Raw genomic sequence first — 72089 nt, 5'->3', positions numbered from 1 at the left:
TTTCCCTAATTAACGGAAATCTGTGGTAGTTATCATGACAACAATAGCTGAAACAAAACTCTTTACAAAAAATCTTTACAAAAACTATAAAACTATACCTAGTTCTTTATAACAGAGTTCTGTGGTTTCACTCAGAATTTGCTCACATGAACATTAACTTGCAAGACAGACCCGTTATAGAAATCTTCCAACTTTAATGAACAACAATTAAATGCACACCTAGTGAAATGGTTGTTCATCTACAGACTCACACTGTCGATAATAAATCACGTAGTTTCCATACACTCACACAAGTGATTACATACATACAAAGGGAGGTAACTTGTGACTAAGCGATAGATTATCACTACCATAACAGAGACACATTTCATATCCTTTACAAGAACAACCTGGGCTTTGTGTTTTAAATTCAAAATATGATCCTAACTTTTAAATTCAAGGACATACTGCTGAAGTTTTCATTCAAAATTTGCGTCTATTATACAACTAAATTTTCTTGTACAATATAATATTTTTTTGTAAAAAAGACCCCAATAAGTTCTACTTTCTCGTAAGCCACATTTTTAGTAAGTCATGAGAAACCTGCTTTGGCATTATAGATTTGAGTGAATAAATGAATATGTAGAAGAGTAATAAATTTCAAAATAAATTTTTTCACTACATTTGAACACATAAATTGTCTTTTGACAAAAATTGATAAAATGTTCATATGATTACAAAATTCACTACAAAATAAATATGACTACATCAAAAAACCAAATAAGTAAATCTCTGTCTATATTATGTAATGTTATTAAACTAAGGTTACTGTGCATCCTGAAACTGGGTTACACTATCCTGGTCACTTATCAGCTCCAGACCAGATGGCATCAGGTTCATCAACATTTCCATGCCTCCTGGTTCATCATGCTTCCTTCTGTGTCGCTTTAAGTTGTCCTTGCGACTAAAACTAGCAGAACATATATCACACGGATACCACCGGCCTATATGTGAGTTGGCATGGCGCAGAAGACTGTCCTTTCCACTAAGTTCCTTTAGACAGACCGTGCATGTACACTGATTGGGAAGTTCTAGTTCATGGACTTCTCCATGATGGAGAATGTCAACTGGGCGTTCAAAAACCAAGCCACAGAAATGACAAATAGGGGCAGTCTTATTCACGGCTCCTTTCCTTCCTTTAGGAACTCCCACATTTCTTAAGAAATCTGGATTCCGTTCTGAGAATGAGTCCATGCTGGTCGACTGATCAGGACTGTCGACTCCTAGTAGATTAGAGTCAGAGGAATTATCTCCCATGTCTTCTAGCCCTCCCACTACTCCTAACTCTGAGGATCCTGCAGGATGAGCACTGTTATCTCCTATCAGATTATTAGGAAACCCTGTCACATTTTGTCTTCTTTGATTTTGACTTTGAGCACTATCCTCATCCATGTCAGTGAATTTGCCGAGTGACTCAATGTCAATCACATCCATAGCCTGCAGTTCTTCTTGAATGCTCTTGTGAGTGATGCTGGGGTGAGTTTGGCGATCTTGAGAGAATGTGTAGTCAAGGTCAGAAGTATAATGGTTACTACCAGGGAATGTTAATGTAGGTTTAATGTCCTGTTCTTCTGTTCCTTCATATCCTTGCAGATTGCTTGAAGATGGCGTTTCCTCAGAGTGTTCGACAACAACATGCCTCTTAAGTTCCTGAATGCTGTTAAAGTGAACATCACAAGTAGCACATTTGTAGCTGAGAGCTGGTCTTGGATTGCTTTCATTACTAGGACCAGGTATTGGAGAAAAATGGAATTGGTTTTGGTCAGTGTCTGATCGTTCATGTCCCGTGTTTTCTTCCATACCAATAGTATATGCCTGCTGGTCATCATCAGTCTGTGGTTCAGTTTTTATCTCTGTGTCTGTCTCTCTGAAATCTTGTTCAGATGTATTCTCATTACTGGAATCTGGTGTACCATAGTCTGATGGTGATTCATACATATCTGGTGCTGTGCTATCCAATGGTCTGTGTGGCCAGTTCTTACCAAACTTCAGGACAAGTTTTTCCTTTGGATTAGGTTTGAAACGTTTACCTTGTCCAGTACCTGGTGCTTGCTGTGGGGGCCTTTCCATGACCCCAATACCAGCCAGGAGGCCACTCCCTGGAATACCACTACACTTCTTTTCTATGTGTCTCTTCAAATTATCTTTACGGGTAAAGTATGCATCACAAGATGGACAGGTGAACACTCTATTGTCCACATGAGTGATGAAGTGACGAAGAAGACCTCCCCTCAGTGTGAACTGTTTACTACATACTGGACACTGTTTGAACATTTCATGTAGTTTACAATGGTGGAGAATATTGCTGTAACTGCTGACTTGGTCACCACATTCAGTACACTTCAGTACCTCAGATGTGAGACGTGCATTCAGACGTGGAAATGACCTGTTCCCACCTTTCTTCCTTTTTGTGGAACCCTGCAGGTCAGGTTCAGACTGACCGTCCTCAAAATCATCAATGTACATCTCTCCTTCATTTTCCTCCAAGTCGGAATCCTGATCAGGTGTAAAACTCAGCTCATCTGAATTCTGTATAAACATAGCTGGATTGTCTTTGCACATATTTTGCCAATTCTTGTCATGTAGCTGCACATGTTGTATGAAGGCAGACATGTCCCTCTTACTGAAAAGGCCCTTACATATAGGGCAGGCCACCTCATCCGAGTCCTCCGAGATCATGCCATGATCCTCCAGTGCATGCTCTACAATTGACTCCCAGGAATTTATTACTTTACGACAGTATTTACACTTGTTTGGACCCGTACTTTTTTTATTTAATAAAGTATTTTTTCCTTTAAAAGTTCCTCGTACTTCAATTCCTTTGTCTGTACCTACATTTGGTTGTGGTAGATTAATGGTATCAAGTTTTTGTTTCAATCCACTAACAAGACCTTGTGCTTCCACTGAGGTAAACGAGGAGGGTTTCTTTTGACTTTTCTTTGCTTGGTATGACTGAGGTGGTCTCCTTTGACTGCTTTCATTTCTCCCTGAATTTGCTGGCATTGGAGATAACTCCTCACTGGCCCATGGTTCCTCCCTGCCATTGTCTTCCTCTAAATCCTCTTCACCTTCCTGTTGAACCCAGCCAGAAATTGCAGTTTGATTAAAACTAGATGGCTTCTTGGAGAGCACCTTGATTGGTTTACTAGATGTGACAGGAAACTCGGGTAGATGTTTATCAAGTTCTGGTGAGGGGATAAAGCTTGGACATGGAACTGGTACAACACTGAGGGAGGCAGGAAGTGATACTGTTACTTTCTCATTATCATTATTTTTCTCTCCAGGTTTGACTGAGTCTACAAAAAAGGGAAAGTATATGTGATTAAAAAGAATGATTCAGTTATAATTAACAATGAATATCAACAATTCAAATAACTGTTCATCTTTAGAACAATACATGTACCTGTGTTACTTGAATGAAATTTTAAAAATTAAGTCCTGTCATAAAATTACTATCTATCATAATGAAGGTTGACCTTATAATTAGCAAATCCACATATTATCACAATGGTTGAAATTAAATCATAACATATGATTATCTATTTTGAAAATTGTAAAACATTTTTATATAAAAGACGAGAAAGGCAATCAAACAATGATCATTATCGTTGAAACTTTCAGAAATTTCAATTACCTGATGGAGATCAATCAAGTAAATCCTTCACCAATGTAATGATTCCAAATCAGAAGGGCTATGTAAGATTCCCTATTTAAATACTATCTAATGTAAAGATTAAAATTTATCCATATCAATATATAAAAGAAGGACAATCTACAAAGCATGCTGACAAACAATGAATTAATAACATGTATATTTAACATAGAAATATGAATTTCTATTAGTAAAGGAAAGACTGTTGCTGTTTTTGTTGAAGAAATGGAACACGTATAAATATAGGTAATCAAAATTGATCGCCATTCCAGATTTCTAATTCTTGTGGCTGGATTGAATGGAAGTGTCTGTTTTTTTAACTTCCCTCCAATAATGGAATGCTATAAACTACAATGAAACTATCTATATATTAAAGAAACCTTGGTGGGAATTGGTGGAATGGTGAACTAGAATGTCTGGGTTTGCACATTTAATCCTTATGGTCAGTAAAAAGTGAATAAACATTTGTTCTTTTCACTTATTAATGTAACAGGAGATGGAAAATATGACATGGCCAGATTGAGAATAGAACTAGGGACCTAAGAACCCATACCGCATGAACAAATGTAATTTGAATACCATTTCAGATGGTGGCGTTATAGGGGCCAGATTTGTACAGGATCTCTAATATCCTCTCTATTAAGTGAAAGCTATACTACTGAGATAGTAGCTGCTTGGTGTGGCTGGTATATAGGTTAAATACAGTCTCTATCATTTAGCTGAATGAGCATGTTTATTTGGCTCAGTTGGTAGAGCTGGTCGATTATCAAGCCAGAGACCAGGGTTCAATTCCTGGTCAAGGCACTCAACAGGAATGTGTTTTTTCCCTGTTCTTTCACACTACCTTACTAATGGGAAATTCTCACTGACTGAAACCAGTTAAAAGACCCAGGTTATAAAAGTAGATTATAAACAGTTACACTACTACCTTCTTCTTCTTTTTAACTAAGGTCCTTGCATCCAGTCTTTTCACCAGCACAAATTTGTCATGCATGTAGGAAGGAGTAGGCTTTAAGGAAGAAAGTAACCTCTCCATCTATGGACAAACTCGATTGAAAGCTCCTTTCCAATAAAGCTTAAAGGGAATTACTACATGACTGTATTTCTCTCTTTTCCTGATTGGACGATTCTAAACAGTTTCATCTTGCTTTAACATTTGTTCAACCTACATAGGTTATGAGTAGCACTCTGGTTGATATAACAATTTAACACCTTTAGTTTGTGCCCAGATATCATAACAAGGTAAATACGTTAGAATGAGGAATGTGGTTCAATATATGCACCAGGAGCTTGTATAAAGTGGACTAGTCGGAATCTTGATTCTGATAAGAGACGCCGAGAGACGCACCTGTATTAAAATCTGACTTGACAAATAAGATCGAGACAGCTCCGACACATTTGGCTAATTTTGCTCCTGCGTTCAATTTAAGTGCATCATCTTGCAGGCGATGGCGACTTATCAACACGATTTCCCCCCTTTCTTCGTCGAATTCCGCCTCTGTTGAATTCCACGCCACCATGACTGAAGATCACTCAAAATTATGTTGGCTTTCTTCTCTCAAACATAGCCGCCGAAACCGGAAACTATCACCCGGAAGTTGATTTAATATATGGGGGATCGTTCGTTGTGATCATGTTGAGGTACACCAAGGAAGCATAAAAATGCAATACAGATGTGGATACTTTTTTTTCAAAATAAATGTCAATAGTTTCCTTTTTCAGTGTTACAAAGGATGCAGAGAGGGCTGATTTTCACTTTGCTTTAAAAGGAAATGAATTTATATTTCAAATGGTGGAAGACTATTAAATTTTAGCGATTTGTAAAGGCGATTCTTATATGTTAGAAAGTTCTCCTCGCCGTTTTCTTTGCCTCTAACTTTCGACGGTTTTCTTTCTGTTTAAAAATCATTACTGCAGTTGAACCTTTAGTATCATAATTTTGTAAACACTGCTGAGACTATTAATTAAAATTAAGTCATGCGCAGCTATTTCTACGGAATGCCATGTGTATCGTAGGCACGAGAGTCCACAGGTAGAATGCGGTCAGTTATATGGATGAGTGATTTTATCACATTACTGTTACAGACTAAGTAGGTACTGGTGTAGCCTTCATATAGGTAACACATTATAACATGTCGAACTTCTTTCCAGTTTTAATCCGCGATAGCATAAATATCCATGTTAAAAAAAACAAACAAAAACAAAAAAAAACAAAAACAAAAACATACCTTCAGTATACATTATAACAATCAGAGTGTTACAATTCAGCTCAGCAATATCTGTTGAATAAAAACATCGCGTTGTATTATATGAATCCATATGGTCAATTATTTCGAAGGACGCGCCAGTAAACCCCCAACGGAGAACCCTGTGGTTTACCTGGACAGGTGTGAACTTTAGCCTCTCTTTCAACGGCTAATTTCTCATCGTCTGACTCTATGTCCTATTTGATTTCACACATTCTTGAATTCAATATACGAAGAAATCATCTGATTTGGTCAGGGGTGTATGATAAAGACACCCATGAATTTGGTTAAACAAATAAAAATGCGAGAAAATCCTGAATTTGAAAATACATTTGAACAGAACAACTGATAGGCATTACTGTAGCAATTAAAATTTAAAGATAAACAACTGAAAACTTTTGATCAAGGATTCGGATCGCAAGATCTACCGTTATCTATATGATAATAATAATGATGATGATATACTGGACGCAGGTTTATTAAGCCTATATATCCAGATCAGAGTTTAAAAGAATTAGTATCCCGAATATGGATCAGTGTGTTATTGTCTAGTTCATGATTATAAACACGTTCAGTTTGCCTCTCATGATTATCCAATCGGGATTCGAAAGTTTTGATTGTTGGTGACGTTAAAACGGCAGTAAGAAGTGAATTCCAGTGGTTTACCACCCGTTCACAGAAAGAATACTTCCTTAGATTTAGTCTGCTCCTTCTTTTTAATAGTGGAAAACTGTGCCCTCTTGTTATCTTGTTATTGTTTTGTATCAGGAAATCCCCCGCGATAGCCCTATCATATTCTCCATGTGTTAGTTTGTATACTTAAATCATATCTCCTCTCAACCTTCTGTGCCTCTGCGTCGGTAATTTAAGGATCCCTAGTCTACTTCCATAGTTTAGGTCCTTCATTCCCGGTATTTGTTTCGTTTCTCTTCTTTACACATTTTCCAATTCATTTATGTCTTTTTGCAGATAGGGATTCCACACGCAGGCCCCATATTCAAGGTGCGGACGTACAAGCGCTTTATATAAAAGACAGAATTACTTTTTGTCTAAGTACGTGTATGTTCTTCGGATGGTTCCCATTATTCTATTGGCTTTATTGACTGCATCATGAATATGTTCGTTGAAATTAAGGTTGTTGTCTGTTATAATTCCAGGGTCCTTTTCTTTGTTACCTGATCTAATGTAACCTCGACTCTTCCATTTCCCTCGTCTCTATATAAGTTTACCGGTGTATTATCGGTTTTCTTTCCTACGTGCATAACTTGGTATTTGTCCGGGTGAAATTTCAAAAGCCATTTATCAGATCATTGTTGAAGCTTATCTGAATCTTTCTGGAGATTCAAGTTATCATTATGACTGTAAATATTATTATCATCTGCAAATATGTTCTTGAAGATCATTGATGTAACTACAAAAAGGGACGGCCCTAAAACGCTTCCCTGTGGAATCCCACTTGTTACCGTTCTCCAGTCTGACATTTCCCCATTTTCTGCTACGGGCTGTTTTCTGCCAGTTAAGAAAATTTTAACCCATTTGATTATTTCTGGTGATAGTCCATATGCCTTTAATTTGCCTAAGAGCCTTTGATGTGGGACAGTGTCGAATGCTTTCATAAAGTCTAGATAAACTGTTTGGATTGATCCGCCCTGATCGATAACCTATGTCCAATGATCAATAACTTTTAGCATCTGTAAAACAGTCCTTCCGTTGACGAATCCAAATTGGTGCTTACTTAGGATTGTTATTTTCCAGATGGCTCATTATTCTTGTCTCCGTAGCTTTGCATAGAACACTCGTTAAGTACATTTTTTCTCTGCTGTGGCCATGCTTCTTTTCCAAATCAAATACATAGTACAGAGCTAATCTCGAATTCCGTGAACTCATACATTTTATTCTTTATTAACATTTATTACTTACATTTATAAATAGCAGTCAATAAGTCAATTCTATTAAGTTATCCATTTGCTAGACTGTTCCAACATCAATCCATGTTCTTAATTTTCAAGCAACGAGTCCGTGATTTAAGTGCGACTCCAGTGTAATGATATACAATGTACTATATGCGATACTAGCACGCCAACATAATGAAATCTTCTTTTAACCAAGTCTTGAAAGTAAACTACGTTAGGTAAATTCAGAAACGTATAATAGAGGGATTCGAAACTGTTTTTTCTACTTTTACTATTTGTTTCAAATGCTAGAAAATGCATGTTTCGCAGCCAGCACTGTGATGTCGGACCAACATCGATCCAATATTGCAATATATATCGGCCCAACATTGGACCGATGTTATAGAAATTATTCCCGATATTCCGCCCTTCAGCCAATATCGGCCCGATGTCAGTGTGCTGACTGGGTTGTGTCTATGTTGATACCTGATTATTACGATTTTCTAGAAACATGCTTATTATAATATATAAATTGATATTTTCAGTACGATGATTGTACATGGTATTATGGAATATCTTGAATTGAAATACTGCATCAATTAGAATTAATTAGCGTCGGGGTGTTTATATACCATTTTTCTCTCCACAAGGTCATTATCTTTTCATAACACAGTATAGTAGAAATCTCAATTTTGAAATTTGTCTCGATAACTTTTTTGACAAATACTTGCTGCGTACTTCAGATTTTTTAAAAACAAAAGCGTGTTTGAGCTATTCAAAACTGAAATATCACCATATATCGAAGAAAGCAATTTGTAAATCCGTGACACTAAAAATCTCAATCTTAATGATATTCCGATTGACCAGTTTAATTTTTAAAGGAGATTCCCTTTCCACTGTTCGACAAAGTGGCTCTGGTCAGGCCGGACAGTCAGAAGGCAGCATATATTTTGTAGTGAACGGGGCACAGCCAAATTGAAGGCTTTCACGGCTCAATGAGCAGACACAAAAGCTAACACCAGAAAAGCATCCACTACCCTCTGTAATATGTCCTTGGACAAAATGTCTGTTTATAATTTTGAATCTGAGACCTAAATATCTATTTGATCATGTTGGCCGGATTGGGAAGGAAAAGGTATTGCTTGGTGATTCGTGGTTTATTTGAATGATTGAACGATGCTACAATAATGACATTTGGATATTAAGCTTTTTTTAAGTCCGGGAAGACAGCTATAGTATGGAAGTCTACTGTTGACCTATAATTCCTGAAACCACTTTTCGCTGATTAGATAATTGGAACTTATATAATGATTTAACCTATTGTTAATCATGGTTCCTAAAGTTTTACATTAGCATGATGTTAAGGAAATAGGTCCGTATGATGCCAGGTTTTCACCGTCTTTACCAGGTTTTATATGGATTTACTACAGCTTTATTCCATGTTTAAGGTTATGAACCGGAACTCCATATTTTATTTGTTAGATCTATAATTAATTTGCTTACTTTTGGTGTGCAGTTTTTAGATATTATGTATGACAGGTTATCAACACCAGAAGAAGTGTTTTTCTTTGATTTGAGTGCCTGATCACGGTTCGCGGGTGACACCAGCATTTGGCAAAGGAACAAAAAGATTCAAAGTAACGTAAATGTTATACAAGAACCCGTGGACGCTATCCAGGAATGGACTGACCAATGGAGTTTAAATATCAAAAGAAAGAACAGTAGCCATGTCTAGAAGTATACCTAAGTGAAGATGAAATTCAGTTTGTTAAAGAAACGCGATACTTAGGTATGATCTTTGATAGAAAATTATCATGGATTCCACATATATAAAAGAATGCTGCAAAAATGCACTTAACACATTGATATACATTGCCGGAAATAAATTAGGTACAAACAAATTCACTCTATTGACTCTATAAAAAGCACTCATTAGATCAGAAATAGCCTACGGGTGTCAGATTTACCATTCGGCTTCTGATAATGAACTAAAAATGTTAGACATAATTCAAGATAAAGCAATCAAAATAGCATTAGGCAAAACATATCACATCAAGAAACATTTATGATAAATCCGGTGAACTGCTATCAAAATTAAGGAGGAAAAAAGCTCATACTTCAATACAGAACACAAAAGCTAGGACCCGATTTCCCGTCAAACAAAATAGTTTCAGAAGTTAAAGACACTAAATACAGGGACAAACTAAACCAACATGCCAAAACGCCATATAACTTTTTAACAAATCAACTTCTCGTCGAACACGATTTAAACAAAATTAAAATTGATGATTTTTTAAAATCCATCTCCATCCAGGAAATTAGACAAACCCGATATAAGTAAAGAAACTTTGGACAAAAAGCAACAAAAATGAAAATCCAGCAGAAACTAGAGCAATAAAACTATCAATGATTAACGAGAATATAACAATCATAGCAAATATTATACTGACGGATAAAAACAGTCCACGAACAGAGTAGGGTTAGGTATTTATTCCGGAGAAAACAACGTCGCATTATGACCGATCAGTGCTCCATATATACCAGTTAAATCATTGCTATAGAATTACCACTTAAACTTACTTACATAAAAAAAATCCACATACAGAGCGGTAATTCTTACAGTTAGTATTTCTCCATTACAATCAATTGAAGGGATTGATACAAGAAAAAGGGAGATAATTAAGTAACTATGCACAAATAGAAAATTGTTAACAAATGTGTTTTTCTTATTGCATCTGAAATGTCACTTTGTTAAAGTCACCATGCAGATGTTATTTTTTGTTAAAACGTTTGAATTTCTTTGATTTTACTTTTATGTATGATAATATTGTGTCTTTTTGTGATTTTTAGGCAGTTAGAATTTAAAATGTAACAAATGTTAATTTGTATCATACATTAAAAGAACATCTCTTATCCTTGGCTATCATATGTTAATCAAAGAGAAACAAAAAACATTGAGTATAGAGACAACAATTAGCAGAAATATGGTAAATTTACATTTAAAATAAACTGTTAGTTTTATGTAATAATTTCATTTATTAAATTTGATTGAGAATGAATACATTTCATGTTGGAAAGAAAATTTTTCTCGTTCATTCATACTAATATCATGATCAGGTGTTAATTCAGAAAGTAACAGATGACGGTGATGAACACCACTGTTTATCGTGCAGTATCAATAATCAGAAAAAGACAAGCTCTATAATACATCAAGATAATAAACTGACCCATTGTTTTCTTTCCATTTCTAATATCTCTATATGCACCCCCTTTAAAATGGGACGTGGCTTTAAAAAATTGTCTCCAGAAAATATTTACTTTTCACAACAGCAGATCTAGTCCGTAATACCGGTTATTTATCGATGAGCTGCTTACATATGGTTATGTACTGTCGAACAAACAGTCTAGTCAAGACAAAAGTTTACAAAAAGATTTATATCTAAATCTACATTAAGAAATTCATTTATTGGTACGAAAATGATAAAGTATGGAAATCCCCGGTGCGAAAACGACTCGAAATGAAAATTCCCAAATTCGCGCTGGAAGGCGATGATCCCATCGGAACTTCCGGAACATACAAGCGTCTGGACGACCGTATATCACGACCAGATTAAGAATAGGAAAAGGTATACAGAAGGTATACGCATTAAACAGTTGGGTTCCCTCTTTAGGATCAAGGGATCCTCAAACGAGGGACATATATATGTATAGAGATGTTACAACATAGAACAGGGAACCACGGACACAGGCAGAATATGTGGAGGTAAGATTCTTGTTTGAATGGTCCATTTTAAGCGTTTTATAATGCGTGGGACGAAGTTTTCCGGCAGATACCTTGCTCGAACAGTCGGGATTACATTGTGATAATATTTTTATCAGAAAAGACTTGTTGGTGTTACTAAGCTATTGAAAACAACATGAGTTGTATATAAGTCCTCAATTCAAACAGTTATGGTTGTGTAACACTTTTATTTCCCTTATATTCATTTCAACTTTCGTTTTCCGTTGCATTATCATGGCGATAAATAATTCGATGAACGGAAAAACTGACACATTTAAGATAGCTGGATGGTTGGATTGTGTTTTATACCAATTAATCAGGTACATATTCTTCAATTAATCGGTTGATTTTATCAATATAAACATGGCGTATGTTGTTTAGGCAGGTCAGATATAATAACATTAAGGAAGTACTCTAGTAAGTCTTCCATGTTGTATATTAATTTGGGTCAATCAAAGATTGCAAGTTATTATACAGGGTACAGTCATCCAATAATGCAGATAAATATAGTAGAGAATGTAAGATATATTGTATACTGACAAATCCATGTCAATTGGTACAAATGCTGAACACAGCTTGTGAGTCCCAAGTTCCTGTACATTGATGCTGTTTATCAAACATGTACTTCCTCAAGCACGCACTTGTACCTTTCCGGTATTAACCTCCAATAGTGAAACTTGTGCTTTGTAATATTGTTTTGTTTAAAAACAAGATTATCTTGCTTCATTGTTTGAGTTTATATAGAAACTACTGACAAAATCTTTTTTGTAATATATTATTAGTAGTCTTTGAGGTAGATTTGTAAATTTTCATTGAATAGAGATAAATCATACAGTTCCATTATTGAACTTCAGTGTATTTCCTGATCTTTAGTATGTTGATATTATTTTAGCTAGATCTGTGAAACTTACAGGTATTTATAAATAGTGTTGATAGCATGTGGTGATAAGCTTCACCTGAAGTATATACTGTGACCTGCTGAGTAGTGAAAGTTTATCAGTGTGATATAGGAAGGCATTGCACCACTGAAACTTTTGTTTACTTCAACCACCAATCATAAACAAGATTATTTAAGGAAACAAAATTAAAAGTACCTTCTTCTATGTAAGATGTAGGTTATTCCCTTTTCTTCTTAGGTTGGAAAAAAAATCTGGTGAGATAAAAACCTTGTCCTGTACTATAGAGAGAAAAATATATATGTTTATCTGATTACCAATTTTTTAGGCACTTAAAGTAAACTTATATAATAGCAACTATGAAGTTAATTATAAGCTTAAATATTAATCACTCTTGTTGGCCTGAATTGAAGTGGAAAAGGGGTCTTACTGTGGAATGCAGTAGGAGTACATAGAGAAAACCATTGTTGTCGTGCAGTTGACCTCCTCACTTTTTCACATACCGTAGGGGAATCAAACCTCTGTCGCTAATTTCCCAAAAGTCTCGGTTACTTCACTCTCATGGTGTGACTTTATGGTGGTATAAATGTAAATATAGTGATAAATCTTTATTTAGCAGTCTCTATGTTGGTATAATTGGATTCCTTTATTTACTTATACAAAACATTGGACTTTCATCAGAGGGATGGAAATGAAAAGAATAAAACCACATGTTTATTGGTTACCATATTTTTCAGGTTATAAGTTGCTCTGGCATATAAGCTGTAGAGCCAATTTTTGTCAATTCTATCAAGATCATCAGTCAAACAGCAAATGAATTTTGCACAAATAATACTTTTTTTGATGTATTTTGAAAATTATTCTGATCTTTCGAAATTCATAAATAGTAAGTATCAAACTTATTTGGCTTTTGGCCCTTTCCTTGTTGTGATATTTGGCTTTTGGCCCTTTCCTTGTTGTGATATTTGGCTTTTGGCCCTTTCCTTGTTGTGATATTTGGCTTTTGGCCCTTTCCTTGTTGTGATAACTTATTTACAGATAATTCTTTTCTGTGATATTTTGATTTTTCTTAAATGTGTAACATTGCCAAACTGACGTTAAGGAAGTATGATCAAAAGAATTGTTTTTAATTCATTTTAATCTCCATTTCCATCTTATCTCGCGGTCAAAATGCATGTACAAATGACAGGAAAGTATTCTGAGTTGTACTTGAAAAATTTCGCTCAAAATTTGGATGGCTGTATATTAATTGGTCATGAGGATTAATGTTTGAACCACTGAAGTGATTCACAATTTTAGATGTGTGTAGGTGTATATCAAATAGGAAGGTTACCCATGATTTAGGTCACGGTAATTTTGTGTATCTGAAATTTTTCAGAATCCACCACTATCTAATATAAACAGCTGGATACATAGGACAGCATTGTGGTCAAGATGGCTAGCTCAATACAACAAGTTTGGTAAGTATACACAGCAAGGGAAAACAGATCAGTCACCATGATCAGTAAGGTGTACATTAACTGTTTATAAACAGATCAGTTGCCATGATCAGTAAGGTGTACAGCAACTGTTTATAAGCAGATCAGTCACCATGATCAGTAAGGTGTACAGTAACTGTTTATAAACAGATCAGTCACCATGATCAGTAAGGTGTACAGTAACTGTTTATAAACAGATCAGTCACCATGATCAGTAAGGTGTACAGTAACTGTTTATAAACAGATCAGTCACCAGGATCAGTAAGGTGTACAGTAACTGTTTATAAACAGATCAGTGACCATGATCAGTAAGGTGTACATTAACTGTTTATAAGCAGATCAGTCACCATGATCAGTAAGGTGTACAGTAACTGTTTATAAACAGATCAGTCACCATGATCAGTAAGGTGTACAGTAACTGTTTATAAACAGATCAGTCACCATGATCAGTAAGGTGTACAGTAACTGTTTATAAACAGATCAGTCACCATGATCAGTAAGGTGTACAGTAACTGTTTATAAACAGATCAGTGACCATGATCAATAAGGTGTACAGTGTCTGTTTTATCTGTAAAGATAGAGATGATTTTGAATCCAAACTACTGTAAAATTTGATCTACCTAACCTGATAAAAACCTCTATGAACTGACCTCTGATATTTAGAACCATTAGAGGCCAGTTAACTAACCTGCTTGATTTGAATCAATTAAACATCCAAGTTTAGAGTCAAGGAAATCCTATCGATTGTTCCCAGCCTGTGTATCTAGGGATGTTTTTCAATTATGATGTCATATTTAATGTTACACAAAAGCATGTCACAGAAAGAGATAATAAAGCTTACCCTGCAGTTAATAACAGGAATAAAAATCATAATTTTAATGTTAATACACAATGTTTCTTGTTTGATACTTATGTAAGTTGTGTTTTAAGTTACAGTGCCAAAGTATGGGAATTTCACAAAGCTTTAGATGTTGAGAAGGTCAACATTAAATTTTGTAAAATTTTACCTGGTGTGAAAAAGAGAACATGTAATAATTTGATATATTGTGGATCGGCCACCATTATCAGGATGTAAGAATTTTTATTTTATTATTTTTTTTATATTTTATTTTTATTTAAAAAAATCTATTAGTTAAAACTGAGAAAATTAAGATAATTGAATTTTGGAAAGTTGATATGAGGAACTTTGATTTTAAACTTAAAAACTGATAAATTAAGGTTATCTGTACAAAGGGCTCTCTTATTTGACATTTTATAAATAATAACTTCAATTTTAATTCAGAAAATCTATAATAGTTCAAAGAAGATAGCAGCTTTTAGACTTAGCTTGCACAATTACATATTGAACAAGAAAGATATAGAAACCACCAGAGAAATAAAAGTATAAGTACGTAATACATATGATGTTGAGGAAGAATTTTATTTTTTAGTGTGACCATTAAATTGATTTAAGGCATTCTAAAATATTATTTTGATTTAATTCAGATTTATACAACAGAAAATGTACTGTATATGTGTAACTGATTTACTAATTGTCCAGCACTATTGTACTGTTATTTGATTATGTTATATTTGACATGTCTATTTTCTGATGTATCAAATAACACTGGGAATAAAATGATAAAATCTAAAACTGGTAACAAAATATCTGATAGTTCATCAAAACCAACAATAAAAGGATTTTGAGAGAAAAAGGAAGTCATTTTAAAGGAACGTTTTATAAATCTGAAAAAGATCTTCATTCGAAAAAGACTTTAAATCAATTTTTAGGTCACCTGAGACAAAGTCTGCTTTAATTACTTTTTGTTTGACGTTGCATCCATAAACTTTTTGACTTCTCCTCAAAAACCACTAAACCAAATTCGATGAAACCTTCCCTGACCTAAGATGAACCAAAAGAGTGAATTATATGGTCCAATCCCCCAAGGGGCCTGATGGGGCCAAAAGCAGTCAAATGGACTGATTATTCAGCAATTTTCCTAACCCCTAGATATGGTAGAATTAGATGCTCTTCATGAATGGAAGGGTCTTAAGGTGCTTTACCAAAATTAGGAATTTCAAGACCAAAGGGTCTCTTTTTTCCATCTTGGAATGGGGTAAAGATTACTCTGGTTTATATAGTAAAAGTACATTTTTTAGTATAATTTGTTTAATTTCCATTGGAAATATGTATTTCAAACTTAGTTAGAATTATGGGCAAAGGATGACAATTTGATGGTACATACATATGGATCCTTTCTAACCTCCTGGGACTGAGGGTAGAATCAAATACTGAAATAATGAATGGAAGGGTCTTAAGATGCTTTAATTACCAAAATTATAAATTCATAACCCCAGGGTTTCAAATTTCCCCTTGGGAGGGGGTAAAGTTTACTATAGTTTATATAGGTAAAGTACACTTCTGTGCATAGAGATTATTTTTCTCTGGAAATAACTTCCCCTTCTTATAATTGGTAAGTACACCTATATTGATAGTACAAGATGACACCTTTGGTGGTGTTTATATACTGACACTGGCTGACCTTCAGTGGATTTAAACATTTATCGAGGTCTTCATCAATGTCACAATTTCTTTTTCCTGACACTTGAAAGCTACTTACACTGTAACCTTCATATTGCTTATCTGGGGTGACTGTCAAGGCTGCTAGGTTGATATTATTATACCTGTATGAATTAAGGATGTACAAAAGTGGTGTTTGTCCAGAAGACTGATTCTATACAAGAGGAATTCCAATGTAATCTGTGAGACTTTTATCATTTTTAAGCACGTGATTATCTAGACTTGTACTGATGAGTTAAAATGAGGCACCTGATATGAGTGTTTGTAAAATTTTTGTTTGGTACCACTGAACTACTTGTTGTTACAGCATAGTTTTCGCCATGATTTGCTAATAAAGGAACAACCCTTGAGTATACTTTTAGAAGTGTTGGGTAGCTTTTTAGATCCTGACAATGAATATTTTAGTGTGTTTTTTTATCTTGGAAAAATGGATTTGAAACTGCTAAAAAACATAAAACATAGTGACTTTTTTTCAGTTTCAAAAGCATTCTCTTATTTTTTCTTATGAAGTGAGAAAGTCTTCTTCAAGGTGAAATTTCAGAATATTATCAAATGTTTGATTGCTGTATACTAACTGAATTTTCTTGTCAGACAGAGTAAATCTTGATTGTACATATCAATATTACCTTCTTGTCTGCTCTTTTTATCTGAACATATTTTTCTTTGTAATTAATCTTTTAAAATTAGAATCACTGTGCCTTACTTCAGGCCTTTTGTCTTATATAATGTATTTTGCATAATTTTCCACCAGGGTAAGATCATAATTATTTTTAAGTTTGTACATATATTTCCTTGTTTTGATTAAATGTCAAGGCAAGTAGAAACAATCGTCTTGCCGAGCCTTATTCTGTCATGTTTCATTTTACTGTATACAGTTAGTTTTGTTCTTTCATGTGATTTCTGCCAACTGTTTATAGATAATCATTAAGGTGTTGTCGAAGGGTGAGAGCGATTGATACTGAAAAGTGTAGGAAGTTTTGATTTCAATATTACATAAAGGTTCTTTTTTTGATGGATCAGATTTTCATGGTTTCACTTGAAGCTTATTGCAAAATAGGAAGTATTTTTTATCGGAAATTGTGAAACGAACTTTGGTTCTATTGTTAATTTCAAATTTTCAACATACATTTATCTATTTTTTTAACAATATTTCTCAAATACAATAAAAGTGAAAATAACAAACTTTCCAGCATTTTGTGTAAACACTGATATACATATATGTTACTTACTAAAGAATAATATTTATCTTGTGTAGAGGGTTACAATAGTTCAGTCAATTAGTTTACATAACCTCATGAAGGTGAAGATTGGGGATGTTCAACATCTCTTACCTGTGGCAGTTTGCATTTTATGGGAAGCTGAGAAATGGACCCTTTGGTACCACTGTGGTTGTGTCCATGGCCAAGATGCTGTACATAGCATGCAACTTTTTTCTTGTATATCATTCACTGAGGTTGCCAACAACTACCACAAGAAGACTCTTTCTCAAGTTGTTTATGGGGCAATAAACCCAGCAAACACCTTATTTGGCTTACACTAGTTATGGGTATGAAATGGAAACCAAAAAGATATAGGGATTGATCAAATTATTGTCAATAACAATAATTGTACAGTTTTCATATTATGTAAGATATGTGATTTAACTGATATCATCTTGCAGTAATATTCTCATTACACACACTGTGATATGCCATTATTGTAGGATGATTTATAAATTGGAAAATATCCTTAAAATTTTGTTTAGGTAGACTCATCTAATATTTTTACATAAAAACAGATTTATCTGTATGATAAAAGATATTCTGTTTGAATTGAAGGGAGCTGCTGGCTGCTGGAGGACAAGGCCTAGCTAACCAGTTTCATGGTAAGTTAAAAATGTCCTGTTCTGTTGTTGTAGGAAATAGAAGGAATCACATTACAACCAATCTTTTACATGTCACCTATCCCATATCTTTTATATCAGAAATGTGCCTTCATGTTTTACCCAGAGAGTCATATCAGAATTGCAGACATGCATTGAAACAAAGGTTTTTGGGAGCTGTTTGAATTTATCTGCCATCTTGAAAATGTAGTATTAGAAGTGGTCCATTTTTAATAGTTTTTATGTTGTTATTTGTTAAAATGCTACACTAATGTACATTCTGCTAGCAGCTCATAAAAATCCTTTCCATATTTCTGTATTGGATAGATTTTTCCAGTAGTTAGCTATTATATAAAATTGAAGATTATACAATGTTCCTATCAACAGAGGTTGGTGAGAATCCTGTGGTATAGTCAATATCAGATAATAGTATGTTCCTATCTATAGAGAGTGATGCGAGTCCTGTGGTATAGTCATTATCAGATAATAGTATATTCCTATCTATAGAGGGTGATGAGAATCCTGTGGTATAGTCCATTTCAGATAATAGTATGCTCCTATCTATAGAGGGTGATGGAAATCCTGTAGTATAGTCATTATCAGACAATAGTATGTTCCTATCTATAGAGAGTGATGAGAATCCTGTGGTATAGTCATTATCAGATAATAATATGTTCCTATCTATAGAGGTGATGAGAATCCTGTGGTATAGTCATTATCAGATAATAGTAAACAATCTAACAGAAACAGATAACATTCTTTACAAATTAATCCTTGTTGTATGATGAATCCAAAATAAAATTCAATGTATTTGTCTTGAAGGTTTAACAACTGCAGATGACTTATTAGTGACAGAGAATATGTGGATAGAAGCTGCCAACTGTGAAGCTTCAAAAGGTATATTTTACTAGCTGTCTGATATATATAAACATACAGGTGTGACTGGTTTATATTCTACTGTCTATATCTGACATATAAACATACAGGTACAACTGGTCCATATTCTACTGTCTATATCTGACATATAAATATACAGGTGTAACTGGTCCATATTCTACTGTCTATATATGACATACAGGTGTAACTGGTCCATATTCTACTGTCGATATCTGACATATAAACATACAGGTACAACTGGTCCATATTCTACTGTCTATATCTGACATATAAACATACAGGTGTTACTGGTCCATATTCTACTGTCTATATATGACATACAGGTGTAACTGTTCTATATTCTACTGTCTATATCTGACATATAAACATACAGGTGTTACTGGTCCATATTCTACTGTCTATATCTGACATATAAACATACAGTTACAACTGGTCCATATTCTACTGTCTATATATGACATATAAACATACAGGTACAACTGGTCCATATTCTCCTGTCTATATCTGACATACAAACATACTGGTGTAACTGGTCTATATTCTACTGCCTATATATGACATATAAACATACAGGTACAACTGGTCCATATTCTACTGTCTATATCTGACATATAAACATACAGGTACAACTGGTCCATAAACATACAGGTGTAACTGGTCCACATTCTACTGTCTATATCTGAAATATAAACATACAGGTGTTACTGGTCCATATTCTACTGTCTATATCTGACATATAAACATACAGGTACAACTGGTCCATATTCTACTGTCTATATCTGAAATATAAACATACAGGTGTAACTGGTCCATATTCTACTGTCTATATATGACTTACAGGTGTAGCTGGTCCATATTCTACTGTCTATATCTGGCATATAAACATACAGGTGTTACTGGTCCATATTCTACTGTCTATATCTGGCATATAAACATACAGGTGTTACTGGTCCACATTCTACTGTCTATATCTGACATATAAACATATAGGTGTTACTGGTCCACATTCTACTGTCTATATCTGACATATAAACATACAGGTGTTACTGGTCCATATTCTACTGTCTATATATGACATATAAACATACAGGTGTTACTGGTCCATATTCTACTGTCTATATCTGACATATAAACATACATGTGTTACTGGTCCATATTCTATTGTCTATATCTGACATATAAACATACAGGTGTTACTGGTCCATATTCTACTGTCTATATCTGACATATAAACATACAGGTGTAACTGGTCCATATTCTACTGTCTATATATGACATAAACTTACAGGTGTTACTGGTCCATATTCTACTGTCTATATATGACATATAAACATACAGGTGTTACTGGTCCATATTCTACTGTCTATATCTGACATATAAACATAAAGATTTACTGGTTTAATTTCTACTTTCAGTATCTGATGTTGATGTAGGTACTGTCTGTATTGTGATGTATTAGTTTGTATTATATACAAAATTTATAAGATTAAGCAAGCTTATCACTGACCTAACTTACATATTTACTAATGATTGTTCTCATCTTGTTTCTATCTTCATATTGATAAGATGTTAAAATGTATAATCTTTTACACTGTTACTTTAGCACGGAATCTGCAGATTTGTCGTGGGCGTGGCATTGACACTGTGTTTCTGTTGGATATCTCTGAAAGTATGGCTGATGAAGGTCTTGCTCAAATGAAGAAAGTGGTGCTGGAGATTCTTGAAAGTATGGATTCCAACATTTTGTGCATAGTTTTTCAGGCGATCTACCTCTTTAATTACATTTTGAATAGCTGTAAATACTTATTTCTAATGATACATTATATTACCAGTCACACACAAACAACTGTAAGACAAGGATTACTGAAATTTCCTTATATCAGTCTCTAAACAGCAGAGTCCTTTATTGTATTGTGTATGGAAATTTAAAGTGGTTAAAGAGTCCAACAAAATCCAACAGCAGTTTAAATTAAAATTAATTGTAATGATGTAGTAACTTTTACTCATTCCATTTGCAGTGCTGCACAATCATCAAAAATATCAAAGTTTCCTCAGCACTCAGTGAAATATATTTGTTTTTTTTTTATCCAGAGGTCAAAAGTAATGCTCTTCAACTTTCATGAACTAGTGAAGTTATATTTTAAATGCTTCTTCATGATCCTGAGGTGTCATGGACAATCTAGCATTATGCATACATGCATCTTAACCTTATATTTAGGAACAGCACAATTGAAGATACATTTAAATACTATGTCATAGGAGTGTTACCTTACCAAGGCCATTTGATTGACTGGTTTTTGTACCATTTTAACAGGTATTGAAGGGTGTAAATTTGCTCATCAGAGAGAAGAGAATGTTGCTATTGTGACCTTTGGTCATACAACCTTCGTAGACTGTCATTTAACGAATGACTATAAGGAGATCAGAGCATCTCTGGGTAGGTTTTGTTAAGACAAATACTGTATAGATAATTGTATCTTCACTGGAAATCATGTCGATGAAAAGTGAGAATTTATTGAAAGTATCTCACAACTCTGATGACTAACCATTTAATAACTTACCACCACTCATAATGTAATGTTATTTTTTACCATACTCATTTTGTATTGTATTTCTGTACAGCTGAGAAAAGTCTATTGTTATTGAAGGTAATTTCTTTAGAGATGAACTTTGTTGTGTAATTTTTTTTGTTCGTCATTTTGTTCTTTGTGATTTTGTTTTGCTATTTGTTTCAGACCAGCTGTTTGCTGGAGGTCGATCCCCAATGTTAGCAGGGATGTACATGGCATTGTGTGCCATTGCTGCTAGAGGTGTGTTTGTGTAGCATTTAACACAATACCACAATTCAGGTCTATGATGATATAGCCAATTAGTAAGGCAGCTGAAGAGTATATAGTGAACACAGTAAAAAAGTAGGGTTTATAATGAATAAAATAAAAAGTAGGGTACATAGTGGATAAAATAAAAAGTATGGTATATAGTGGATATAAAGTAGGGTATATAGTGGATATAAAGTAGGGTATATAGTGGATAAAATAAAAAGTAGGGTATATAGTGGATAAAAAGTAGGGTATATAGTGCATAAAGTAAAAAGAAGGGTATATAGTGCATAAAGTAAAAAGTGGATATAAAGTAGGGTATATAGTGGATAAAAAGTAGGGTATATACTTGATCAAATAAAAAGTGGGGTATATAGGGGATATAAAGTAGGGTATATAGTGGATAAAATAAAAAGTAGGGTATATAGTGGATAAAATAAAAAGTAGGGTATATAGTGGATAAAATAAAAGTGCATAAAGTAAAAAGTAGGGTATGAAGTGGATATAAAGTAGGGTATATAGTGGATAAAAAGTAGGGTATATAGTGGATAAAAAGTAGGGTATATAGTGGATAAAAAGTAGGGTATATAGTGGATAAAAAGTAGGGTATATAGTGGATAAAAAGTAGGGTATATAGTGGATAAAAAGTAATATAGTGGATAAAAAGTAGGGTATATAGTGGATAAAAAGTAGGGTATATAGTGGATAAAAAGTAGGGTAATAAAAAGTAGGGTATATAGTGGATAAAAAGTAGGGTATATAGTGGATAAAAAGTAGTAGGGTATATATATAGTGGATAAAAAGTAGGGTATATAGTGGATATAAAGTAGGGTATATAGTGGATAAAAAGTAGGGTATATAGTGCATAAAGTAAAAAGTAGGGTATATAGTGGATAAAAAGTAGGGTATATAGTGGATAAAAAGTAGGGTATATAGTGGATAAAAAGTAGGGTATATAGTGGATAAAGTAAAAAGTAGGGTATTCAGTGGATATAAAGTAGGGTATATAGTGGATAAAAAGTAGGGTATATAGTGGATAAAAAGGTAAATAGGGTATATAGTGGATAAAAAGTAGGGTATATAGTGGATAAAAAGTAGGGTAAAGTAGGGTATATAGTGGATAAAAAGTAAAAAAATAAAAAGTAGGGTATATAGTATAGTGGATAAAAGTAGGGTATATAATAAAATAAAAGTAGTAGGGTATATAGGGTATATAGTGATAAAAAGTAGGGTATATAGTGTAGGGTATAATAAAAAAGTAGGGTATATAGTGGATAAAATTAAAAGTAGGGTATATAGTGGATATAAAGTAGGGTATATAGTGGATATAAAGTAGGGTATATAGTGGATAAAAAGTAGGGTATATAGTGGATAAAATAAAAAGTAGGGTATATAGTGGATATAATAAAAAGTAGGGTATATAGTGTAAAAAAAGTAGGGTATATAGTGGATAAAAAGTAAATAGTAAAAAGTAGGGTATATAGGGATATATAAAAGTAGGGTATATAGTGGATATAAATAAAAGTAGTAGGGTATATAGTGGATAAAAAAAAAAAAAAAGTAGGGTATATAGTGGATAAAATAAAAAGTAGGGTATATAGTAAAAATAAAAAGTAGGGTATATAGTGGATAAAAAGTAGGGTATATAGTGGATAAAGTAAAAAGTATATAGTGGATATAAAGTAGGGTATATAGTGGATAAAAAGTAGGGTATAGTAGTGGGTATATAGTGGATAAAGTAAAAAGTAATAAAAAGTAGGGTATATAGTGGATAAAATAAAAAGTAGGGTATATAGTGGATAAAGGGTATATAGTGGAAAAAAAAAGTAGGGTATATAGTGGATATAAAAAGTAGGGTATATAGTGGATAAAAAAAAGTAGGGTATATAGTGGATATATATAGTGGGTATATATGGATAAAAAGTAGGGTATATAGTGGATAAAATAAAAAGTAGGGTATATAGTGGATAAAATAAAAAGTAGGGTATATAGTGGATGGATAAATAAAAAGTAGGGTATATAGTGGATATAAAAAGTAGGGTATATAGTGGATATAGTAGGGTATATAGTGGATAAAAAGTAGGGTATATAGTGGATAAAAAGTAGGGTATATAAATATAGTGGATATAAATATAGTGGATAAAAAGTAGGGTATATAGTGGATAAAAAGTAGGGTATATAGTGGATAAAATAAAAAGTATAAAAGTAGGGTATATAGTGGATATAAAAGTAGGGTATATAGTGGATAAAAAGTAGGGTATATAGTGGGTATATAATAAAAAGTAGGGTATATAGTGGATATAAATATAGTGGATAAAAGTAGGGTATATAGTGGATAAAATAGGGTATATAGTGGATATAAAGGGTATATAATAAAAAGTAGGGTATATAGTGGATAAAATAAAAAGTAGGCAACATAGTGCATAAAGTAAAAAGTAGGGTATATAGTGGATAAAAAGTAGGGTATATAGTGGATAAAATTAAAAGTAGGGTATATAGTGGATATAAAGTAGGGTATATAGTGGATATAAAGTAGGGTATATAGTGGATAAAATAAAAAGTAGGGCATATAGTGGATAAAAAGTAGGGTATATAGTGGATAAAATAAAAAGTAGGGTATATAGTGGATAAAATAATAAAGTAGGGTATATAGTGGATATAAAAAGTAGGGTAAAAAGTAGGGTATATAGTGGATTTAAAGTAGGGTAAAAGTAGGGTATATAGTGGATAAAAAGTAGGGTATATAGTGGATAAAAAGAGGGGTATATAGTGGATAAAATAAAAAGTAGGGTATATAGTGGATATAAAGTAGGGTATATAGTGGATAAAAAGTAGGGTATATATGGAGTAGGGTATAAATAAAAAGTAGGGTATATAGTGGATAAAAAAAAGTAGGGTATATAGTGGATATAAAGTAGGGTATAAAGTAGGGTATATAGTGGATAAAAAGTAGGGTATATAGTGGATATAAAGTAGGGTATATAGTGGATAAAAAGTAGGGTATATAGTGGATAAAAAGTAGAGTATATAGTGCATAAAGTAAAAAGTAGGGTATGAAGTGGATATAAAGTAGGGTATATAGTGGATAAAAAGAGGGGTATATAGTGGATAAAATAAAAAGTAGTAGGTATATAGTGGATAAAATAAAAAGTAGGGTATATACTGGATATAATTAAGAGTAGGGTATATAGTGGATAAAATTAAAAGTAGGGTATATAGTGGATAAAAGGTAGGGTATATAGTGGATAAAATAAAAAGTAGGGTATATAGTGGATAAAATAAAAAGTAGGGTATATAGTGGATATAATTAAGAGTAGGGTATATAGTGGATAAAATTAAAAGTAGGGTATATAGTGGATATAAAGTAGGGTATATAGTGGATAAAATGTAGGGTATATAGTGGATAAAATAAAAAGTAGGGTATATAGTGGATAAAATAAAAAGTAGGGTATATAGTGGATAAAATAAAAAGTAGGGTATATAGTGGATATAATTAAGAGTAGGGTATATAGTGGATAAAATTAAAAGTAGGGTATATAGTGGATAAAATAAAAAGTATGGTATATAGTGGATAAAATAAAAAGTAGGCAACATAGTGCATAAAGTAAAAAGTAGGGTATGAAGTGGATATAAAGTAGGGTATATAGTGGATATAAAGTAGGGTATATAGTGGATAAAAAGTAGGGTATATAGTGCATAAAGTAAAAAGTAGGGTATATAGTGGATAAAATGTAGGGTATATAGTGGATAAAATAAAAAGTAGGGTATATAGTGGATAAAATAAAAAGTAGGGTATATATTGGATAAAATAAAAAGTAGGGTATATAGTGGATATAATTAAGAGTAGGGTATATAGTGGATAAAATTAAAAGTAGGGTATATAGTGGATAAAAAGTAGGGTATATAGTGGATAAAATAAAAAGTAGGGTATATATTGGATTAAATAAAAAGTAGGGTATATAGTGCATAAAGTAAAAAGTATGGTATGAAGTGGATATAAAGTAGGGTATATAGTGGATAAAAAGTAGGGTATATAGTGGATATAAAGTAGGGTATATAGTGGATAAAATGAGGGGTATATAGTGGATAAAATAAAGTAGGGTATATAGTGGATATAATTAAGAGTAGGGTATATAGTGGATAAAATTAAAAGTAGGGTATATAGTGGATAAAAAGTAGGGTATATAGTGGATAAAATAAAAAGTAGGGTATATATTGGATTAAATAAAAAGTAGGGTATATAGTGGATATAATTAAGAGTAGGGTATATAGTGGATGAAATTAAAAGTAGGGTATATAGCGGATAAAAAGTAGGGTAATATTGGATAAAATGACTTCAAAGATTGATTTACAACATAGTATTTTCATTGTAGTCTTTTCACTTGATGTTTTGTTTCATTCCCTACACTCACATCATAATCTTAAATATTATGACAGCTTCATTTTCCAGTAGTTAATTGGTCAATGCTGTGAATCTTACACTGAAATATGTGCTATAGGACAGAAAATTGACTTCAGTGATTCTGAAATTAACTCGATTACAACAAAATTGTGATATTTTGTAAGTAAAAAGTAATTCAAATACTACAAATGCATATAGAATAGTCGAATTTAAATATATGACATGATCAAAAAGTTTCTCAACATTGGATAGAAATGTGAATGTCTAGCCATTGACCTTGTGATGTCTGCTTTTGACAGGAACAGAAACAGTTATCAATTCTGTGTCTGTCCACCCAAGAATTATTCTCATATCAGACGGTCAAGCCACAGACTCAGAGGTCATCCATGGCACTGATCGGAAAACTCAAAATCTGCCTGCGGATGCCTGGGTAAGATTGTTTAGGCTTCTTATGTAAATGAACATATTAACTATTTATATAGATTTTATCTAGCGTAACACAGTATTAACTCTACAATTGAATATGACACTGACATTTTAAAGTCATTATTTCTGATATCTACCAGTTAAAAACAAGGTATGACATTGTCAATATTTAACTATTCTAAGTTCACATTCACATTGAGTATCATGCTGTGTTATATTCATTCTGAATTCACATTTACATTGAGTATCATGCTGTGTTATATTCATTCTGAATTCACATTCACATTGAGTATCATGCTGTGTTATATTCATTCTGAATTCACATTCACATTGAGTATCATGCTGTGTTATATTCATTCTACGTTCACGTTCACACTGAGTATCATGCTGTGTTATATTCATTCTACTTTCACATTTACATTGAGTATCATGCTGTGTTATATTCATTCTGAATTCACATTCACATTGAGTATCATGCTGTGTTATATTCATTCTTCTTTCACATTCACATTGAGTATCATGCTGTGTTATATTCATTCTGAATTCACATTCACATTGAGTATCATGCTGTGTTATATTCATTCTACGTTCACGTTCACATTGAGTATCATGCTGTGTTATATTCATTCTACTTTCACATTTACAATGAGTATCATGCTGTGTTATATTCATTCTACGTTCACGTTCACATTGAGTATCATGCTGTGTTATATTCATTCTACGTTCGCGTTTACATTGAGTATCATGCTGTGTTATATTCATTGTGAATTCACATTCACATTGAGTATCATGCTGTGTTATATTCATTCTACGTTCACGTTCACATTGAGTATCATGCTGTGTTATATTCATTCTACGTTCACATTCACATTGAGTATCATGCTGTGTTATATTCATTCTTCTTTCACATTCACATTGAGTATCATGCTGTGTTATATTCATTCTGAATTCACATTCACATTGAGTATCATGCTGTGTTATATTCATTCTACGTTCACGTTCACATTGAGTATCATGCTGTGTTATATTCATTCTACTTTCACATTTACAATGAGTATCATGCTGTGTTATATTCATTCTACTTTCACATTTACAATGAGTATCATGCTGTGTTATATTCATTCTACGTTCACGTTCACATTGAGTATCATGCTGTGTTATATTCATTCTACGTTCACGTTTACATTGAGTATCATGCTGTGTTATATTCATTGTGAATTCACATTCACATTGAGTATCATGCTGTGTTATATTCATTCTACGTTCACGTTCACATTGAGTATCATGCTGTGTTATATTCATTCTACGTTCACATTCACATTGAGTATCATGCTGTGTTATATTCATTCTTCTTTCACATTCACATTGAGTATCATGCTGTGTTATATTCATTGTGAATTCACATTCACATTGAGTATCATGCTGTGTTATATTCATTCTACGTTCACATTCACATTGAGTATCATGCTGTGTTATATTCATTCTACGTTCACATTGAGTATCATGCTGTGTTCTATTCATCCTTCGTTCACATTGAGTATCATGCTGTGTTATATTCATTGTGAATTCACATTCACATTGAGTATCATGCTGTGTTATATTCATTCTACGTTCACATTCACATTGAGTATCATGCTGTGTTATATTCATTCTACGTTCACATTGAGTATCATGCTGTGTTATATTCATCCTTCGTTCACATTGAGTATCATGCTGTGTTATATTCATTATGTCAATTCTCATGACTTTTCCAATTTAATTTAAATCAAATATTGCATGTAATTGATATTCATCGTCAGTTATTGGATTCATGAAAGTTGTATACCAGTATACTATTTAATGTACATGTCCTTACCACATGAAATCTATGACTAGCCTCAAAGTCCATCTGGAAGATCTCACAAATTTGGTCTGTACACCTTTTTACCCATGTCTAACTACCCAGGTGCTTTAATCTGATGAGTCCTAGAAGGACGAAACAGCTGTATGATGTAACATCACTGACAAGTCCTAGAAGGACAAAACAGCTGTATGATGTAACATCACTGACAAGTCCTAGAAGGACGAAACAGCTGTATGATGTAACATCACTGACAAGTCCTAGAAGGACAAAACAGCTGTATGATGTAACATCACTGACAAGTCCTAGAAGGACGAAACAGCTGTATGATGTAACATCACTGACAAGTCCTAGAATGACGAAACAGCTGTAGGATGTAACATTACTGACAAATCCCAGGACGAAACAGCTGTATGATGTAATATCACTGACAAATCCCAGAAGGACGAAACAGCTGTATGATGTAACATCACTGACAGATCCCAGACGGACGAAACAGCTATATGATGTAACATCACTGACAAGTCCCAGAAGGACAAAACAGCTGTATGATGTAACATCACTGACAAATCCCAGAAGGATGAAACTACTGTATGATGTAATATCACTGATGAGTCCTAGAAGGATGAAACAGTTGTATGATGTAACATCACTGACAAGTCCTAGAAGGACAAAACAGCTGTATGATGTAACATCACTGACAAGTCCCAGAAAGATGAAACAGCTGTATGATGTAACATCACTGACAAATCCCAGAAGGATGAAACAGCTGTATGATGTAACATCACTGAAAAGTCCTAGAAGAATGAAACAGCTGTATGATATAACATCACTGACAAGTCCTAGAAGGACAAAACAGCTGTGTGATGTAACATCACTGACAAGTCCTAGAAGGACAAAACAGCTGTGTGATGTAACATCACTGACAAGTCCTAGAAAGACAAAACAGCTGTATGATGTAACATCACTGACAAGTCCCAGAAGGATGAAACAGCTGTATGATGTAACATCACTGACAAATCCCAGATGGATGAAACAGCTGTATGATATAACATCACTGAAAAGTCCTAGAAGAATGAAACAGCTGTATGATATAACATCACTGACAAGTCCTAGAAGGACAAAACAGCTGTGTGATGTAACATCACTGACAAGTCCTAGAAGGATGAAACAGCTGTATGATGTAACATCACTGACAAATCCCAGAAGTATGAAACAGCTGTATGATATAACATCACTGAAAAGTCCTAGAAGGACAAACAGCTGTATGATGTAACATCACTGAAAAGTCCTAGAAGGACAAAAAGCTGTATGATGTAACATCACTGACGAATCCTAGAAGGACAAAACAGCTGTATGATGCAGTTTAATTCATTGTGTGGCTCTGCTGTATCTAACTCTAAATTATCAAAAAGTGCTATTCACTTTTATGTCTTGTATATCATCCTTTAAAATAGCAGCATGTGGGACACAAGACTGATGGACTTTTTAACACTCCGAGGTTTTCCATAGCCAGGCTTTAAAGTTTAGGCCCTTAGCATCACTGAGGATCTCTAGACAGAAAAACAGCTGTATGATGCAATTTAATTCATTGTCTGGCTCTACTCTGTCTAACTCTAAATTATTGAAAGGTGCTTTTCACTTGTATGTCTTTTGTACAATTTTTAAGGTGATAATGATTTGTGTCAAAGTGTACAATTTTTAAGGTGATATTGATTGGTGTCAAAGTGTACAATTTTTAAGGTGATATTGATTGCAATCAAAGTGATTGATTACATTTTTATTATGATCCACGTTTTTGTTACTTTGCCTTCATTACTTTCATCTTGTATGTCATTATGTAGGAATCCATAGTGAACCTGGCAATCAGACTTGGAGCTGATCATCACCCTATCAGCTGTGTGCCTGTAGGAAATGCAAATGAGGTGAGGAGAATTTCTACTGTTGATAATGGAGAACCTGGGATTAATTGCCGATAATAAGCATTAGCACTTTGCTGAATTAAATACTAATTCAAACCGCCATTGATTCTTGGACTCTTGAATCTGTAGATTAAGAGTGCTCTGAAAATCAACAAAACTAAATGCTCCACAAAAATTAGTAGTTTTATAACAAAAATAAAACCTCCAGAAAATCGATAATTTTTCAACAAAAATTGAACCTCCACAAAAGTTAATGTTACAGTGAAAATAAAGCCTCCACCAAAATTGATAATTTTTTAAACAAAAGTTGAACCTCCACAAAATTAATAATTTTTCAACAAAAGTTGAACCTCCACAAAAGTTAATGTTACAGTGAAAATAAAGCCTCCACCAAAATTGATAATTTTTTAAACAAAAGTTGAACCTCCACAAAATTAATAATTTTTCAACAAAAGTTGAACCTCCACAAAAGTTAGTGTTACAGTAAAAATAAAGCCTCCACAAAAATTAATAATTTTACAGGAAAAATAAAACCTCACGGAAAATTAATGGTTTTGCTGTAATAAACAATACCACCATAAAAATTAACAATTATACCATAAAATACAATGAAAATGAATGATTTTACAGTTGAAATAAAACCTGGATAATTAGGTTTTATTGTAGAAAAATATTAACAACTTTACAGTAAAATTAAACTTCACACAAAATTTATTTTACAGTGAAAGCCAAACCTCCATGATAAGTAATGGTCATACAGTCAAAATAAAATCTTGACAAAATTAATGACTATACAGTGAAAACAAAACCTACTCAAAAAAGAAATGAAAATAATAAATTCCCCTCATTGTTTTTAACCTATAGTCCTGATGCACAAGCACAGAGATGCGTCAGGACCATGGATTACTGGTGATGAAAATTCCTATAAAAATCTAAAACTTGCTTTATTTTCTTATTTAAAGGATACTTGTCATAATATTATTGTAGTCACTTTTTGTACCAATTTAAAGATACAGTTGCTGGTAATTTATACAGTTGCTGATATAATGAAGGAAGGCTACATCTATGGTGCTAAATTTACCAGTATAAATAACGTCTTCATCGTTTTTGATGGTGAAGATACACTAATTGTACAGAATCTGATAGCTGCTGTATTTCATATTATTTTATTCCTTATGCTACTGTTAATGTCTTTTACCTAGATTCTAATTGGCTAAAGTGGACATCAGTTCAACACATTTGTTTGTATTTCAGGACTTCCTCTTGGAAATTGCTTCAAAATCTGGAGGTCATTTAGTGCAACAACATGAAGTCCAAAGAATTGGCAGATACTTTAAAAACCTGGTATATATCACACCAACAGAATTAACAAATATTTTCTAAACCTTATATATATCACATCAGACATCAGACAGATACTTAAAAAGCTTGTTGTTATATTTTCTAAAATTTCATATGTATGTTCCCCTTGGTCGCTAGTTGTTCTTATTTGAATTTGGAACTGAACAGAAAAATAAATTGGCCAACAGGAGGCCATCATGGATCTCAACAGTAATAGTTTTATGATTGCTATTTCTCGAGAAGTATTGGATGGAACTTTCGGAAATGTCATTTGCAGGTTTCTTTAATCCCCAGTTGTACATGTTTGATTTTGGAACTGATCAGAAAATAGCCAACAGACAGCCATCTTTGATTTGGCTTAGTAAAGTTTGTTATTGCTATTTCTTGAGAAGTACTACTTTCAAATTTAAATTGTAGGTTTACATTGGCCCCTTTTTGAAGAGAAGAGAAAAGATCGAGATTTTAAAGAATACATAAAGATCATTCAATGTGGGGCACCAAGATCTCTTGAATCTTGTTATATATGACTAGGACTTGTTCTTATCTGTTCCCTTATGTAGATCAACTGTAATGTGATTTCAGACTGAAGTAACCTCTATGAAACGTAAGCATGATTTAACTACAAAAGATCCTGAGGTTTTCGCTCAGCTTGCCCGCAGTATGTTGACTGATGTCAAGGATGCTGACATTGTAAGTATATGAGCCATTGTCAAATGTTAAAACACGAATAACATATTCTGAATGGTTGCAATTTTTTCGTATCAGATTCTGAAAAAACCATTTCAGTGTGTTGAGAAAGTTGGACTGCAACTCTCAACATTTTAATGTTCATAAATCAGTGACTATTGGCTTAACCTCCCTTACCACAAGAAACGGCTGTTATCTAAACCTCCCTTACCACAATTAAAGGCTGTTATCTAAACCAATCTTACCACAAGAAACGGCCGTTATCTAAATTTTCCTTACCACATTTAATGGCTGTTATCTTAACCTCCCTTACCACAAGAAATGACTGTTATCTAAACCTCCCTTACCATAATTAATGTCTGTTATCTAAACTGACCTTACCACAATTAATGGTTGTTATCTAATCTGAATTGCCACAATTAATTGCTGTTATCTAAACTGTCATTACTACAATAAAAGGCTGTTATCTAATCTCCCTTACCACATTTAATGGCTGTTATCTAAACCTCCCTTACCACATTTAATGGCTGTTATCTAAACCGTCCTTACCACATTTAATGGCTGTTATCTAAATCTCCCTTACCACATTTAATGTCTGTTATCTAAACCGTCCTTACCACAATTAATGGCTGTTATCTAAACCTCCCTTACCACATTTAATGGCTGTTATCTAAACCGTCCTTACCACATTTAATGGCTGTTATCTAAATCTCCCTTATCACATTTAATGGCTGTTATCTAAACCGTCCTTACCACATTTAATGGCTGTTATCTAAATCTCCCTTACCACATTTAATGGCTGTTATCTAAACCTCCCTTACCACATTTAATGGCTGTTATCTAAACCGTCCTTACCACATTTAATGGCTGTTATCTAAATCTCCCTTACCACATTTAATGTCTGTTATCTAAACCGTCCTTACCACAATTAATGGCTGTTATCTAAACCTCCCTTACAACATTTAATGGCTGTTATCTAAACCGTCCTTACCACATTTTATGGCTGTTATCTAAATCTCCCTTATCACATTTAATGGCTGTTATCTAAACCGTCCTTACCACATTTAATGGCTGTTATCTAAATCTCCCTTACCACATTTAATGACTGTTATCTAAATCTCCCTTACCACATTTAATGGCTGTTATCTAAACCGTCCTTACAACATTTAATGGCTGTTATCTAAATCTCCCTTATCACATTTAATGGCTGTTATCTAAACCGTCCTTACCACATTTAATGGCTGTTATCTAAATCTCCCTTACCACAATAAATGGCTGTTATCTAAACCTCCCTTACCACAATTAATGGCTGTTATCTAAACCTCCCTTACCACATTTAATGGCTGTTCTCTAAATCTCCCTGACCACAATTAATGGCTGTTATCTAAACCTCCCTTACCACAATTAATGGCTATTATCTACACCTCCCTTACCACAATTAATGGCTGTTATCTAAACCTCCCTTACCACATTTCATGGCTGTTATCTAAACCTCCCTTACCACATTTAATGGCTGTTATCTAAATCTCCCTTACCACATTTAATGGCTGTTATCTAAACCGTCCTTACCACAATTAATGGCTGTTATCTAAACCTCCCTTACCACATTTAATGGCTGTTATCTAAACCGTCCTTACCACATTTAATGGCTGTTATCTAAATCTCCCTTATCACATTTAATGGCTGTTATCTAAACCGTCCTTACCACATTTAATGGCTGTTATCTAAATCTCCCTTACCACAATAAATGGCTGTTATCTAAACCTCCCTTACCACAATTAATGGCTGTTATCTAAACCTCCCTTACCACATTTAATGGCTGTTATCTAAATCTCCCTGACCACAATTAATGGCTGTTATCTAAACCTCCCTTACCACAATTAATGGCTGTTATCTACACCTCCCTTACCACAATTAATGGCTGTTATCTAAACCTCCCTTACCACATTTCATGGCTGTTATCTAAACCTCCCTTACCACATTTAATGGCTGTTATCTAAACCTCCCTTACCACATTTCATGGCTGTTATCTAAACCGTCCTTACCACATTTAATGGCTGTTATCTAAACCTCCCTTACCACATTTCATGGCTGTTATCTAAACCTCCCTTACCACATTTAATGGCTGTTATCTAAACCTCCCTTACCACATTTCATGGCTGTTATCTAAACCGTCCTTACCACAATTACTTCAATCATTAGCTGTTATGTTTTTCTCCCATACCTCAATCATTAGCTGTTATGTTTTTCTCCCATACCTCAATCATTAGCTGTTATGTTTTTCTCCCATACCTCAATCATTGGCTGTTATGTTTTCCTCCCATACCTCAATCATTGGCTGTTATGTTTTCCTCCCATACCTCAATCATTGACTGTTATGTTTTCCTCTCTTATTTATTTGACGGCTGTTATGCTCAACCCTTAAACAGGAGGAAATGATGCTCATCCTCCTGGAAACAGACAACCTTAGTAGCTGTAAGACACAAGAGGACGAGATCGTTGATCCTCAGATGCCCCTGATGGGATCCAGGGTCAGACGTGGCAAGGACTGGATGTGGGGTGATCAAGACCTTTCTGGACCAGGAACCATCACAGGTCACTGTAACCAGATCGGTCAGTATAACTTTAAAATCATTAATTTCTGATACTTAAAGATATTGAATATCTTAACAAATAACTTCCACCTAGTTATGTTGAATAATGAGAAAGTTGGCCCAGTACATAATGCTAGTTTTAAGGTTACCTGAGATGAAGTTTCAAGTGACCAATTGCAATTGCCTTTTCTCTGGTCTCATGTGTTGTGCATTTGTAAATAATTTATATTTTTGACTTGTCCTGAAAAGCCAACAAACAGATTATAACAAAATTGTGTAGAATATTCCACAGCAAAAGCTGAACCAAAACTGTGATCTCTGAGGTCACCGTTCATCAGGGACCTGACAGGTGGGGGCCAAAAATAGTCAAATAGACACAAATTTCAAAACTCTTCTTCTCATGACCCAGATATGGTAGCATCAAGAACTTTTCATGAATGGAAAAGGCTTAAGGCACTCTACTTCATTTTACCTAGGGTGTCAAATTTGCACTTGAGGAGGGTAAAGTTAAAGCTATTTGGAGAAAAATACATTTTTGAGTTTATTTCTTAGATTTTCATTAGTTAAAATTATTAGGATGGAATGACAGTTAAAGGTGTACTGATATAGACCAAGACTGACCCCAGTGAGTGACGACAGGGCTAAAAGGAGTCAAACTGATTCATATTTCAAAAATCTTCATAAATCCCAGATATGTTAGAATCAAACACTCTAGATGAATGGAAAGATTGTGAGGTCATTAACTGATGTTGTGAACTACTTGAGTAAAAGGTCACACAATATCCCCTTGGGAAGAGGGTTAATTTTGGGATCAATAGTTGATGTAGTTGATTATTAGAGTACATTTTGCTTATCTCTATCAGAAATTATTTAAAGTTGCTTAGAATTGTCAGTATTGGTTTGTAATCTTATGGTACCCAAATATTGGCCTTGGCCTATGCTGAGGGGCTGATTTGCATTTCAGAATTAGTCAAATTAACTAAAATTTCAAAAATCTTCTTCACCAGACCTAGATAACGTAGGTTCAAATACTCTTCATGCGAGGAAATATGAGATGGTTTATTAATATAAATTGAGAATTTCATGTCTTCAGGGTCTCACATTTTCCCCATAGGAGGTAGTAATGCTTACTTTTAATTAGTTTGTACAGGAAGCTTTCATATTCAAGTATAGTTTACTTACTTTCTGTCAGTGATAGTTTAAAGTTGGTTAGAATTGTAAGTATTGGATGGCAGATTTATGGTTTGCACATGTATACCCTGGCTGACCACCAGGATACTGATGGGCAGGGCCATAATTTGTCATTTCAAAAATGTTCTCAATATCCAGATGTGGTAGAATAAGATACATAATGTATTACATAAGTGGAGGTGCTTTACTAAAACAAGACAGTCAAACTTAGGTAACAATTAAGGCCAGGTAGTCAAACTTAGGTAACAGTTAAGGCCAGAAAAGTTGAACTTCGGTGACAGCTAAGGCCAGGCAGTCGAACTTAGGTAACAGTTAAGGCCAGAAAAGTTGAACTTCGGTGAGAGTTAAGGCCAGGCAGTCAAACTTAGGTAACAGTTAAGGCCAGGCAGTCAAACTTAGGTTACAATTAAGGCCAGGCAGTCAAACTTAGGTAACAGTTAAGGCAAGAAAGTTGAACAGTTAAGGCCAGGCAGTGACAGTTAAGGCCAGGCAGTCAAACTTATGTAACAATTAAGGCAGGACAGTCAAACTTAGTTTAAGGCCAGGCAGTCAAACTTAGGTAACAGTTAAGGCCAGGCAGTCAAACTTAGGTAACAATTAAGGCAAGACAGTCAAACTTAGGTTACAATTAAGGCCAGGCAGTCAAACTTAGGTAATAGTTAAGGCCAGGCAGTCAAACTTAGGTAACAGTTAAGGCAAGAAAGTTGAACTTCGGTGACAGTTAAGGCCAGGCAGTCAAACTTAGGTAACAGTTAAGGCCAGGCAGTCAAACTTATGTAACAATTAAGGCAAGACAGTCAAACTTAGGTAACAATTAAGGCCAGGCAGTCAAACTTAGGTAACAGTTAAGGCCAGAAAAGTTGAACTTCGGTGACAGTTAAGGCCAGGCAGTCAAACTTAGGTAACAGTTAAGGCCAGGCAGTCAAACTTAGGTAACAATTAAGGCAAGACAGTCAAACTTAGGTTACAATTAAGGCCAGGCAGTCAAACTTAGGTAATAGTTAAGGCCAGGCAGTCAAACTTAGGTAACAGTTAAGGCCAGAAAGTTGAACTTTGGTGACAGTTAAGACCAGGCAGTCAAACTTCAGTGACAATTAAGGCCAGACAGTCAAACTTAGGTTACAATTAAGGCCAGACAATCAAACTTAGGTGACAGTTAAGGCCAGACAGTCAAACTTAGTTAAAAGTTAAGGCTAGACAGTCAAACTAAGGTAACAGTTAAGGCCAGAAAGTTGAACTTCGGTGACAGTTAGGACCAGGCAGTCAAACTTCGGTGACAATTAAGGCCAGACAGTCAAACTTAGGTTACAATTAAGGCCAGACAATCAAACTTAGGTGACAGTTAAGGCCAGACAGTCAAACTTAGGTAAAAGTTAAGGCTAGACAGTCAAACTTAGGTTACAATTAAGGCCAGACAATCAAACTTAGGTGACAGTAAAGGCCAAGCAGTCAAACTTAGGTAACAGTTAAGGCCAGACAATCAAACTTAGGTGACAGTTAAGGCCAGACAGTCAAACTTAGGTAAAAGTTAAGGCTAGACAGTCAAACTTCGGTGACAGTTAAGGCCAGGCAGTCAAACTTAGGTTACAATTAAGGCCAGGCAGTCAAACTTAGGTAACAGTTAAGGCCAAGCAGTCAAACTTAGGTAAAAGTTAAGGCCAGAAAGTTGAACTTAGGTAACAGTTAAGGCCAGACAATCAAACCTAGGTGACAATTAAGGTCAGACAGTCAAACTTAGGTGACAGTTAAGGCCAGAAAAGTTGAACTTCGGTGACAGTTAAGGCCAGGCTGTCAAACTTAGGTAACAGTTAAGGCCAGGCAGTCAAACTTAGGTAACAATTAAGGCAAGACAGTCAAACTTAGGTTACAATTAAGGCCAGGCAGTCAAACTTAGGTAATAGTTAAGGCCAGGCAGTCAAACTTAGGTAACAATTAAGGCAAGACAGTCAAACTTAAGTAACAGTTAAGGCCAGACAATCAAACTTAGGTAACATTTAAGGCCAGTAAGTTGAACTTCGGTGACAGTTTAGACCAGGCAGTCAAACTTCGGTGACAATTAAGGCCAGACAGTCAAACTTAGGTGACAGTTAAGGCCAGACAGTCAAACTTAGGTAAAAGTTAAGGCCAGACAATCAAACTTAGGTGACAGTAAAGGCAAAGCAGTCAAACTTAGGTAACAGTTAAGGCCAGGCAGTCAAACTTAGGTGACAGTTAAGGCCAGACAGTCAAACTTAGGTAACAATTAAGGCCAGGCAGTCAAACTTAGGTGACAGTAAAGGCCAGACAGTCAAACTTAGGTAACAGTTAAGGCCAGAAAGTTGAACTTAGGTAACAGTTTAGGCCAGACAATCAAACCTAGGTGACAGTTAAGGCCAGACAGTCAAACTTAGGTGACAGTTAAGACAAGACAGTCAAACTTAGGTAACAATTAAGGCCAGGCAGTCAAACTTAAGTAACAGTTAAGGCCAGACAGTCAAACTTAGGTAACAGTTAAGGCCAAGCAGTCAAACTTAGGTAAAAGTTAAGGCCAGAAAGTTGAACTTAGGTAACAGTTAAGGCCAGACAATCAAACCTAGGTGACAATTAAGGTCAGACAGTCAAACTTAGGTGACAGTTAAGGCCAGAAAAGTTGAACTTCGGTGACAGTTAAGGCCAGGCAGTTAAACTTAGGTAACAGTTAAGGCCAGGCAGTCAAACTTAGGTAACAATTAAGGCAAGACAGTCAAACTTAGGTTACAATTAAGGCCAGGCAGTCAAACTTAGGTAATAGTTAAGGCCAGGCAGTCAAACTTAGGTAACAATTAAGGCAAGACAGTCAAACTTAAGTAACAGTTAAGGCCAGACAATCAAACTTAGGTGACAATTAAGGCCAGGCAATCAAACTTAGGTAACAGTTAAGGCCAGAAAGTTGAACTTCGGTGACAGTTTAGACCAGGCAGTCAAACTTCGGTGACAATTAAGGCCAGACAGTCAAACTTAGGTGACAGTAAAGGCCAAGCAGTCAAACTTAGGTAACAGTTAAGGCCAGAAAGTTGAACTTTGGTAACAATTAAGGCCAGGCAATCAAACTTAGGTGACAGTTAAGGCCAGAAAGTTAAACTTCGGTGACAGTTAAGGCCAGGCAGTCAAACTTAGGTAACAATTAAGGCCAGGCAGTCAAACTTAGGTAACAATTAAGGCCAGGCAGTCAAACTTAGGTAACAGTTAAGGCCAGAAAGTTGAACTTCGGTGACAGTTAAGGCCAGGCAGTCAAACTTAGGTAACAGTTAAGGCCAGGCAGTCAAACTTATGTAACAATTAAGGCAAGACAGTCAAACTTAGGTAACAATTAAGGCCAGACAGTCAAACTTAGGTAACAATTAAGGCCAGGCAGTCAAACTTAGGTAACAGTTAAGGCCAGAAAGTTGAACTTAGGTAACAATTAAGGCCAGGCAATCAAACTTAGGTGACAGTTAAGGCCAGAAAGTTAAACTTCGGTGACAGTTAAGGCCAGGCAGTCAAACTTAGGTAACAATTAAGGCCAGGCAGTCAAACTTAGGTAACAGTTAAGGCCAGAAAGTTGAACTTAGGTAACAATTAAGGCAAGACAGTCAAGCTTAGGTTACAATTAAGGCCAGGCAGTCAAACTTAGGTAACAGTTAAGGCCAAGCAGTCAAACTTAGGTAAAAGTTAAGGCCAGAAAGTTGAACTTAGGTAACAGTTAAGGCCAGACAATCAAACCTAGGTGACAATTAAGGTCAGACAGTCAAACTTAGGTGACAGTTAAGGCCAGAAAAGTTGAACTTCGGTGACAGTTAAGGCCAGAAAGTTAAACTTCGGTGACAGTTAAGGCCAGGCAGTCAAACTTAGGTAACAATTAAGGCCAGGCAGTCATACTTAGGTAACAATTAAGGCCAGGCAGTCAAACTTAGGTAACAGTTAAGGCCAGAAAGTTGAACTTAGGTAACAATTAAGGCCAGACAGTCAAACTTAGGTAACAATTAAGGCCAGGCAGTCAAACTTAGGTAACAGTTAAGGCCAGAAAGTTAAACTTAGGTAACAATTAAGGCCAGGCAATCAAACTTAGGTGACAGTTAAGGCCAGAAAGTTAAACTTCGGTGACAGTTAAGGCCAGGCAGTCAAACTTATGTAACAATTAAGGCCAGGCAGTCAAACTTAGGTAACAGTTAAGGCCAGAAAGTTGAACTTCGGTGACAGTTAAGGCCAGGCAGTCATACTTAGGTAACAATTAAGGCCAGGCAGTCAAACTTAGGTAACAGTTAAGGCCAGAAAGTTGAACTTCGGTGACAGTTAAGGCCAGGCAGTCAAACTTAGGTAACAGTTAAGGCCAGGCAGTCAAACTTATGTAACAATTAAGGCAAGACAGTCAAACTTAGGTTACAATTAAGGCCAGACAGTCAAACTTAGGTAACAGTTAAGGCCAGAAAAGTTGAACTTCGGTGACAGTTAAGGCCAGGCAGTCAAACTTAGGTAACAGTTAAGGCCAGGCAGTCAAACTTATGTAACAATTAAGGCAAGACAGTCAAACTTAGGTTACAATTAAGGCCAGACAATCAAACTTAGGTGACAGTTAAGGCCAGACAGTCAAACTTAGGTAAAAGTTAAGGCTAGACAGTCAAACTTAGGTAACAATTAAGGCCAGACAATCAAACTTAGGTGACAGTAAAGGCCAAGCAGTCAAACTTAGGTAACAGTTAAGGCCAGAAAGTTGAACTTCGGTGACAGTTAAGACCAGGCAGTCAAACTTCGGTGATAATTAAGGCCAGACAGTCAAACTTAGGTTACAATTAAGGCCAGACAATCAAACTTAGGTAATAGTTAAGGCCAGGCAGTCAAACTAAGGTAACAGTTAAGGCCAGAAAGTTGAACTTCGGTGACAGTTAAGACCAGGCAGTCAAACTTCGGTGATAATTAAGGCCAGACAGTCAAACTTAGGTTACAATTAAGGCCAGACAATCAAACTTAGGTGACAGTTAAGGCCAGACAGTCAAACTTAGGTAAAAGTTAAGGCTAGACAGTCAAACTTAGGTAACAATTAAGGCCAGACAATCAAACTTAGGTGACAGTAAAGGCCAAGCAGTCAAACTTAGGTAACAGTTAAGGCCAGAAAGTTGAACTTAGGTAACAGTTTAGGCCAGACAATCAATCCTAGGTGACAGTTAAGGCCAGACAGTCAAACTTCGGTGACAGTTAAGACCAGACAGTCAAACTTAGGTAACAATTAAGGCCAGGCAATCAAACTTAGGTGACAGTTAAGGCCAGAAAGTTAAACTTCGGTGACAGTTAAGGCCAGGCAGTCAAACTTAGGTAACAATTAAGGCAAGACAGTCAAACTTAGGTTATAATTAAGGCCAGGCTGTCAAACTTAGGTAACAATTAAGGCAAAACAGTCAAACTTAGGTAACAATTAAGGCCAGGCAGTTGAACTTAGGTAACAATTAAGGCCAGGCAGTCAAACTTAGGTAACAATTAAGGCCAGGCAGTCAAATTTAGGTAACAATTAAGGCCAGAAAGTTGAACTTCATTAACAGTTAAGCCTAGTTGGTCTTTTGCTTATGGACAGTCAAGTTAACTAGATGGACTGATAAAAGTTATACCAATAGAGATGTATCTTAGTTTCATAGTATGACAGAAAACAGTTAGATCTTTTGTTTAAAACATTTATTAATGTCTGATATCAGGTTGGTTGACTGTTGAGTGGGATTTGAATCATATGAGAGGACGATACAGGTATGGAGCAGATGAAAAATTTGACCTTTCACTGACTCAAGAGCCACGAATTCTTCAGCAGGATGAGCTGATTGGTACCGGATGCCTTGTGTGTAGAGGTAGTTATGAATAGTTGGCATTCATTAATTTGTCCTTCAATGTCAATGTTTAAAGATTATATAATGATTGAATTGTAACATTAAAGAAATTGATTTTATAACATGAAGATTCCTATCACAAAGTGCTTAAAATAGAAATGTTATTGTTTTAATGATATAAATGTATATCTTAAATAAGAAAACTAAAATGAAAAGACTGTCAGAAGATTTGTCATATGGTCTCAAATACTACCAAATGATTGACTATTTCAGACAAAGATTTGTCATATGATCTCAATTACTACTAAATGATTGGCTATTTCAGACAAAGATTGGTCATATGATCTCAATTACTACTAAATGATTGGCTATTTCAGACAAAGATTTGTCATATGATCACAATTACTGTTAAATTTCAGACAAAGACTGGTCGTATGGTCACCAAGACGGTGGCCCTACAAATATTGGTGTTGTTTTTGATGTCAATACCAACGGGATTGTCAGGGTAAGAGAAACACCGTTTATAGACCAGATTAGGTGTAAATTGGTGCTGTTTATACAAAAAATACATTGTGTAGCTGAACACAACCAATACAATGCTTGGTTATAAAGATAATGTGTCAGAGGTTGCCAACTCTTAACCCATACAGATATACTGAAGAAAGGTGAATGTTTGACCTTAATATCATGGTAAACACAGAATAATAGGGTAACAAATGAGGAATCACAATGCAAAATCATAAATAAGAAATTAAATACTGGAACTAAGTTGTAAGTTGTATGTTCTGTGGGGAATAGTGCTGATACTGCTGTTTATGTTTGAATAGGTTCGCTGGCCTAACGGACATATGAATTCCTATAAATATGGTTGTGAAGGAATGTTTGACGTGCAAATTTGGTATGTATACATTTGAAAATCTATAACACTAAAGTTTGTGAGAGAAATTTTCACTGTTGTTACATGAGAATGCTGTAAAACTCACCTGTGTCGCACATGCTTGAATCAAATACATTCGACAAGTCAAATGTTGTGTTCCTTCCCGATTTTTTTTCTGAATTATTTTAGTAAATTAAACACAGATGATTTGAACACTTGAGTTGAATACTGTGTTTGTGTCGAATATATTTTGTGGTCCGTCCTTTCTAAATTCTGCCAAAATTTCCTTTTTTGTGTCAAACAATTCAGGCGTCACCTTGTCTTGGGTAAAAGTTTCCCGGCTTTGGTCTGAATAACTTTACTTGATTGGCCAGAAGTATCAGTGTTAACGAGCTCTATTGTAATTTTTGATTGGTCATTAATCCTTCCGTTTACACAGATACACAGGTGAAATTTAGAATTTAATATACAGAATAAGGCAAACAAACTTAAAACAAAATACATTGTAGTTTGTTTACAGAATGTCTACCGTGTTTTGTTTATTAGTTTTTGTGTATGGCTGCTGGAATCCAAAAGGCTAAAAAACGAGCGTTAGTTATGAAGCTGATGCAGATTAATAAAAATACTAGTCTGTTGCTAACACATATTTTTATGATTGTCTATGTATTTATTGGATGTACAAGTACATATTCGAAGTGAGATTTTTTGTTAAGTCATCTGACCTAAAGGGTAAAAAAATTGGTGAAATGTGAAACTGAGGTTACAAAAGTGACTTGTGTCCTATGCTGTGGAAATTGTGTAGTATATAGATTTAAACAAATCTGAGGCCAGAAAATGGCGGCCATTTTACATCTTAAGTTTCATGGAAATCAGATAATATCTAAGTTTGGAAGTCAGAAGCCTGTGTTTGATGGCAATTTTAAATAAAATGTCAACTCTCCATTTTTAAAAACATAAGCTGTTGTGTTATTATCCCTTCTGCCAGCTTTCATTAGGTTGCATCAGGTAGAACAAAGTTATTAGTAGATATGATTTTGGTCAATCAGGGGATGTGGCAAATATCTTGGTAGTTAAACCTGGGGAAAAATAACCTCTGGGTACTTTCAGAGTTCCAAGGTTAGATATGAGAATACCTTGATTAAGTGGTGTTTCAGGGTTCCAAGGTAAGATATGAGAATGCCTTGATTCAGTTGGTGTTTCAGGGTTCCAAGGTTAAGGATGAGAATGCCTTGATTCAGTTGGTGTTTCAGGGTTCCAAGGTTAGATGTGAGAATGCCTTGATTCAGTTGGTGTTTTAGTGTTCGAAGGTTAAGGATGAGAATGCCTTGATTCAGTTGGTGTTTCAGGGTTCCAAGGTTAAGGATGAGAATATCTTGATTTAGTTGGTGTTTCAGGGTTCTAAGGTAAGATATGAGAATGCCTTGATTCAGTAGGTGCTTCAGGGTTCCAAGGTTAGATGTGAGAATGCCTTGATTCAGTTGGTGTTTTAGTGTTCGAAGGTTAAGGATGAGAATGCCTTGATTCAGTTAGTGTTTCAGGGTTCCAAGGTTAGATGTGAGAATGCCTTGATTCAGTTGGTGTTTTAGTGTTCGAAGGTTAAGGATGAGAATGCCTTGATTCAGTTAGTGTTTCAGGGTTCCAAGGTTAGATGTGAGAATGCCTTGATTCAGTTGGTGTTTTAGTGTTCGAAGGTTAAGGATGAGAATGCCTTGATTCAGTTGGTGTTTCAGGGTTCCAAGGTTAGATGTGAGAATGCCTTGATTCAGTTGGTGTTTTAGTTAAGGATTGCCTTGAAGGTTAAGGTTAAGGATGAGAATATCTTGATTTAGTTGGTGTTTCAGGGTTCCAAGGTTAGATGTGAGAATGCCTTGATTCAGTTGGTGTTTTAGTGTTCGAAGGTTAAGGATGAGAATGCCTTGATTCAGTTGGTGTTTCAGGGTTCCAAGGTTAAGGATGAGAATGCCTTGATTCAGTTGGTGTTTTAGTGATATGATGCCTTGAAGGTTAAGGATGAGAATGCCTTGATTCAGTTGGTGTTTCAGGGTTCCAAGGTTAGATGTGAGAATGCCTTGATTCAGTTGGTGTTTTAGTGTTCGAAGGTTAAGGATGAGAATGCCTTGATTCAGTTGGTGTTTCAGGGTTCCAAGGTTAGATGTGAGAATGCCTTGATTCAGTTGGTGTTTTAGTGTTCGAAGGTTAAGGATGAGAATGCCTTGATTCAGTTGGTGCTTCAGGATTCCAAGGTTAAGGATGAGAATATGTTGATTCAGTAGGTGTTTCAGGGTTCCAACTTTAGATGTGAGAATGCCTTGATTCAGTTGGTGTTTCAGGGTTCCAAGGTTAAGGATGAGAATGCCTTGATTCAGTTGGTGTTTCAGGGTCCCAAGGTTAGATGTGAGAATGCCTTGATTCAGTTGGTGTTTTAGTGTTCGAAGGTTAAGGATGAGAATGCCTTGATTCAGTTGGTGCTTCAGGATTCCAAGGTTAAGGATGAGAATATGTTGATTCAGTAGGTGTTTCAGGGTTCCAAGGTTAGATGTGAGAATGCCTTGATTCAGTTGGTGCTTCAGGATTCCCTAGACCTCTTTGGTGTGACCTTATGATGCTATTATCAAACACATCTTATGTCATTTTGTTTCTATGGTAACCGAATACGACCTACAATTAGATTTGATTTTTCTAAGCTTAGGAATCAATTGAAACTATGCCATAATGTTATGAGCCACATATAGATGTATATGCAGGGATCATTTTTTTCTAATTTTGGATTTTCGAAAATATAGTTTGTTTTGGAACCTTGCCTTAAAACTAATTTTATCATTTACTTTACCTTTTACAAGAAATTGTAGACCCCATTGTTCTCATAGAACACCAGTTCTAGCTGCTGTCACTGAAACAAATACCAGATTTTAGTTTGTGCATACTACTTTTGCATGGAATATCTGGGTTTAGTTGGTAAGTTAGGGTTTTGAGCTCACCTGGTTCAAAGAACTGGTGAGTTTATGCCATGGCATGCATCCATTGACTGTTTGACCTTCATGAATGGCTGAAACAGATTGTTACAAAATTTTTGGCAAGTGGAACCTGTGAGAATGATTGGATTAAGCCCTGAAGTCTGAAGTATTTTTAGGTGAAGGGGAATCAATTTTTGCATAAATGGTAGGTCTCAAGGCCCCTTGGGGCATGTGGAGGTTGGTCCCATTAGGGGAAATGAAACAAATTTATTTAAAATCCTACTCTTCCTGTAGGAATGATTTGATTTTACCCCAGTTCGGTTGGAAGCATTCTTAGGTAAAATGGAATCAATTCTGTCTTAGCTTCCGCGGTGGGAGAGGATGACAGTTTTGATGGAATGCATGTTTTCACACTGGCTTACTATATTCAGTGTCTTACTTTCTGTTTCATGACACATGATAACTATCCTTTTACCTTTATATTCAATATTGCTCATCTCAGGTGACTGTCAAGGCAGCTAGGCCTCTTGTTGTATAGTTGTTGTGTCCCAGCCCCTCAGGACCTGAAGGGAGGGGCCCAAATGGGGAAATTTGGCAAGTCCGTTGAAAATTCTACTCTTCCTGTAGGAATGGTCAGATTTTGCCCAAATTTGGTCTGAATCATGTTTAGGTAAAGGGGAATCAATTTGGTATAAACAATGGATTTCAGCCACCTGGAGCAAGAGCGAGGAGTAGGGCCCATTAGAGGAAATAGAACAAATTCTTTAAAATTCTACAATTCTTGTAGGAATGATTGAGTTTTGCTCAAATTTAGTGAGAATCATGTTTTGGTGAAGGGAATTAATTTTGTATAAATGGTGGATCTCTGCCACCTAGGGCAGGAGGGGAGGGGTTTGATAAGAGGAAATGTATTTGAAAACATCCCAATTCCATAACCATGTATAGCATTGCTTCATTCGTTTTGTAAGAATCGGTCCTGGGGTCTGGCCCCACTTCTAGGCACACAGTTTCATGGTAATATCTTTGAGACAGCTGAGATCCCCACCCCTAAAAAATATATGGCAATGCTTGGGCATCAAGAGATAAACACAGTCACAGTGTAAGAACTGGCCCCAGGGTGTGGCTCCACCCCTCTGAACTGAAGTTCTGGGTGATATCTTTGAAACAGGCAAAATGCCTATCCCATAACTATATATGTATAGAATAGCTTGGCATTAAGAGATGAAACCAATTGTTACCTAAGAATCAGCCCTTGGGTGTGTCATAGTTTTGATATAGTTAAGATACCAACCTGATAACCATATAAGTTCTTATTGGGAATCGAAAAAGACAGTGATGATGTAAGAAGTTACCCATTGTTCTTGCCCTATCAAAGAGATTAAGTGACCGAACTTTAATTTGGAAATATTTGAAATACCCAACATATAGGCATGTATAACATTGCTGGGCTTTAAGATCCAGGTGAGCAATTAAGGCCCTATAGCCTCTTGTTGCATGAAATAGTGTGTAAATGATGAGTGGGGTCAAATAGTGGAAATTCTTTAAATTCCTTCTTTTGTGGGAATACCATGATTCTGTCCCAATCGGCCTGAAGCATACCTTGCTGAAAGAAATCCAATTCTGTGTTAAACAGAAGCCTGACATCAGAGATATGAGGCCCAATAGAGGAAGTGTAATCTCTTTGAAATTCTTCTTTTGTACAACGATATTGTCCAGGTTTGGTCTGAAACAGTTTTGTGTGTGATGAATCGGACATCTGTTTGGCCACAAAGCCTGGACCCAATAGGGAAATTAATTTAAGAATTATTTGTCATGTTTAAAAATCTTTGTTAAGTGACTAAATTCCTAAATTAACCCTGTAAGTGTTGCAGGCCTTTTGGGCCTCTTGTAAGGTAAGGTATGATGTTACAGACTTCCACAGTCAAGTTAGAGAAAAGTTGCTTGCTCTTTTTATAAGGTGAGATGAAAATATCAATTTCATGGGAGTTGGTGTTCCATGGTCAATTAAGTATCACATAGTTCCTTTATATAGTTTATAAACAATGTCAGTTTCATGGTCTCAAACACTCATATTGTTGTTCCATTTTATAGCCACTTGAGTCTCTATTTTGTGATTTCAATCTCTATTTATGATAATTCAGAATTAAGATGGTACATAAGAATAATCACAGATTGTGTAATTAATCAACATGTGTTTGAGACAATGCAAAGTAGTAAAATAAAATCATTAAGAAAATTATGTCATAAATTTGAGCTCAGAGTAATGAGTTCTAAATATAACTAATGAAAGGCTGACCACTTGATACATAGATCATTATAAGAAATCTCAACAAAATGAGTGAATATATTTAGATATATCATTCTTCAGATACTTTTAGGCAAGGCCAAATGTATTAACATTATGTATTTCATATATTTTTGTTTTTACAATTCTAGGCACCCAGAGGAGAGTACTGGCACCCCATCAACCTGGTCCTCATCTTCTGGAACTCCTTCTATCCCTCCTACACCTCATTATCCTCAACTTCATCCTCCTTCAACTCGTGACTCTCATTTTCTTGAACCTTCACATAGATCAATACCTTCAGAAACCCATCCCTTACATCCTACCCATCAATCCATGCCCTCTAATGCACCTGAACTGATGCCTATCCACCCTACTCAGCAATCTGCAACCTATGGTGCCCCTGAACCTGAATTTTTCGATCCTACCATTCAGCCACCAGATTTTAGTGTGCTAGAACCTCCTACAAATCAGATTACACGATCTTCAGACACATCCATGCAAGGATTGGTTGGAAGTCCAGAAAGTAGCAAGGATATATTCAAATCTCTTGGGACTGAAGTCAAAGACGATGATTTATTCCCTGGGACTTCAGAATCCTCTATCCCTGCAGGTGACTTGAAGGCAGGTGGAGAAATTAAGAATCTTGCGGTTGAACAAAGAACTGAGATTTCTGACTCAAATTTGGCAGGTTTGTATTTTGTGACATCTTTTTTCTCAGCCAACCTTGACCAAAATAAACTTATACCCTAACACAACTTCTGTTTTCTATCAGCTTATTTCCTAAAAAATACTACAACGTTGACAAAATTTGGTCTGAAGTATCCTTTAGGATGTTGATTTTTTATTATAGATATAGTGAGTCTCTTCTCCCAGGGGGCCTAAGAGGCAGGACCTAAAAGGGGAAGTTCTTTAAAATCCTTCTCTGTAAGAATGATTGGATTTTGTCCAGATTTAGTCTAACAAATTTTATATGAATTGTTTATATGACCCTTTGAGGAAAAAAAGGATGGAGTTCAAAAGGTGAAATAGAGGGATCACTTCAAAATGCTACATCTTCTCAAGGAAAGCATGAGTTTGGTCAAATTCAGTTTCAAGCATCACTGGGTCAAGGGGATTCAATTTGGTACAACTGACGGGTCTGACCCCCTGGGGCAGGGCTCATTAGAAGAAATAGAGGAATCAATTTAAAATTCTCCTTCTCTCTGGGATCTCGTGTTTTAATGTTAGTTTTTGCCTTCATGAAGGTGAGGGGCATGGCCTCCTACCGTAGATATATGATATTTGTAATCAGTGATTATAGCCAAAGGACCAAGTGAGCTACTGATATATCGCAGCATCAATTGTCTGTCCTTCCATCAACAATTTGTACAAATGGGTCTTGCCTGCCTGGACTGGGAGGGACAAAGCCCAATAGAGGAAATAGAGCAAATTCTTTCAAATTCTACTCCTCCTGTAGGAACAATTGGATTTTGCTTAAATTTAGTTAGAAGCATTCTTGGGTGAAGAGGGATCAGCTTTGTATAAATGGTAGGTCTCCTGGGTTTGGAGGAGTGGGGTCCTATAAGGATTGATCTTTATTGAATTTCACATAAATTTTCTCCTTGTTGTGCCCATTGATTGTGGGACTGATCAGAGAAACAAAATGGTTGACAGGAGGCCATCTTGGATTTTGATAGTTAGAGTTTGTTATCAGTATTTTTTAGGAATTGTTCTCAATGGATATCTCTTAAATTTTGTACAAGTATTTCCCTTGATTCCTAATTGTGCCCTTTTTCATTTTGGGACAGATCAGAAAAACAAAATGGCTGAGGGATGGCCATTTTCACTTTGGCAGATAAACATTATCACTCTATTTCTTCATAAGAGTTTTCAAATTTCATGAAAGCGAAAACAGAGAGAAAGGAGATAAAATGTTGTGTTATCGGTAGGAACTGACACTTAATTATCAAAATATCTGCAACATGTAAACAACATGCAGGGAATGTGCTATCCAAAATGGAAAATTTACAATAGGGAAATTAAAATAACCATGCATTTTAATGATATAGCTTGGTCCAAAGTTGTACCTGTTGATATCATTGTAGATCAAAGTGGGTAACTGATGTATTTCTGGTGGGTATTGAAGAAAGATTCTACTTAATGTTCACCATCCGTGATTGAATTTTTTTTTTTTTATATTTAAAAATATTTATATTAATATATAACAATGGCTAGAGAAAGAGCTTTAATGCTTTTGATATATCAGTGTTAATTAACAATACACAGTATACTTTATGTGTATATTTCTACCACAGGTACACCATCTCCAGAGAGTTTGAGCTCTTCTGTGCCAGTATTTACCCACAAGTCTGTCTCCTGGCAGTTTCAGCCCCCTGGAGGCACCTGGCAGTCATATTCTGATGATATCAGTCAAAAGATCGAGGAAAAATTTCAGAAGAATAATAAAACAACATTAATCAGAATTGACACTCAAGAAAAATCTAACAGGTTGGTACAATTTGTGATTAGTGATACGTAGTCTAGGCACACAAGGAAAATCTAACAGGTTGGTACAATTTGTGATTAGTGATACGTAGTCTAGGCACACAAGGAAAATCTAACAGGTTGGTACAATTTGTGATTAGTGATACATAGTCTAGGCACACAAGGAAAATCTAACAATTTGTGATTAGTGATACGTAGTCTAGGCACACAAGGTTAGGTACAATTTGTGATTAGTGATACGTAGTCTAGGCACACAAGGAAAATCTAACAGGTTGGTACAATTTGTGATTAGTGATACGTAGTCTAGGCACACAAGGAAAATCTAACAGGTTGGTACAATTTGTGATTAGTGATACGTAGTCTAGGCACACAAGGAAAATCTAACAGGTTGGTACAATTTGTGATTAGTGATACGTAGTCTAGGCACACAAGAAAAATCTAACAGGTTGGTACAATTTGTTATTAGTGACGATACGTCTAGGTATATTAATAAACTACAATATATTGGGATATTTTTGTTATTTGCAAATTCCCAAAAATGTACTTTTTGCATTTTCTTTTGCATATTTCATGTTTTAGTGATTGGAAAGACTTCTTCAGAATGAACATAGCTTACATATACTCAAGAGATAAAGAAATGAAGGATGACATTACTTTTTATATCTTGAGAACGCCTTTATCAAAAACATTTAAATTCGGTCAAACAATTGTCTAGGTTATAGTGCACGTGGTCCTACATTAAACATAGCATTATTGTATTGTGTGATGATGTCTTCAGGGGAAAACAGAAAATGGTAAAATCTTGTGCACAGCAGTGTTGTGACATTGATCTGCTTGTCATACATTAGGCAGGCTACTTAGTGATGCATCACTTCGTAGGTCTGTCCCTTACCATTACTTGACCCTATGGCTTGCATTGGATGGCCGGCATGGCCTCAGAATATTCCCATTGAGGCAGTTGAGACAGATCTTGTTTACTGATGAGTCCTGTTTCACCCTGTTTTGAGCAGACATTCGACATCGAACATACATTTATTGTTTGTTGTGTCAGGGCTGTGATGTAAAGTCAAACACTTTGCAGGCCCTTTTTGATGTGTCAGTACTTGGTTTAGTAATGGCTAGTCTGACATATGTCAGTATGTTATTGTTTGTTTTTTGATGAAACTTGTTTTTGATGAAACATCTATTTAATACCATATATATATATTTCCTCTTTTTTATTTATTTATTTTCACTCTAACTCTAATCATATATCAGGGTTCCTATAATCCCCAGATTGAGTCCCTGAAATGTTCATTGAGTTCTATTACAACACAATTAGTATACATTATAATCCCCAGATTGAGTCCCTGAAATGTTAATTGAGTTCTATTACAACACAATTAGTATACATTATAATCCCCAGATTGAGTCCCTGAAATGTTAATTGAGTTCTATTACAACACAATTAGTATACATTATAATCCCCAGATTGAGTCCCTGAAATGTTAATTGAGTTCTATTACAACACAATTAGTATACATTATAATCCCCAGATTGAGTCCCTGAAATGTTAATTGAGTTCTATTACAACACAATTAGTATACATTATAATCCCCAGATTGAGTCCCTGAAATGTTAATTGAGTTCTATTACAACACAATTAGTATACATTATAATCCCCAGATTGAGTCCCTGAAATGTTAATTGAGTTCTATTACAACACAATTAGTCTACATTATAATCCCCAGATTGAGTCCCTGAAATGTTAATTGAGTTCTATTACAACACAATTAGTATACATTATAATCCCCAGATTGAGTCCCTGAAATGTTAATTGAGTTCTATTACAACACAATTAGTCTACATTATAATCCCCAGATTGAGTCCCTGAAATGTTAATTGAGTTCTATTACAACACAATTAGTCTACATTATAATCCCCAGATTGAGTCCCTGAAATGTTAATTGAGTTCTATTACAACACAATTAGTCTACATTATAATCCCCAGATTGAGTCCCTGAAATGTTAATTGAGTTCTATTACAACACAATTAGTCTACATTATAATCCCCAGATTGAGTCCCTGAAATGTTAATTGAGTTCTATTACAACACAATTAGTCTACATTATAATCCCCAGATTGAGTCCCTGAAATGTTAATTGAGTTCTATTACAACACAATTAGTCTACATTATAATCCCCAGATTGAGTCCCTGAAATGTTAATTGAGTTCTATTACAACACAATTAGTCTACACTATAATCCCCAGATTGAGTCCCTGAAATGTTAATTGAGTTCTATTACAACACAATTAGTATACATTATAATCCCCAGATTGAGTCCCTGAAATGTTAATTGAGTTCTATTACAACACAATTAGTCTACATTATAATCCCCAGATTGAGTCCCTGAAATGTTAATTGAGTTCTATTACAACACAATTAGTATACATTATAATCCCCAGATTGAGTCCCTGAAATGATAATTGAGTTCTATTACAACACAATTAGTCTACATTATAATCCCCAGATTGAGTCCCTGAAATGTTAATTGAGTTCTATTACAACACAATTAGTCTACATTATAGTTTGGATTTCTTTTTTCTACAGCTACCGGATCATTTTAAAAGGAAAATTACGACAGACACATGTGAAGAGTAATGGGAAGAATGCGGGTTCTGTTGAACCAGACTGTGCTGTGCGACGTTTAGGTAATGTACCCAAATTGAAACATACACACATGCAAGACTATGACATACTGTGTAAAATATTAGTGCCCTAACAAGTTGTTACCTTGTGGACATTTCTAGCGAATCTGTTGAATTGGTTATATACCGAGACTGCTATTTACTTCATTACATTTTTAGTAATAGAAAGGAGTAAATTTAATGAAATTGAGGCAACCATTACATGATAACTGTTAACATAGAACTAACATGATATTTTTATTTAACAGAGGTCCCAAATGAAATCTGGGAAATGGACAAGGAGAAAGTGGACCTTTACTTTGCAGCATTGGAGAAAGGACAGGAAACACTCACCAATCTTCGTCTGATGGTGGTTGGGCATGAAGGAGTGGGCAAAACTACTCTCTGTCATCATCTCATGAAAATAATCATCCCAGAAAACTTGGAAAGTACTAACGGTATCGACATATATATCCATCGCTACCTTATCAACATGAAAAGTAAAAAACAGACACCCCTCCCTCCTGATCGCCAGGAGGAGGCAGCTTGTCTCCGACTTGCCAAAGTTGTGGCTAGTTTTAAACATGAGAATGACATGATTGGAGAAAATGTAGTAGTGGATTCTGATCAACATCCTGACCTGAGAAGTTTGGGGAGCATTGCAGGCGCTGAGAGTCCAAAACAAGGTACAGCGAATTTGAAATGGAAACAAATGCAAGATTCTGTTCATCGCAAACTTCAGATAACAATCACAAAACAGCATTTTATTAGACATATTCAAAATCTAATTTAGCGATATTCACACTCTCTCGATAACACTGATAAGGGACTAGGTATGTACTGTGTCACATAACACTGTTAACAGGATAGTTATGTGATGGATGTTATTACAATGATAACAGGGTAGTTATGTGATGGATGTTATTACAATGATAACAGGGTAGTTATGAGATGGGTGTTATTACACTGATAACAGGATAATTATGTAATAGGTGTTATTACACTGATAACAGGGTAGTTATGTAATGGATGTTATTACAATGATAACAGGGTAGTTATATGATGGGTGTTATTACACTGATAACAGGGTAGTTATGTGATGGGTATATTTACACTGTTAACAGGGTAGTTATGTGATGGATTTATTACAATGATAACAGGGTAGTTATGTGATGGATGTTATTACAATGATAACAGGGTAGTTATATAATGGATGTTATTACACTGTTAACAGGGTAGTTATGTGATGGATGTTATTACACTGATAACAAGGTAGTTATGTAATGGGTGTTATTACACTAATAACAGGGTGGTTATGTAATGGGTGTTATTACACTGGTAACAGGGTAGTTATGTGATGGATGTTATTACACTGTTGACAGGGTAGTTATGTGATGGATGTTATAACACTGATAACAGGGTAGTTTTGTGATGGATGTTATTACACTGACAACAAAGCGCTAATGCAACAGGGATCATTTTTGTATCAATTTCTCCACTAGGATTTGTATAAATGTAAAGGGATGTTTTTGTTTTTGTTTTGAAGATGTTCTAGAAAGCATGCCCCTTACTTCTGAGACTAGTGATATGACTACCGAAAAGCAGTGGTGTCAAAGCATTGTAGATGAAGAACTTCAGGACCAGAGATCATATTCTAGTGATGAGAGTTACATCAACAAATACAGATATCCCAAACCCAACATAAGTAGTACGTGGAATAACACAGGCAAGCCACGAGAGCGCAAGATCACCAACTTCTTTAGGAATGACATGGTAAATGTGATACAGAAGTCTGAAGGCGAGGAGGAGGGCGAGGAAAAGGCTTATTTATCTGTCTGGGATTTTGGAGGGCAGAAGGTGTTCTATGATTCTCACCATATCTTCCTCAGTAAAGATGCTGTCTACATCGTCTGTTTCAATGTCAGTGACTGCCATTGTGATGTGATCAAGAAGAAAGCAGAATTTGGTAAGTGTTTTGTGGTTAGAAAATGTTATAACTAAATTAAACTGATCACCTCTGTGTTTTTGGTTATAAGAAGAAAGCAGAATTTGGTAAGTGAAGAAATTGTTATGGGTATTTACTGAATTGTATGGAGGCAGGTACTTAGGGAAGACAGGATATTATGATGCAAGTGATTGCTTGGTGTGTAAAGAAAAATGTATATTAACAGTGTTTATCTGAGTTTTTCATATATCTTTTGATTACATGAGCCATCATTTAAAGTTGATAGGATTAATGGCCCAAAGTGTGATTTTGGTCTTAAATCCAGCTGTGTAGATATAGATAATTTTTCTTTCATAAAAGGAATTTAAAAACAATCCTGGCAGACATTTGATATTTCATAGTATATCAATTTCCTTTTCTATAAAAGAGAGGCTATTTGAGATACCATAATAAGAAAAAAACCCTTGAAGATTGGGTATCATTACATGATTATATTTATATATAGCACAGTATCAAGAAAAGGTTAAATTACATGTTAAATATCTACTACACTTTCATAATGCTTGAAACAATTTCATTCAAATTTTCTCTGAAACATTAGTAGAGGTGGGCAATTAATTCTTGAATTCAAAAAGTTGAATTTTTGACCACTTGGGACTTAGGGGTGGGCCCAAAATAGGAAAGTTCGTCAACATTTTGCTTCAAACTGCTTCTTTTCCTAAATATTTAAATTGATTTCAACCAAATTTGGTCTGAAACATCATTGAGGAGGGAGAATCATTTCTTGAATTCAGAAAGTTGATTTGACCCCTAGGGCTTTGGGATGGGCCTCCAAAAGGGGAAGTTAGATGATGTTTTGTTTTCAAAATGCCACTTCTTCTTAATGCCTTGGTAGATTTCAACCAAATTTGATCTGAAACATTGTTGCAGGTGGGTTATCATGTCATAAATTCAGAAAGTTGATTCAACCTTTTATATTTTGCTTCAAAATACTACTCTTCCTTAATGCTGAAATGGATTTAATTCAAATTTTGTTTGAAATATCAGCAGAGGTAGGCAATTAATGATTAAATTCAGGAAGTTAATTTGACCCCTAGGGACTTAGGAACGAGGGTCCTAATGATGAAGTTAGACAACATTTTACTCCTTCTTAATGCCTGGGTAATGTTCTACCAAATTTGGCCTGAAACATTATTAGGGAGAGGCAGTGATATCAAAAGTACATAACTTGATCCTGAGATTGTACTGATCAAATCTTAATTTTTTCTCTTTGGTCCAAAATCCAACATATATTTCATCTTGAACACATAGTCTTAACTACTTCACAAATTTCATTCACACCATTGACAAAATTATTTGGAGTTTGATTTCTTGAGGAAAAGAAATAGATGATATGTTATTTTTTAGCCTGATCAAAACTTCAACCATAGTAGCCATTTTGTAACATGATCACTTTTTTTTCATGTACAGAAATTAGCATTTATGAATTTCTGATACTTTAAGGAATGTTTAAAATTAGAATTCATCCGATTTGTTAGACCAGCATCAGTGAATTCTATCGTTTGTTAATCCATTCATGGATTGTCAGAAGACTATTAAGGGCCATGGCCTTCTTGTTTATTTCAGAGCGTGCCAGGTTCTGGCTTCATTCTATTGGTACATTGTCCACAAGGCAAAATACGGAGACGGTTGAGTTACCTCCCATCATTCTGGTGGGCACACACATGGACAAATTGGAAGGAATGGTATATAAACTGAACATTCAGTCATTTCTGTTTATTTCAATTTAAACTGATTCAAAGGCAAGGAGCTACTGAGGAGCAGCAAGCTTAACCTCATAAATGTTTGAAAATAAAAAATGTAGTTTGGTATTTTTTTAATAGTCCAGTGCCAGTAAAACTGTCTGTCTGTCAATCTGTTTGTCTGTCCATCCATCTGTCTGGTTAATATTACTGGAAATAGACTTTTGTCATCAAATTTTGTTTTCCTGATGATAAGTTCAGAAAGGATTGATGGATTTTGTTAAAACTTATTCCAATGTTAGCTCATGAAGTAATAGATACTGGTATTGAGTTTGGGGTCAAAAGGTCAATAATGAAGGCTGTGAAGATCACTTACTACTTTAGATATTTATCACCATCTTAAGGGCCTGGTATCAACGATGGGAGAAGCAACGTTTATCAGAATAACACCAGTAGTCAACTGGCCAATGTTCAAGGTCACTGTCAAAAGGTCAAGGTCATATTTTACATCTTTACATATACTGACAATCTAATTAGAATGGTTAAATTTACCCTTAAATGTCAGACACAAAGCCAGGTCTTTTCTAACATGTCAGTGTTTTAGTTTGTTTTCCATATCATCACTTAATTGAATTAGGGATGACAAACTTGATGAAAACCTCATACAGCATCAAGTGGACTGATGGTATACACTTATCGATCCTGCCTAACCCCCAGGGGCTGATTGGCAGGGCCAAAAGGGACAAATTGACTCTAATTTCAAATCTTCTTCCCAACACACAGATGGATAGAAGGAATTTTATGTGATTTACCAAAATTACAAATTTCATGACTTTAGGTTCTCACATTATCTCCTTTGGTTGAAGTTTACTGTAATGTATTCAGTATCATTTGTTTATTTTACATTGTAAATAATTCAAACTTGGACAGAATTTTTAGTACAGATAATGACAGATTCATGATATGTACATCTCAAACCTAGCTGACTCCAAAGGGTTGATAGGTGTAGCCAAAATGGGCCAGATTGATACATATTTTAAAATCTTCTCAACATCCTACTAGTGTAGAATCAAAAGTATTGGAAAACTACATTTTTAAGCAGAAATCAATTTAGTTCAAAAGTGGATAGAATCTTTATGAATTTGTGTGGCAGTCAATGATATGCACAATTTACCTCTGTGTTATGTTGACATTGCTAAAGTTCTTGGTATAATTCCTAATTACTACATACCAATCAAAGTTCATACACTAAAACATGGATGCAAGTGTCCTCTGAACTTGGTAAAATTGATGATTATGATCCAGATGTTTTTAAGATATTATTCCTTAATCATTGTCTACTTTACAATTTACAGGATGACGATGCTAAGAAGGTTGTATTTTTTGACATGTGTTCAATACTTCTCAAGCCACCAGAACTGCAGAAGATTAAAAACCACATCCAGGGCTACTGTCCTGTTGATAATAGTAATCCCAATCTTCCCTGGCTCCCTGACCTCTGGGAAGATATTATCAAGGCTGCTCCATACCAATCACAATGGCAGCGGGCTTTACCTGCAAAATGGCTGTCACTAGAAAGGGAACTGATGAAACTTAAAGGTCAAGGTCAAAAGATAATGACCTTCGAAGAAGTAACAAAACTGGATGGAAAGTTGGAATCACCAATCGAGAACACCAAGGAGATTGAATTGTTTCTGGAGTAAGTGTATTACTTCAAATTTTTTCTTGAGCAAATGTTCAATTTAATAATTTCATATCAGTTTAAACTATTTTCCTTTGTTCCTTTGTTCTTTGGTAACCTATCTAGCTATCTTTGGTTACCTAGCTAGCTATCTTTGGTTACCTATCTAGCTATCTTTGGTTACCTAGCTAGCTATCTTTGGTTACCTAGCTAGCTATCTTTGGTTACCTAGCTAGCTATCTTTGGTTACCTATCTAGCTATCTTTGGTTACCTATCTAGCTATCTTTGGTTACCTAGCTAGCTATCTTTGGCTACCTAGCTAGCTATCTTTGGTTACCTATCTAGCTATCTTTGGTTACCTAGCTAGCTATCTTTGGTTACCTAGCTAGCTATCTTTGGTTACCTACCTAGCTATCTTTGGCTACCTAGCTAGCTATCTTTGGTTACCTATCTAGCTATCTTTGGTTATCTATCTAGCTATCTTTGATTACCTATCGAGCTATCTTTGGTTACCTATCTAGCTATCTTTGGTTACCTACCTAGCTAGCTATCTTTGGTTACCTAGCTAGCTATCTTTGGTTACCTAGCTAGCTATCTTTGGTTACCTAGCTAGCTATCTTTGGTTACCTATCTAGCTATCTTTGGTTATCTATCTAGCTATCTTTGGTTACCTATTTAGCTATCTTTGGTTATCTATCTAGCTATCTTTGGTTATCTTTGGTTACCTATCTAGCTATCTTTGGTTACCTATCTATCTTTGGTTACTATCTATCTTTGGTTACCTACCTTTGGTTACCTATCTAGCTATCTTTGGTTACCTATCTAGCTATCTTTGGTTACCTATCTAGCTATCTTTGGTTACCTATCTAGCTATCTTTGGTTACCTAGCTAGCTATCTTTGGTTACCTATCTAGCTATCTTTGGTTACCTACCTAGCTAGCTATCTTTGGTTACCTATCTAGCTATCTTTGGTTACCTATCTAGCTATCTTTGGTTACCTATCTAGCTATCTTTGGTTACCTATCTAGCTATCTTTGGTTACCTATCTAGTTATCTTTGATTACCTATCGAGCTATCTTTGGTTACCTACCTATCTAGCTATCTTTGGTTACCTAGCTAGCTAGCTATCTTTGGTTACCTATCTAGCTATCTTTGGTTACCTATCTAGCTATCTTTGGTTACCTATCTAGCTATCTTTGGTTACCTATCTGGCTATCTTTGGTTACCTATCGAGCTATCTTTGGTTACCTATCTAGCTATCTTTGGTTACCTAGCTAGCTATCTTTGGTTACCTATCTAGCTATCTTTGGTTACCTATCTAGCTATCTTTGGTTACCTATCTGGCTATCTTTGGTTACCTAGCTAGCTATCTTTGGTTACCTATCTAGCTACCTTTGGTTACCTAGTTAGCTATCTTTGGTTACCTATCTAGCTATCTTTGGTTACCTATCTAGCTATCTTTGGTTACCTATCTAGCTATCTTTGGTTACCTACCTATCTAGCTATCTTTGGTTACCTATCTAGCTATATTTGGTTACCTATCTAGCTATCTTTGGTTACCTATCTGGCTATCTTTGGTTACCTAACTATCTTTGGTTACCTATCTAACTATCTTTGGTTATCTATCTAGCTATCTTTGGTTACCTATCTAGCTATCTATCGAGCTATCTTTGGTTACCTATCTAGCTATCTTTGGTTACCTATCTAACTACCTTAGGTTACCTATTTAGCTATCTTTGGTTATCTATCTAGCTATCTTTGATTACCTATCGAGCTATCTTTGGTTACCTATCTAGCTATCTTTGGTTACCTATCTAGCTATCTTTGGTTACCTATCTAGCTATCTTTGGTTACCTATCTAGCTATCTTTGGTTACCTATCTAGCTATCTTTGGTTACCTACCTAGCTAGCTATCTTTGGTTACCTATCTAGCTATCTTTGGTTATCTATCTAGCTATCTTTGATTACCTATCGAGCTATCTTTGGTTACCTATCTAGCTATCTTTGGTTATCTATCTAGCTATCTTTGGTTACCTATTTAGCTATCTTTGGTTATCTATCTAGCTATCTTTGATTACCTATCGAGCTATCTTTGGTTACCTATCTAGCTATCTTTGGTTACCTATCTAGCTATCTTTGGTTACCTATCTAGCTATCTTTGGTTATCTATCTAGCTATCTTTGGTTACCTACCTAGCTAGCTATCTTTGGTTACCTATCTAGCTATCTTTGGTTACCTAGCTAGCTATCTTTGGTTACCTATCTAGCTATCTTTGGTTACCTAGCTAGCTATCTTTGGTTACCTATTCTAGCTATCTTTGGTTACCTATCTAGCTATCTTTGGTTACCTAGCTAGCTATCTTTGGTTACCTAGCTAGCTAGCTATCTTTGGTTACCTATCTAGCTATCTTTGGTTACCTATCTATCTTTGGTTACCTATCTAGCTATCTTTGGTTACCTATCTAGCTATCTTTGGTTACCTATCTAGCTATCTTTGGTTACCTATCTAGCTATCTTTGGTTACCTATCTAGTTATCTTTGGTTACCTATTAGCTATCTTTGCTATCTTTGGTTACCTATCTAGCTATCTTTGGTTACCTATCTAGCTATCTTTGGTTACCTATATCTTTGGTTACTAGCTATCTTTGGTTACCTATCTAGCTATCTTTGGTTACCTATCTAGCTATCTTTGGCTACCGAGCTAGCTATCTTTGGTTACCTATCTAGCTATCTTTGGTTACCTATCTAGCTATCTTTGGTTACCTATCTAGCTATCTTTGGTTACCTAGCTAGCTATCTTTGGTTACCTATCTAGCTATCTTTGGTTACCTATCTAGCTATCTTTGGCTACCTAGCTAGCTATCTTTGGTTACCTAGCTAGCTATCTTTGGTTACCTATCTAGCTATCTTTGGTTATCTATCTAGCTATCTTTGGTTACCTATCTAGCTATCTTTGGTTACCTATCTAGCTATCTTTGGTTATCTATCTAGCTATCTTTGGTTACCTATCTAGCTATCTTTGGTTACCTATCTAGCTATCTTTGGTTACCTATCTAGCTATCTTTGGTTACCTAGCTAGCTATCTTTGGTTACCTATCTAGCTATCTTTGGTTACCTATCTAGCTATCTTTGGTTACCTATCTAGCTATCTTTGGTTACCTAGCTAGCTATCTTTGGTTACCTATCTAGCTATCTTTGGTTATCTATTTAGCTATCTTTGATTACCTATTGAGCTATCTTTGGTTACCTACCTATCTTTGGTTACCTATCTAACTATCTTTGGTTATCTATCTAGCTATCTTTGGTTACCTATCTAGCTATCTTTGGTTACCTATCTAGCTATCTTTGGTTACCTATCTAGCTATCTTTGGCTACCTAGCTAGCTATCTTTGGTTACCTATCTAGCTATCTTTGGTTACCTATCTAGCTATCTTTGGTTACCTATCTAGCTATCTTTGGTTACCTATCTAGCTATCTTTGGTTATCTATCTAGCTATCTTTGGTTATTTATCTAGCTATCTTTGGTTATCTATCTAGCTATCTTTGGTTACCTATCTAGCTATCTTTGGTTATTAGGTCATCTGACCCGAAGGGTCCGATGACCTATAGTCATCATGCTTCGTCCGTCGTCGTGCGCCGTGCGCCGTCCGTAAACTTTTCATTCAAACGACTTCTTCTCAAATACTAGAAGGTCTAGGGGGCTAATACTTGGCACAGAGGATACTGGCATGGAGCTCTACCAAGTTTGTTCAAATGAATGACCTTGACCCACTTTAAAGGTCACAGGGGTCAAATATGTTAATATCTTTAAACAACTTCTTCTCATTAACCAAAAGGCTCAGAGTGTAGATATTGGGCCTGTGACATGCTGGGATGAAGGACTACCAAGTTTGTTACAAATCTAGACCTTGACCCACTTTAAAGGTCAGAGGGGTCTATCTATGTTAAAATCTTTAAACAACTTCTTCTCATTAACCAAAAGTCTCAGAGTGGAGATATTGGGCCTGTGGCATGCTGGGATGAAGGGCTACCAAGTTTGTTTAAATGAATGACCTTGAACAACTTTCAAGGTCACAGGGGTCAAATATGTCAAAATCTTTAAATAACTTCTTCTCAAATACTAGAAGGCCTAGGGGGCTAATACTTGGCCCAGAGCATGCTGGCATGGAGCCATACAAAGTTTGTTCAAATGAATGACCTTGGCCCACTTTCAAGGTCACAGGGGTCAAATATGTTAAAATATACAAAGGACTTCATCTCAATTTGGTCTATGAGTGCCTATTGGGTCTGTAGCATGCTGGGAGGAAAGGCTACCAAGTTTATTTAAATGAATGACCTTGAACAACTTTCAAGGTCGCAGGGGTCAAATATGTCAAAATCTTTAAATAACAACTTCTTCTCAAATACTAGAAGGCCTAGGGGGCTAATAGTTGGCCCATAGCATGCTGGCATGGAGCCATACAAAGTTTGTTCAAATGAATGACCTTGGCCCACTTTCAAGGTCACAGGGGTCAAATATGTTAAAATATACAAAGGACTTCATCTCAATAAGCAAAAGTCTATGAGTGCCGATATTGGGTCTGTAGCATGCTGGGAGGAAAGGCTACCAAGTTTATTCAAATGAATGACCTCAACCCACTTTCAAGGTCACAGGGGTCAAATATGTTAAAATATACAAACGACTTCTTCTCAACAAGCAAAAGTCCATGAGTGCTGATATTGGGCCTGTAAGATGCTTGGAGGAGAGGCTACCAAGTTTGTTCAAATGAATGACCTCAACCCACTTTCTAGGTTTGGCTTGCTTTTTGTCAGATGACCGTTAAGGCCCATTGGCCTCTTGTCTATCTAGCTATCTTTGATTACCTATCGAGCTATCTTTGGTTACCTACCTATCTTTGGTTACCTATCTAACTATCTTTGGTTATCTATCTAGCTATCTTTGGTTACCTATCTAGCTATCTTTGGTTACCTACCTAGCTATCTTTGGTTACCTAGCTAGCTAGCTATCTTTGGTTACCTATCTAGCTATCTTTGGTTACCTATCTAGCTATCTTTGGTTACCTATCTAGCTATCTTTGGTTACCTATCTAGCTATCTTTGGTTACCTATCTAGCTATCTTTGGTTATCTATCTAGCTATCTTTGATTACCTATCGAGCTATCTTTGGTTACCTACCTATCTAGCTATCTTTGGTTACCTACCTAGCTAGCTATCTTTGGTTACCTAGCTAGCTATCTTTGGTTACCTATCTAGCTATCTTTGGCTACCTAGCTAGCTATCTTTGGTTACCTATCTAGCTATCTTTGGTTACCTACCTAGCTAGCTATCTTTGTTTACCTATCTAGCTATCTTTGGTTACCTATCTAGCTATCTTTGGTTAACTAGCTATCTTTGGTCACCTATCTAGCTATCTTTGGTTACCTAGCTAGATATCTTTGGTTACCTATCCAGCTATCTTTTGTTACCTATCTAGTTATCTTTGGTTACCTATCTAGTTATCTTTTGTTACCTAGCTAGCTATCTTTGGTTACCTATCTAGCTATCTTTGGTTACCTATCTAGGTATCTTTGGCTACCTAGCTAGCTATCTTTGGTCACCTATCTAGCTATCTTTGGTTAACTAGCTATCTTTGGTCACCTATCTAGCTATCTTTGGTTACCTAGCTAGCTATCTTTGGTTACCTAGCTAGCTATCTTTGGTTACCTATCTAGCTATATTTGGTTACCTATCTAGCTATCTTTGGTTACCTAGCTAGCTATCTTTGGCTACTTAGCTAGCTATCTTTGGTTACTAGGTACTATATTACTAGAGATTAGACTAAACATAAATAGGATGTTATCTTGTCATGATCTTGTTTATGTAAAACTTTCTCTCTTTTTTTGCAGGTATTTACATGAAACAGGCAATATCATGTTTTTCAAAGAAGAAATTGATGGAGAAGGTATGATGAACCGCAAATTGGTTTTGGACCCCCAGTGGATAGTGTACGCTTTCCGTTGTCTTATTACAGACAGCAAGTTCACCCAGTTTGACAGCACAAACTTGGACAACATGTGGAAGATGTACCATGTGAATGCTGAGCTCCTTCAGCCCCTGGTGGATGCCTTATGGAGAGGGGACTCCTTCAGAGAACACAAAGCTATTCTTCTCACTCTCATGGAGAACTTAGGCCTCATATCACGACCAAAATCACTCAGCAACATCAAAGTCAATGAGAAGGCACAGTACTATATTGTACCCACCATCCTGAAGGAGTCCAGTTTTGATTGGCTAGAATTGGTGTTGAAAGAAGTCAACACTGTAGCCCAATCCCGTACGCTGTGTCTGGTCTATGAGTTTTTGCCTTTTACTATATTCCACAAGCTGTTAGCTGCTTGCATAGGTCATTATAAGATAGCAGCATACCTGACACAGGAGGGTGTTCCACTACAAAAGGGATTTGGCTGCTTCATGGTTGGGCTGCACTGGCATATGATACTCCACTGCAAAAATTCAGTTGTTAAGGTTACCATGTTCAAGTATGTGGAGACAGAAAATGAGAAGAAGATTAAGGCTGGGGAGCTGGTGAGTGTGAGAGAATTCCTGGAGGACACTTTAAAGAAAATCCTTGGCCGCAACCAGCTGAGTCACCTAACATTCCAATATGAGCTACACTGCAAGTTCTGGTGTGGAGAGAACGAAAATCGTGTGGGTAAGGAGACTATACATCAGGAATCAAGAGTGCGATGTTGCGGATCACCAAAACAACATTTCTTTGGTCTGGAAGACCTATCACCATGGTTTGGTTCCACAGAATGTGGCACTATTTAACTTTGCAAACAAAGAAGTTATATTATGATAAAGGGCTTTCAAATGGAAATATGTGATGTACATTCAGCAATTGTTTATTGGCAGGGTTGCACACAGTGCAAATCCGGGTTGTAGTATGGTGAATGTTGGGCGAGCGGGCGGGGAAAAGGGGTACCAGTTTTGTAGAATCAAATCCTCCTATTTTTTTGACGTAGAAGCTCAAAACTTTGTAGGTTGTTTATATATATGTTGAAGATGTGCACCTCCTATTGTGGATTGATTCTGGACATTTTACTGGATTTTCCTGGCTTTGGAACTTAGTTATTTTCTGCAGTTTGGCAGGGAAAAGGGGTACCAGTTTTGTAGAATCAACGCCTCCTAATGTTTTTGATGTAGAGGCTTGAAACTTTGTAGGATATTTATATATATATGTTAAAGATGTGCACCTCTTATTAATATTGATTCATTCTGGACGTTTTTTCTTGATTTTCCGGGCTTTGAACTTAGTCATTTTCAACAGTCTGGCATGGAAAATCCAAGATGGCAGCCTTTGCCTCTTATAACAAAAATTCTACATACTCAACAAAGGAAACACCCTTAACTACCTTATAAATACCATATAACATTGCACTCATCTCACAACCCGGCCAATTGTGACTTTGCCCCATTTTTGAATGTAGTGAAGGAAAAAGCAAGGAATATGATTATAAATAACAAGAGTGTTATTTGTGTGAATCATAGTACAATTGTTGTTCCATAGATTATGTATAAATTAGAGGATAATCATTGCATCTTAGTTATATCAGGTCAGGTACCCATGGATACCTTTTAATGTTTGACCTGTCACTACACTGAAATTCTCTCTGGAGCATTGGTAGATTGCTAATGTCTGATATTGAATGGAATTTGGTTATATCTTATATCATTATGGAACAAATATTAACTAACATACGTGAGTAGTTCAAATTGAGAGGTAAAACACATCCATTCAACCTGACCAGACATGTTACTGGATTGTGACTCAGCTTGATTAGAGGCCGCAGCAATTATATAGAATGGTGCAGAATGAGAGAGTTTGACTCCCAAGTAGAGTGGAGAACCTCAAACTTATAACAAGATGCAGTATTTGTTAAAGGAAATGAAATACTATATCATTGTCCTGTAAGCACAAATCTCTCATCCCTTGTGTCCATCATAAAAGGACAGGAATACTGCTGAACAGACCAACTATATACCCTAAGAAGGATTGGATTTCCAACACTAAAATATGTACTACTAGTTCTCTTGATACCTTATATTATGTATCATCATATTGTTGCCTTATTTGTAGGATCATGAATTTCATTATATATTTTTGAAACAAGTTTTTTTCATGTATTTGAACCTCTGGTGAGCTAAAATGGAAAACTATGTGACATGTTTATATATCACATCAATGGAAATCACTCACTAAAGAGATGAGAAAAATAAAAGATGTATAACCTCTTATTTAACATGACACCAGTCATTAGATGTTGTAGTTATTCTTTTCCATGTCAAACTTTGAGTCCTCTTGATTGCTTTCTTGTCATTGTGGCATTACAGTGTAATCTGTGAGTGTTTGTTTTCAGTTCATTATCAAATTGTTCATTTGCACATGCATGTGTTCATCTGTACTTCTGTCCAGCCTTCTGATTCAACTCACATGGTCCGTGCACTTGATTAGTGTTAGAGGTCACATGGCTATCATTTATCAGTCGCTGTATTTTGATGGTCCTCATTTATACATTAACAATATTCAGGAAAAAGGTATCCTGTTTGTGTATTTTATGCTCTAATTATGGTAAACTCAGGTTGATCGATTGATAATAATATGTATCCATATTTCAGCAATCATGCCTCATCATAATGCTCATTTAATCATAAAAAGCCTGCATCTTCAACATTATATTACAAAGTAGTTGACTGTGTGTTATATTACAATGTAGTTGACCATGTCTGATATTACAATGTAGTTGACCAGGTGTTATATTACAATGTAGTTAACAATGTGTGATATTACAATGTATTTGACCATGTGTGATATTACAATGTAGTTGACCATGTGTTATATTACAATGTAGTTGACCATGTGTTATATTACAATGTAGTTGACCATGTGTTATATTACAATGTAGTTGACCATGTGTTATATTACAATGTAGTTGATGTGTTATATTACAATGCTGTTGACCATGTGTAATATTACAATGTAGTTGACCATGTGTGATATTACAATGTAGTTGACCATGTGTTATATTACAATGTAGTTGACTGTGTGTTATATTACAATGTAGTTGACCATGTGTAATATTACAATGTATTTGATCATGTGTGATATTACAATGTAGTTGACTGCGTGATATTACAATGTAGTTAACCATGGACTCTGATATTATCAACTTCCAGTTACCAATATCAAGTATGTTTGATTAAATAATAATGAAAACAAATCTATACAAATTTGCTACATTAGGAATTCTTCAACGTCAGAAAAACGTTAGTTATAAATACTTGTGTTTATATATGTTCAGCTTTACAAAATGCTTCAAATTGTCTCCTGTCAATTTCAGTCAACCATGTGACAGAGAAGAAAAGGTCATTGAAAGGTCTAACAAAAGGCCCAAAGGGCCTGCATTGCTCACCTGACTAATTTAGCTATGTGGTCATTTGATAAAGAATTTCAAATATGACAATTAATTTCCGATATATTTTCCCTATTTAGTTCCATCCTTGTGGTCAACCAGAGATCTGATTCACTATTAAATAAAAATTGCTTCAGAATAAACTTCGACAACATTATTGCATCCTCTTCACCCAATGATACTTCAAACCAAATTTGGGCATTTCCCATTTAGGCCCTGCCCCAAAGGCCCCTGGGAACTAATCCTTACACAAACCTTCACCCAAGAATACTTTTGATCAAATTTTGAAGATGTTCAATCATTCTTAATGGAGAAGTATGATTTCAAGGAATTTATTGTATTTCCCCAGAAGGGCTCCGCCCTTCCCACCCTAGGGGGCCAGAATTTACTATTTATTTACAACTGATTCTGTTTGACCCAAGAATACTTCAGACTAAATTTGGGAAATATCCATTCATTTGTACTGGAGGAGTATGATTTCAAGGATTTGTTCTATTTCCACTCTTTGGCCCCGCCCCTCCAGCCCATACCAAATTAGGACAAAATCCAATCATTCCTACAGAAGGAATAGGATTGAAAAGAATTTGTTCTATTTCCCCAATTTGGCCCTGCCACTTCTGTCCCAGGGGGCCGCGATCCAACTTTTTAAAAAAAATGTTGATTCATCTTCTCACAAACATGATTCAGACTAAATTAGGACAAAAACCAATCATTCCTACAGGAGGAGTAAGGTTTTGATAAAAGTTGCTCTATCCTCTTTCGGCCCCACCCCAAGGGGGCCAAGATCCACCATTTTTACAAAATTGATTCTCCTTCACCCAAACATTATTCACACCAAAATTAGAACAAAATCCAATCATTCCTACAGAAGGAGTAGGATTGTAAATAATTTGTTCTATTTTACTTATTGGGTCCTGCCCCTCCGGCCCTGGAGGGCCATGACTCACCATTTATACAGAAAAAATTCCCATCCCTTATAGATGCTTCTGACCACATTTGGTCAAAATCCCCTCAGTTTATGACTAGTAGGATTTTTTAGAAAAATTTTCAGATGCATGATGGATGACAAATGACCTCCCAATAGCTCTCTTGGCCCTTCTGACAAGGTCAGCTAAAAACACTATTTTATAGACTTTTGCACGAATTTGGTGTAGCTGTTTTTACTTAATGTTTTGTGGTTATAGCTAAACGGTTCAAAATCCACATTTGAGTATGTTTCTGTATTATTCTGATTAAGCAAATATTTGAAATTGACACAGCAATGCAACAAAATTCACTTTTCATATCAGGTATGATGACATCTTGCCTCAAAAACATTTTCCTCCTCAGAATAGAGTACTCTCACCTCATTGGATAGATGAAGGACATCATGTTATGGATGACATTGTTGTATGAACCCTGTGTTACAGATGACATTGTTGTATGAACCCTGTGTTGTAGATGACATTGTTATATGAACCCTGTGTTGTAGATGACATTGTTATATGAACCCTGTGTTACAGATGACATTGTTGTATAAACCCTGTGTTACAGATGATGTTGTATGAACCCTGTGTTGTAGATGACATTGTTATATGAACCCTGTGTTACAGATAACATTGTTGTATGAACCCTGTGTTACAGATGACATTGTTGTATGAACCCTGTGTTGTAGATGACATTGTTGTATGAACCCTGTGTTACAGATGACATTGTTGTATAAACCCTGTGTTACAGATGACATTGTTGTATGAACCCTGTGTTGTAGATGACATTGTTGTATGAACCCTGTGTTGTAGACGACATTGTTGTATGAACCCTGTGTTACAGATGACATTGTTGTATAAACCCTGTGTTACAGATGACATTGTTGTATAAACCCTGTGTTACAGATGACATTGTTGTATGAACCCTGTGTTGTAGATGACATTGTTGTATGAACCCTGTGTTGTAGACGACATTGTTGTATGAACCATCATCTTTTGTATCCATGGCAGCAGCAACCTTATCATTATCATTTGAACCATCAGTATATAAATGTAGAAATGTTTTATATTTTAACTGCAATTTCGAGAAGGATGAACGAAAGGTGCAACTGTCAATGTCGGATTGAACCATTTCATGGAGTGAAAAGTCAACTTCAGGTGAATTCAGGAGCCAGGGTGGAATTTCTATCGTTCCAAATGACTGAATTTGGTCAATATCAATATTTGTGTTTTGTAAAAAAAGCAGGATTTGAACAATTCGACTTTAGCGAAAAGGTGTATTGCAAAGCCAGTTTATTTTGATGGCTATATAGTGATGGTTCATTAGCCTCTACATAGAGGCTTGCTGTAGGTGTAGTCTTAAAAGCTCTGAGAGCAAGCCTCAGACTCTGGTGATAAACAGTGTCTAATAATTTTAAATATGAAGGTCTAGCAGATCCATACACAATGGAACCGTAGTCTAATTTTCGATCTATTAAGAGCTCTATAAAGCCTTAGCAAAACTTTTCTATCAGGTCCCCAACCAGTGTGAGACACAATCTTTAGAATATTCAGTGACTTAAGGCGTTTGGCTTTAAGGTATATTTTATGTTACTGACTATGCTTATATATACCTCTTCACTGACAATCATCATATAGGCCTAATGATATGTCTCCTGTATCTTAAATGATCAACACTTGATGGCTTGATATCACTACCACAGATACCAAGATATTTATACCAGTAACTTACTGTTGATTAAAACTAATTATACCACTATGGGGAATACTGAAATATTGATATTAAAAATAGTAGAAATAAAATGAGAGGCTCATGGGCCTTAATGGTCATCTTACTACAAAGACCTATTATGAAAGAGGCAAAATAGCTTGAGATAAATTGCTCAACTACACTACAGCTTACATAGAAGACATTGCTGCAAACTTGAAATCATATCTTTATACATGATCTACACAAAAACTACATTGTACCATTGTTATTATAAACAATGTAGAATATTACATTGTTATTATAGACAATGTAGAATACTACATTCTTACATTGTTATTATAGACAATGTAGAATACTACATTGCATCATTGTTATTACAGACAATGTAGAATACTACATTCTTACATTGTTATTATAGACAATGTAGAATACTACATTGCATCATTGTTATTACAGACAATGTAGAATATTACATTGTTACATTGTTATTATAGACAATGTAGAATTATTGTATCATTGTTATTACAGACAATGTAGAATACTACATTCTTACATTGTTATTATAGACAATGTGTTACATTGCATCATTGTTATTACAGACAATGTAGAATATTACATTGTTACATTGTTATTATAGACAATGTAGAATACTACATTGTATCATTGTTATTACAGACAATGTAGAATACTACATTCTTACATTGTTATTATAGACAATGTAGAATACTACATTGCATCATTGTTATTACAGACAATGTAGAATATTACATTGTTACATTGTTATTATAGACAATGTAGAATACTACATTGTATCATTGTTATTATAGACAATATAGAATATTACATTGTTACATTGTTATTATAGACAATGTAGAATACTACATTGTATCATTGTTATTATAGACAATGTAGAATATAACATTGTTACATTGTTATTATAGACAATGTAGAATACTACATTGTATCATTGTTAGCTCACCAGGCCCAAAGTGT

The 72089-nt window shown here is 35.3% G+C and overlaps 2 protein-coding genes across 2 annotated transcripts; one reads left to right on the top strand and one right to left on the bottom strand.

Moving 5' to 3' along the window:
* Positions 1–804: 804 nt before the first annotated feature.
* On the bottom strand, positions 805–5211 carry LOC132559927 (zinc finger protein 236-like). The gene is made up of 2 exons (XM_060224559.1): positions 5040–5211; positions 805–3335 (listed from the first exon to the last, which is right to left on the bottom strand). The coding sequence occupies exons 1-2, from the start codon at positions 5209–5211 to the stop codon at positions 805–807; spliced, it is 2703 nt and encodes a 900-aa protein (XP_060080542.1).
* A 6258-nt stretch (positions 5212–11469) lies between these two features.
* LOC132559928 (uncharacterized) lies at positions 11470–67255 on the top strand. The gene is made up of 23 exons (XM_060224560.1): positions 11470–11592; positions 13885–13966; positions 18362–18408; positions 19228–19302; positions 20906–21028; positions 21617–21739; positions 22038–22112; positions 26823–26953; positions 30634–30714; positions 31966–32055; positions 32635–32742; positions 35169–35352; positions 42206–42352; positions 42751–42836; positions 43159–43229; positions 48599–49137; positions 50744–50936; positions 53524–53624; positions 53870–54286; positions 55147–55566; positions 57172–57290; positions 58643–58986; positions 64854–67255. The coding sequence occupies exons 2-23, from the start codon at positions 13941–13943 to the stop codon at positions 65776–65778; spliced, it is 4425 nt and encodes a 1474-aa protein (XP_060080543.1). The 5' UTR covers positions 11470–11592; positions 13885–13940; the 3' UTR covers positions 65779–67255.
* The last annotated feature ends 4834 nt before the right edge of the window (positions 67256–72089 follow it).

This window comes from Ylistrum balloti, unplaced genomic scaffold (genome assembly GCF_031769215.1).
Source record: "Ylistrum balloti isolate Yb309-2 unplaced genomic scaffold, AGI_CSIRO_Ybal_v1 Utg370998, whole genome shotgun sequence".
Taxonomy (NCBI): Eukaryota; Metazoa; Mollusca; class Bivalvia; order Pectinida; family Pectinidae; genus Ylistrum; species Ylistrum balloti.
Note: the sequence above shows the minus strand (reverse complement) of the source record. Positions and strands in the feature narration are given on the sequence as shown.

Bases quoted from the DNA above. Each gene is read 5' to 3' on its own strand.
- LOC132559927 (XM_060224559.1), bottom strand. From the start codon at position 5,211: ATGGTGGCGTGGAATTCAACAGAGGCGGAATTCGACGAAGAAAGGGGG. The intron at 3,336-5,039 runs GTGCGTCTCTCG...CCTTTTTTGTAG, and splicing joins CAAGTCAGATTTTAATACAG to ACTCAGTCAAACCTGGAGAG.
- LOC132559928 (XM_060224560.1), top strand. From the start codon at position 13,941: ATGGCTAGCTCAATACAACAAGTTTG. The intron at 21,740-22,037 runs GTAGGTTTTGTT...TATTTGTTTCAG, and splicing joins GGAGATCAGAGCATCTCTGG to ACCAGCTGTTTGCTGGAGGT. The intron at 43,230-48,598 runs GTATGTATACAT...TTACAATTCTAG, and splicing joins ATGTTTGACGTGCAAATTTG to GCACCCAGAGGAGAGTACTG.